Genomic DNA, 66170 nt, shown 5'->3' on the forward strand with positions numbered 1-66170 from the left:
TTAGAGGAGACAACATTGTGAGCAGGTAATATGGTCTACAAAATTGAAAGAAGTACAAGTAAATCACTGTTTCACTTGGAAGGAGTGCTTGAGGCTTTGAACAGTGAGAAGGAAGAAGGTAAAATGGCAGGTGTTGCAACTCCTGTAGATGAATGGAAAAGTGCGTAAGAAAGGGAAGTGCTCGAGTGACTGAGGAGTGTACCAGCTTATCACGGAGGGAATTGTCCCTTTAGAATGCTGAAAGGGGAGAGGAGAGTAAGATGTGTTTGGTGCTGGCATCACACTGGAGATAGCAGAAATAGGATTATCCACTGAATATGGAGGTTGGTAGGGTGAAAGATGAGGGCAAGAGGAATCCTATCATGGTTCTGGGAGGGAGGAAAAGGAGTGAGAGCAGAAGAGAGCTTGAAAAATATAACAGACAAAGTAGAGGGCTGTCAACCATGGAGGTGGGGAAAACCTCAGTTGAGGAAATAGGAAGACATATCAGAAATGCTGGTATGGAAGGTTGCATCATCCAAACAGATGCAAGTGAGAAGGAGAAACTGAGAGAATAGAATAGAGTCCTTACAGGTTGTGTGAGATATTATCAGCCTTGACAAGTATTATACTAACTTGAAGCTATATTCCCACCCTTGCAAGGTCACATGCTTACTTGTAACTCTTGCGAGTACAAACACATTTCCATCTGTTCCTATTCAGATGAAGTTACATTGTTTCATAGTTTGCCATTGTGAGATTTGAACTCTTGATCTTGGGGTTACAAACCCAGTACCATAACCACTTGGCTATTCAGGCTTGTAGCTGCATATCCACCTTGTGCAGACATTGAGTCATCCTAGAGGTACATTATTTTTATTGTATCAGGGTGGATAGCAGACATCAGTGAACTCAGGAGAAAATTAGAGAGGGTGGAGCAATGACACACCTCTACACAAACATTCTCAGTTCTCCGTAATTGTAAGGCAAATTTTGTCAAGTAAAATCTCAGGAATGTAAACCAAATCCAGGGTGAAAAGGGCAGTACTGCCTTCAAATAAAGCTGTAGAATCAAGATAAAGTTACAGCCTAGTGGGTTAGTTAAAAACTCATAATTATTATCACAAAATCACAAGATAATTATGGATCTGGAGAAGTGTTGATCTCTTTCTGTGTAAGGAAGAAATTCCTGATATCAATCCCAATTAACTTTTGCTAGTTTAAACCTGTGCCCCCTTAGCCTATTCCCACAGCTTAAACTATACTCTAATTTACCTTTGACATATGGTTTGCTAATTCATACATCTCTTTTAGATCACCTTTCAGATGCCTCCTTTCCAGGCTGAGAAGAAACTGGTTGTTCGTTTAATTAAACCATATCAATCACTTTAGTTGGCTTAGAGCATTGATTTTCAATTAATCATTTAAATAGGTTGATGACACTTTCATGCATATATTTTAGGCCTGATTAGGCCACACCTAGAGTATTGCATTCAGTTCTGGTCACCAGATTTTAGGTAGGATGTGAGTGAGGGTCGTTGAGTGGGTGCAGAGATGTACAAAATGGTTCCAGGCGTGAGGGGTTTTAGCTACAAGGTTAGTTTGGAGAAACTGTTTTTTCTCCTCAGAACAAAGAAAATTGAGGGCAGTTTAGTCTGAGGTGTATAAGATTATTACAAGTTTAGGTAAGAGAAACGAAGAAAAGCTGTTCCCTTTAGCTGATCATACAAGGACAAGGGGACATGGATTTAAGGTTTGGGGCAAGAGATACAGAGGGAAAGTGAGGAAGAACTTTTTATATAGTGAGTTGTAATGACCTGGAACTTGCTGCCTACAAGTGTTAAAAGTGAAGGTGATCAGTGATTTCAAAAGGAAATTGAATGGGCTTTTGAGGGAAATAAACTTGCAGAGCTATAGGATTGAATGGGGGAAAAGGACTGACTGGATTGCTCTACAGAGAGCCGGCATAGACTTGATAGGCCCAGTAGCCTTTTCATGTGCAGTAATGACTCATGACACTATATTTGTGAAAAATCTAACTGATGCAGAACTCAGACATCACCATGCCTGAAAAAGTAGATGAGTGGGGTAGAAATTGACTTACATTGTTCCCAAGTTCTGGATGCTAAATGAGTGCTTGGGAGATGAATTTCAGTCAATAGAATTCCCTAGATGCTCCCCCCTGAAATGTGGTTGGTGCCCACAGGTGTTAGACACCTTGAACACACTAATCTAAGGCCTGCACCATGCGTGTTTCACTCAGTTTTTCCAGGTCTACTGTGGCCTAACCATCAGTTCTTAAAGGGACTGCTGGCAAAATGCAAGTAATTAAACATAGGTCTCCCCTTTCCATTTGCCTTCCCTCCCATCATTGCCCGCTATCATCTTCACAACCATGTGCCCCGCGCCCCCCCAACACCCCCAACAGGATCTACCTGTGGTCAGATGTTCCAGGTGCTGCCCAATTCATGTGTCTGGTGTGAAACCAACTTCTCAGCCATTGTGTCTTCACAGGCCCTGGTGTAACTTTTCACCGTCTGTTCTAGAATTCAACAGAAAGCTTTAGATAAACTCTGCCGTGGACTTTGCTGAAGTGGACTCAGATATTAGATCGGAAAAAAATTAACAGCAGAATGATAAGGACAGTGATCAGGAATTTAGCCTTTCCACTGGATTCTCACCCTGTCCCTTGACATTAAATCAAAGCAATGAAATAATTCCACCTAACAAGTTTTCTCTCCTCTCATGAAAAGGTTGACTTATGTTGGAACAACTGCTGACAAGCCTTTCAGAATGGATGTTGTTCATTTGCAAGTCAGAAAGTTGTTTGAATTTGATGGAGAGTCATCATTAATCTTGCCCCTATCCAGCACTTTAAGCACTGATTGGCAACTCCCCAATCGGGACGGGATAGACAATAAATAAATGGCTCCATCACAAATTTCATTAAAGGGGACAAGTTATGCTGAGGATGGGGCCAAACAATCACCCTGCCCTCACAAAATTGATTTCTAAACGAATGCACATACTGGGCAGTTTACGTCCCGCAGGCGGGCATGCGCCCAACCCGATCTGGTGGCAAACTGCATGAGAAGACGTCAGGCGAGCGTCCCAACATCATCCTGTGTTCACACGATATTTCGTCCTGCAGGCACGTGCAAAAGTTGGAAGCATGCCCGCCAACAATCAAGAGGGCAATTAAGCCAATTAACGGCACAATTGACTCCGATTTTTCGGGATCCATCCAACTGAAGATGGCTGATGAGATGAAACTAGCTCCCAAGAAGGGAGCCATGAAAGCCTTAAAGAAACCGTCAGCAAAGGGCGGCAAGAAATGCGAAGGTCAAGGAGGGAGAGTTACTCCATCTACATCTACAAAGTGATGAAGCAGGTTCACCCCGACATCGACATCTCTTCCAAGGCCGTGAGCATCATGAACTCATTATTAGTCTGTCAGTCCTCCAGTTACCTGATGTAGTTTCCCAAACACTGGTATAACGTTTGAGTAGCCAGTTGATTTCTCAGATTTATATTAATTGAAATGAGCAAAATCACAAATAAAAATATAAACTGAGCGCAATGCTTAAAGCTTAATGAAACAAGCAAAGGTGAAAGGGTAAAATACAGAAAGAATAACCTATATGACTGTCACTTTAAGATCAGCTCAACAGAGGTAGGGGGTCACATGATTTGTTCAACTAATGTGTGGCTAGCACGGGGGAATAAATTCCTAGGAAAAGGAAGATGACTGAATGAGGGGTTGACTGGACATAAGCAGCCACAGAAGCTCTCATGTAAATATAGTTTGTTTTGTTTGACTAAGAAGTCTTCCAGATTGTGTTTCTACAACGACCACAAATGAACTGTGGCATGTACCCTGCTGCACATTGTCCCCTATAAAGATGGTGGCCACTAACCTGGGTCTATCATCACCATGGAACTGCACATGTATGGCACTGGCAGCAAACACAGCTGATTGGATCATCTGTTTAGTGTTGTTGAGCGAGAGATAAACATTGCTCAGAACACTGGAGAAAACTCCCCTGCTCTTCTTTGAAATTGTGCCACGGGATCACTTCCATAAAATTTTAGAATGGTTACAGCACAGAAGGAAATCATTTGACCCAATGTGTCTGTGCTGACTGTCTGTGAAAGCAAATCAACTAGTCCCACACCCCACCTTTCCCAGTGGCCATGCAAATTTTTGGTCTTCAGATATTATTCCATCTGAGAGGGCAGATAGAGCTGCCGCGGTTTAACATATCAAATCATTATACATAATCGCCAGGAACAACTCCCCCATTATAGGTAGTACTGGATACTTCGAAGGCAAAGTATTGGATAGCCATCCACATCCATATACAGCATTCCATTGTTAGAGCCTTATTAAATGTGTAAGGTGTAAGGATCTTGGTAGAGACCAGTAGCTTTCTTAAAATAGAAGAAATATGAAATCCCAGTTATTTAGCAAAACGATTAAGTCACAAGATTCCACTGTCTAAAACAGAATATTTTTACAATGCAAGATACAACAAAAGAAAAACTAAATACTAGGGTCTTAAAAGAAGTGGCTAGTGAGATAGTTGATGAATTGGTTATAATTTTCCAAAATTCCCTGGATTTGGGGAAGGTGCTGTTAGATTGGAAAATAGCAAATGGAATTCCTTTATTCAAAAAGGGAGGGAGATAGAAAGCAGGAAACTACAGGCCAGTTAGCTTAACATCTGTCATAGGGAAAATGTTGGAAGCTATTATTAAAGACTTTATGGCAGAGCACTTGGAAATTTCAAGGCAATCAGGAAGAGTCAACATGGTTTTGCGAAAGGGAAATCATGTTTAACCAATTTATTGGAGTTCTTGAAGTAGTCACGTGCTGTGGATAAAGGAGAACCAGTGGATGTAGCACTTAGATTTCCAGAAGGCATTTGATAAGGTTAGATCTTGACCTTAAAATCATCAAAGGTTTTTGTGGAAAATAAATGCTCATGGTGTAGTGGGTAACATATTGGCATGGTTAGAAGATTGGCTAGCTAACAGGAAACAGAGGGTAGCCATAAATGGGTCCTTTTCTAGTTGACGGGATGTGACAAGTGGTGTGCCACAGGGATCAGTGCTGGGGCCTCAAGATTTTACAATTTACATAAATGACTTGGATGAAGGAACAGAAGATATGGATGCTAAATTTGCTGATGATACAAAGGTAGGTAGGAAAGTTGTGAAGAGGATATAAGGAGGCTACAAGGGTACGTAGATAGGTTAAGCAAATGGGCAAGGATCAGGCAAGTGGAGGATAATGTGGAAAAATGTAAAATTGTCTATTTTGGCAGGAGGAATAAAAAAAGAAGCATGTTATCCAAATGGTGAGAGATTGCAGAGCTCTGAGATTCAAAGGGATGTGGGTGTCCTAGTGCATGAATCACAAAAAGCTAATATGCAACAACAGCAAGTAATTAGGAAAGCTAATAGAATATTATCATTTATTGTGAGGGGAATTGATTACAAAAGTAGAGAGGCTATGTTCCAGTTGTACAGTACACTGGTGAGACCACATCTGGAATACTGGGTACAGTATTGGCCTCCTTATTTAAGGAAGGATAGGAACACATTAGAAGCAGTTCAGAAAATGTTTACTAAACTAATACCAGGAATGGGTGGGTTATTTCATGAGGAAAGATTGGACAGGTTAGGCTTGTATCCACTGGAGTTTAGAAGAGTAAGAGGCGACTTTATTGAAAAATACAAGACCCTGAGGGTCTTGACAGGGTGGATGTTGAGACAATGGGTGGAATCATCCCAGATTAAGTGCGGTAGCGGGTGGGTAAAATGACGTTTTACCTGCCGGCCGCAATGGCGGGTTTGCACGCTGTATCATCCCAAACCCGCCATATTAGCTATGCATTCCCGGGGAACACACCATTTCCATGGCAGGCGGGCTCTCATTCGCTCATCATGCCATACCTTGCCACATCGTCACGCCAGCGCCATACTTAAGGTCCTGCTGTGTGCATACATCTCAGTGCTTCTAGCCCATGACTACTGCAGGGAAGATGTCCACAAAAAACAGAGAGACTTCAGCCCCCAAGTTTAGTAACGCATCACTGGAACACCTTTTGGATGCCATGGAGGCCTGCCACAATGTCCTCTAGCCTCACTCTGGCCGCAGGATGAGCAGCGAGGTGACCAACCAGTCTTGGGAGACAGTGGCAGTGGTCAATGCCAATGCTGCACAGAAGAGGTTGGCCATCTAATGTAGATAGAGGATGAATGATCTCATCGGTGCAGCCAGGTTATAAACTCGCATGCTCAAGCCCATCACACATTCACTGGCATCTCACTCTCTGCCAGCTCAAGAGACATCACCACCCATTCTCACACACATACCCTCACAAGTCCATGTGAGGAAACTACCTCCTCAGCCCTCACCACTTGAGGCCACTTGCACAGATCAACATGTGCCCCCACACCCACCCTGGGTTACCCTCCTTCCCCAGTACAGCTCTCAACCTGAAGCCTCTTGCCTGAGGCCACTTCTCCTTCTTCGCCAAGCAAGCCCCAGCCCTGCAGCCATTGAAAAGCCACCCACATATGGCTGATCTGGTAGGTAGAGTCCTGCCGTGAGCCTCCCTAAACGTGATGTGGTGCTGTCTGTGAAGCCTGGCACTGATGACTGAATGCTAACCAAAGCAAGGTAGGCAAACAAACCTTGAAGTCCTGAGCAAAGTGCAGCCTGCCAAGTGCACGCCGCTTATGTGCTGTTGTGAAACATGTTGGCGGATGGGCAGATGATCCAGGGGAGGGGGAACAATTCTGGCAGGCTGGCTTAATAATGATATGTTGATGCATTAAAATGAGGTTCCCGACGTCCAATGGTAGAGAATGGGGCTGAGCGGGCGATCGTGAACTGGTTCCAAACCGTCATGAAACTAATTGTGTCATATCGTCCAGTCACGCCACCAAAAATGCCTGACGTCGGCGGGCATGGAAAATCCCGGCCGATGTTTCCTCTTGTGGGAGAATTTAGAACTAGGTGTCACTGTTTAAGGGGTTCCCCATTTAAAACAGAAATGAGAATTTTCTTTTCTCTCAGAGGGTAGTGGGTCTTTGGAACGCCCTTCCTCAAAAAGCAGTGGAAGCAGAGTCTTTGAATGTTTTCAAGGCAGAGTTAGATAGATTCTTGATAGACAAAGAGGTGAAAAGTTATCAGGGATAGCGGGGAGTTTACAGTCAGATCAGTTCTAATCTTATTGAATGGTGGAGCAGGCTCAAAGAGCCAAGAGGCCTATTCTTGTTCCTAACTCGTATGTTCGTTTGTTCATACTTATCCTGTAGGGGTTCCCCTTTTCCCTCAGAGACCCTCCCTACACTCAAGTTTTGTGACACCAGATTCACAAGCGTATGGCTTGAACAGAATGACCAGCGAGACAAGTTTCTTCTGATAATTCACAATTACTTTATTGAATCACCCACAACCCCACAGTACAAAACCCAAAATTTAAAACAACTTATTCACAGTACCCAACACAAAGTCACCACAACTCGGTTAAAACTTACAAAAACACAGGCAAAACACCATGTCCTGTCCTGAAACTGTAAGAAAAAAACCCTCAGACCAAGATCACAAAGATCTGCCTGAAACAAGTTACAAGGTACTGGCAAAAATCTCCCAAGTTTTCCCCCAAACTTCACAAAACCCTCAGACCAATATCATTACGATTTCAGTGAAACTTACAATCCCCAACACGGCTGGTCTGTCCGGTGTTGACTGTAGGCCTGAGTCAAGGTGACTAAACTCAACCCTTCTTCTGACTGCAGCCCAAAACCTTCAGGCCAGTATCACCACGATATGGCTGAAAACACTTAAAATCCCCAACACGGCTAGTCCTTCCAATGAGAACTGTAAGTCCCCGAGACAGGTTGACCCTTCCTGACCCTCCTTCTTGACTGCAGTGCCAAACCCTTTGCTCTTTTAGTGATGATCCTTATTGAAATATCATGAACACATTTCCTGAGGCCACCCAGCTGGATGGTTAGTGTTCAGCACCTTCTTTGATCCTTCAAGTCTGTTCCCAACAGACCTACTCAGTGCTGATGTTGCTTCCACAACTGAAAACAATGAATCCCACAAGGTAAGGCATCCCTGGCTCCAAAACTGACCTTTATATGAAAGGTTTCTCTCCTTCCGTTACAGAAGTAAATGGCTGTTATCTAGGGCCATTTGGTTTAACAATGGCCTCCTTCACTTCTTAATTAGATTACGTGATGATGATTATTCTGTGTTCACTGCTGTGATGATGTCTTAAGTTCCAGTCCTTTTAATAGTATCAGTTCTGTTGTGATGTTGGAATATCTGAGATTAACCCCCACCCCACACTGTAGCCTGCCTCGGGTGTGTTTTGTTTTAGGCTGGGCTTTCATTCACAGTACGTGTGTCTGTGGGGGTTTTGGGGTTCTTCCATCACATTTTATACAGTCCAGTTGTAGGGGATTCTGATCCCACAATCCTATATGCTAACATCCAGAATTAACATGAGTTAAACATGAATTAACAGACAAATTGTGATCAAATTTAAACTATAAATATAAAGATACAACTGAGACAGATCTTACATATTGCCTCAGCAGTCCACTCAGATTTTTTTGATCATCGTGAGTCACAAAGTCATTCAAACCCTATCGTCCTCATGAGGAATTTTAGCTCCTCTTCTTCTAGAAGCTAGTGCGATTCCCAAGCAACAGCAGCGCAAAACCAACCCAAGTTCCACAAGCACAGTCTTCACAAGTGGCACACATCTGCAGAACCTGCTCAGTTCGGTCTGGATAACATAGATCCACCAATGTTATCTTCACGTAACAGAATCAGCTGCAGCGACTTATTCCTTTGCTTATTCTGAGCTTCTGGATTTTTGCCTCTTCTTCTTGAGTCTTCTTCAGCTTGGACTCAACAACTGCTACAATCAGCTTGGAGTGATCTGTGCCATTCTATTTCTTTCAAGCTTTTGTTTCAATTTCCCAACCTCAGCTTGTTCCTGACTTCCTTGGAGACTGGGCAGCTCAATTTCATTTCTGTGTTTAACTTTCCTGCTTTCTTTTAGTTTCATTGTCAGTTCAGCTTCTGTTTTGAGGTTGGGTCTGCCTCAAAACCATACAAATTAAATTTAAAAATATAGATTCCCTCACAAAGGTTAGAAAACTGTTGCTGGCAATAATTATTCGAACAAGCTAACATCTCAATGAGAAAAGCACAGAGGAAAGTTATATAAACACGTGAAGTATTCCTCTACTCATATCTACTGATATTACTAGCAATAATTTCTGTGATAGCATTTAGTTGCTTTGAACTGTAATAGGGCTTTCAGATAATCATTGACCTCATTAGATGCAATGTGCATTAAGTAGTGTCAAATAATGATAAGCCCCATTAGTGTAGGATTGTTATAAACTCAATTAGATATAATAGATTTTGTATTTCATTTTTATAAACCTGTTTATATATAATATCAGATAATGAAAAATCTCATTAAATATAATTAATTTACTAATAATTTCATTAGGCATAGTATAAAAGATAGATGTTTTGCTAAACTGATGGTCACGTTAGCTTTTGTGTTATCGTGAAGATTTGGCTTTGATTTGCCAATCTAACTATACAGTTCCACTAAAAAGGCAGACCCTGCTTTTCTCTTCGTTTCATGTGTAGACCCTCCAGCAGACCATCCCAGTTACTAGCCAGATTCTCATTGCTGCTGCAATTTTCAAGTTCTACAGCCACCGCTATCTCACTGCTGTGAGATTTAAGTACCCACGTAAGATTTAAGTACCCACATCCATTGCCTCCTGTGAATCCTGGTCTTCCTCTTGCCATGTTACCCAATTTCCCTGCCACAATGAAGTTGGGAAAGAAAATAAATACAATAAAAAGAGTCATCAAAGAAAGGAAGGAGAGTAAAAAGATAAAACAAAAGCGTGAAACAATACAATCAAAATATATAATGATTTGATCAAATATGTGTATATATATATATAAAATTTTGAACTTTTATGAAATAAATACAAATATGAACGTTAATGTACAATTGCTTCAAATTTATATGTCTACTACTAATTACACAAAGGCTATATATATATTTCCTATGTGTAATTTTTGAAAATCCAATAAAATATTATGAACTCAATTACATGTAGTGTCAATAATTAGTGAGTCCATTCAGTTTCTTTGTAGTTCAGTTTTAAACTCATTAAGTACAGTATTGGATTAAAATACACGTTGTTAGATTGGATTTACCTGTTTGGAGAGCATCATCTCTTTTGATGCCATTGTAGACAAGGAAATGGGCAAAAGGCTTTCAAAAGCAAACAGCGATTCAGCAGACTCTACAAATAAGTGTGGAGCAACCACAGCCTCAGAGCACAGGCCAAACTCACCACCTCACCACCTTCCTGCATGGCACCGAGTCATGGGTCCTGTACCACCGATATGTATGCCTTCTAGAGCACTTCCATCAGTGCTGCCTCCGTAGCATCAAGGTTCACTGGTAGGTCTGCATTACAAATGTAGAAGTCCTGGAAACAGTTAACATATCCAGCATTGAGGCTATTCTTCTGCAGTCAACTGCACTGGGTGGGTCACATTGCCTGGATGGACAACAGCTGGCTGCCCAAGATTATGTTGTATGGAAACCTGACCCCCACTGGCAAACAGAACAGAGGGGTCTGACCCAAAGGTCTCAAGGACCCTATGAAGAAGTCCCTCCTTTTGTGCCATATCAATCCTCATCAGTGGGAAGCACAAGCCCTAGATCGTGAAGCCTGGAGGTGCTACAGATACCTTTGAGACCGAGCAAAAAAAAACAGCATAGAAGAGAAGAGGAGGAGAAGGAAAGATCAAATTTCCCCCAGCAATTACTGCACCTTCACTTGCACCCGCTATGGAAGAATCTGCCGGTTATGGTTAGGCTTGACTAGCCACCAGCAGGCTTGCAATCATTGAGCACAAACATTCCTAAAATCTTCATCTTCAAAGAAATGCTGAGGGAGAGAGAGATTGGATTGTTACAAACTCACTCTCACATTACAGAACTGGTGCAACCCGAAACTAAGCTTCCCCCCACACTTCTGCATCATTACCTAAACTGCTTTATTACACTTACACAAAAGTCTCCACTAGTGCACTATCTTAGCCTCTCTGCAACTAAAACCCCAGTCCATGCCTTCATCATCTCAAGGCCCGACTTCTTTAGCATCCTTCTAGTGACCACCTCCAACACTTTTTAGAACCAATGATGAAGAGAGCCCAGACAGCTATTCTAATACTAGAACACCTGCACCTCAGAGAAAACGTTGTTTGATTGACAGCTCAGGCTCTCTGATCTCTGCAGTCAATTTCACAATGTTGATTTAACTTAAGTGGTTACAAGGGTCTGTTGTTTTTGAAACTTCAAAGGGACTAGATGATTGACACTTTTATTATCTTGCAGTCCTGACAGTATTTCAAGGATTACTATTTTTTCAAAGCTTTTTTTAAACACATCTCACTATACATTGATACTAGAAAGTGTACAGTGGGCATGGAAATGCCATAGATTGGCATATGGGGCCTGAGGTCATGGGTGGAAGGATAGAGGCTGGCATTTCTTTTATTCATGTGGGATGTGGGCGTCACTGGCTAGGCTAGCATTAATTACCCATCCCTAATTGCCCTTATTCAGCATCAACCACATTGCTGTGTGTCTGGAGTCACATTTAGGCCAGATGAGGTAAGGACGGCAGATTACCTTCCCTAAAGGGCATTAGTGAACCAGATGGTTTTTTATGACAATCAGCAATGGTCATCATCAGACTTTTAATTACAGATTTTTTATTGATTCAAATTTCACCATCTGTTGTGGGATTTGAACCCATATCCCTAAAATACTAGTCCAGTGACAATACCCCTATGCCACCACCTCCCCTATATGAGGAGACATGGGGATGGGTGGGGGTATGAGATGGCATGAATGGGGCATGGGGAGTGTTTGGAGTGTGAAGGGGCATGAGGGTGAGGGCTGGAGGATCTTTGTGTTTTTTTTTCACTGGGGCAAAGTTCCACAGCATCGAGACAGGCCTTTTAAATATCTCACCTGCCAACACCTGCGGCTGCCTCCACACTTCTTCCTTGGTCAGCTGGTCCAACTCCAGCCTGCTTCCGGCTCCCACCATTGATGATCCCTCCTTTGCAGGCTCTTTTTCCCCAGTGGTGGGGAGTGGGGTGATGATCTTGGGTGGAGCTGCAGCAGAAATTTTCCTGACGCCCCCCCACCCACCAGCCGCCTTGAGGATGAAAATTCAGGCCCATGTGTTAAGGATGAGATATTAACCTGGTTGCCTGATGGATGTAAAGATCCCATGGCAGAATTTCAAACAAGAGCAGGCAAGTTATCAGCAGACTTTTAATTACAGATTTTTTATTGATTCAAATTTCACCAGCTGTTGTGGGATTTGAACCCATATCCCTAGAATACTAAACAAAAACAGAATTACCTGGGAAAAACTCAGCAGGTCTGGCAGCATCGGCGGAGAAGAAAAGAGTTGCCGTTTCGAGTCCTCATGGCCCTTCGACAGAACTTGAGTTCGAGTCCAAGAAAGAGTTGAAATATAAACTGGTGTGTGTGTGTGTGTGTGTGTGTGGGGGGGGGGGTGGCGGAGAGAGAGAGAGAGAGAAGTGGAGGGGGTTGGTGTGGTTGTAGGGACAAACAAGCAGTGATAGAAGCAGATCATCAAAAGATGTCACCAAAATAGAACAAAAGAACACATAGGTATTAAAGTTGGTGATATTATCTAAACGAATGTGCTAATTAAGAATGGATGGTAGGGCACTCAAGGTATAGCTCTAGTGGGGGTGGGGAGAGCATAAAAGATTTAAAAATATTTAAAAATAATGGAAATAGGTGGGAAAAGAAAAATCTATATAATTTATTGGAAAAAAACAAAAGGAAGGGGGAAACAGAAAGGGGGTGGGGATGGGGGAGGAAGCTCAAGACCTAAAGTTGTTGAATTCAATATTCGGAAGGCTGTAAAGTGCCTAGTCGGAAGATGAGGTGTTGTTCCTCCAGTTTGCGTTGGGCTTCACTGGAACAATGCAGCAAGCCAAGGACAGACATGTGGGCAAGAGAGCAGGGTGGAGTGTTGAAATGGCAAGCGACAGTTTTTATCTCTAGAATACTAGTCCAGTGACAATACCACTATGCCACCAACTACCCTATATGAGGAGACATGGGGGTGGGTGGGGGTATGAGATGGCATGAATGGGGCATGGGGAGAGTTTGGAGAGTTTCGGCGGGGGTGGAGTGAATTTAAAGGTTGAATCTGAGGGAGGAGGCGCTAGGAGGCATCGCATGGACCAGCGGTTGTTCCTGGCAACGCTGAAAGTGAGCTGAAGTTCCAGGAAAAACTCAGCAGGTCTGGCAGCATCGGCGGAGAAGAAAAGAGTTGACGTTTCGAGTCCTCATAAGGGTCATGAGGACTCGAAACGTCAACTCTTTTCTTCTCCTCCGATGCTGCCAGACCTGCTGAGTTTTTCCAGGTAATTCTGTTTTTGTTTTGGATTTCCAGCATCCGCAGTTTTTTTGTTTTTATATCTGAAGTTCCAGGGCCGGCCCGGCTGATGCAACAGGCACCAACCAGCCAGGAGCCGCGCCTCCCTCCTCACTCCAACAACACTGACAACCCCTCAAGATTCAGGGTTTTTTTTTTCCTTGGTGTCCTGACCAACGTTTATCCCTCAATCAATATCATGAAAACATTTTAACGAACATATCTGTTCGTTATTGTTGTTTCTGGGAGCCTTCTGCACGCAATTTGGCTTCTGCCTTTCCGACATTACAACATTTGGTTGTAAAGAGCTTTGAGGGGGGTCCGGTGGTCGTGAGAGGCGCTATATGATGCAAGTATTTCTTTCCTCTTTCAGTGTGAGATGTGTAGACAGCCCACTGGATATGAGTTCCCCCTGGCCCGCTGTAATGTTCAATGACGAATATCCTTAGCCATGACGCGGTATGATCGGCAGGAGGAGGAGGCTCAGTATTTTGAGAGAGAGACTTGGGGCAGGTCGGATTCGGCTGTACTCTGGAGATTGTCCCTGGCTACTTCATCCTAAGAAAGCAAACAGTGAGTTTTTAACCTGCCGCCGAAATGCTCATTATTCCCCTTTTATCTCGACGATGCGGCCGATGAAGTGAGATTAACCAGAGACATAGGCTGGAATGAATGGATGGCGGTTTGAGCTGTGTGTCGGCTACTCATGAATAGGCTTATTGTAGTCAAATATTTAAACCGGGACGCCGATTAAAACCTTAAGAGATTCGTTATGTGACAGCAACACACGATCGGATTTTTTATATATATATATATATATATATAAAGATCTGCATAAACCTACACTTTGGGGAGGGGGGGGTCACCATGCGTTTGGCGCCTAAATGCTCCTTTTTTGACGGGTTTCGACATTGTGGTTTATTTATGGCTTCGAGCACTTGGGTGTTCGGTTTGTATTTAAAATGACTTGGATCGCGGCGGGGGGGAAGGAGGGGATTAAATTAAAACGCACATTTAATTAAAAGTAGGCAGCGGGAGCTGAAATAAATTCATACGCCTGCGCGGGATTGTCTTCCAGGATTTACATTTTAAATAGATATGTCAGTAAATAAATAAGTACTGTGCACGAACATATGGGTGGGGGGAAGGAAAGGAAAAAAAAGCCCTGAATCTTGAGGGGTTGTCAGTGTTGTTGAGTGAGGAGGGAGGCGCGGCTCCTGGCTGGTTGGTGCCTGTTGCATCAGCCGGGCCGGCCCTGAAACTTCAGCTCACTTTCAGCGTTGCCAGGAACAACCGCTGGTCCATGCGATACCTCCTAGCGCCTCCTCCTTCAGATTCAACCCTTTAAATTCACTCCACCCCCGCCGACTTCAAAATAAAACCCACTTTTTTAAAAAGCAAATACAGATTGTGAGGAGGGGCTGCGGGGTAGGGGTAGTGACCCTAACCTCTGGTACATAATAAGCCAGTATAAAGGCTCCCCGCCCCCGACCTTCTGCCTTTAAGGAGCGACATAGATGATGTCCCATGCCCAAATATGGCGAAATCCGAATTTGTTCATTTCTCTGCTCGACTTTTTTTAGTTTCCACTCGAAGGGAAACGGTGTTTTTCTCATTGTGCATGAAGAGGAGGAGGAAAAGGAAGCGGAGCGGGTTAAGGGTTGATCTCCTCATGTGTAAAATAACTTTAGGGTCGTGAATTTCCTGCCTGAATTACGCTGAAATTTACACAGTGGCAGAAACCGTACATTCGGCCCAACTGATTTGTGCTGTTGTATGCCAGTCTTTCTGACAAGTTGCAACGAAATTTGTTGAGAGTTTTAGCATGTGTTGGAATGTAAAAACTGCATAAGACAAGCAGAATTCAGGGTAAGGAATTGGGCCAGTGAAAACGCAGGATGTATACTAAATTCCTTTTTTATGCATGGAATTCAAAGTTTGAAACCAAAGAACCAGTTTTTATGCGCATGTTTCAGAAAATGCAATTGTGGAAGTTTTTCCATTTTTGATGCAAATTATTCCAATGCCTAAAGATACAGCCACAAATACATAACATACACCTTTGAGCCTGACTCAATTAGATTTCTTTTAAATTGCTTTAAAAATTGCCAAGGAGGAACAAAAATATGACTTTGGTTCCTGCTGCATTATTACTTGGGGATGGAGCTATTCTAATGAGTGGCAGAGGGTTATATTATTTTCTCCACAGAATCAATGCAAAAGATCAAGGAAATTCATATGGCACTTAATGCCTGACTTTCCTCAATCTTTTGCAGCAGATTATGCCATATAAATGCTGTTGTTTCGAGGTATGTATTCAGCAATTTCCAGGCCTATGTTTTTAAAAGATTTGGGAAAGAAGGGTGAGGGGCTACAAGGCAGAGTGTTTTAGGGAGAGTTTCACAGTTCAAGGGCATCATTAATTATGGTTTGGCTTCTGATGCGGAGTGGGAGACAAGCAATAAAGTGGAGAATGTTAAAGATTTGGGCTGGAATGAGGTATAAGCAGTTTTCTTAATATTAATTGATCTCTTGCTGCATTACAGACAAAAAACAATTTTAAAATGGTATATGCATACAATACCATATGTTTATTTAAGCTCTGCTTTTTTCATTGCTTACCTACCTGAACTAACAACTCTTGTTTGTTTTCTAATAAATGGGAAGAAATGTTGAACCACCTTCTCCTGTTAGTGATATTGATTTAAAAAAAACTGAAGCTGCTCTATGAAATCACTGTCATTATGATATCCTTGCTTGATATGGTCAGTGGTCACCGGGGACCAGTGAATAGTGGCTTTTGTGGAAGATAGCTATCAAAACTTTTTATTTTTATGGGTTGCATTAAGTAGCTTTTGGAGCCCATATATGTAATTTAACTCCATGTTACCATTAATATGCATACATTTCACGTTACTGATACTATCAGATCTTGGTGTTCTAGTGTAGGATTTATCCTACCAAGGAAGCAACAATTTAAGAACAGCTCATCCTTTACTTCCAGGCACCTAACATCAAGGAGGACAGATTTGTAAATAAGAAATATAGCAGTTGCATGTGCTTTGAGAGTTATATATACACTTATTTATAATCAATATAATATTTTCTGTCTTCTGAGAATAAACCTGGTGCTTGTTTGATTTGCTTTTATATAAATATGTTCATATTATTTAAAGTAAATCAGATAATTTAATTAGATACAAGTGCCATTGTATAGCTATGCAATAAGTTTGGAGTAAATATTTGAACAGTTTGTTACATGAGTACTGTGGGTTGCAGTTTCATTTAGTCGTCATATTAGAAAATCCCTGGGACATTTCTATAGTTACCACCATTATAATTCCCAATTTTAGACAAAAATCCATCCTGTTTTGCTCCTTCCTCAGCTCATTTGCCACAAACCCCTCTAGACTAAAGTATTCCAATTCACTCCTGGCCACATTCCGTAAACTTGAGTTTATCCAAAACTCTGCTACCTATGTCCTAACTCAGTTAGTCCCATTCACCCATCACCCTTTTACTTGCCGACCTACATTGGCTCTCCCAGTTAAGTAATGTCTCAAGACTCTCTCCTGCCTCGTTCCATTAATTCTAGCTGGCCTCTTGAGCATCCCTGATTTGAATTGCACCATCATTGGCAGCTGTACCTTTAGTTGCCAAGGCTCTAAACTGTTGAATTCACTTCCTTAAACATTTTTGCCCCTCTATCATTCTTTCCACCTTTAAGACACTCCTTAAAAACTACCTCTTTGACCAAACTTTTGGTCATCTGTCTTGATATCACGTTATGTGGCTTATAATGCTCCTATGAAGCTCATTGGGATGTTTTGCTATATCAGTGGTGCTATTATAAATGCGTTTGTTGCCGTTGCTGCTGCCGATTTTCTTGACCAGTTTCTGAAATGTGGGCCAGGATTTTTACTGAGTCAGGTTAACTGAGAAGCCCTTTAAACATGGCGGGTGGGTCCTGATTCCGGGATTCCTGACCTCATTCCCAGTCTGCGATTTTTGGGAGTGCCTTTAAAGGATGAGGGCTGCTTACTGTCAGAAGCCCGCATCCATTACTTCCGACCTGGCCGGGTCCATTGCGGAGATAGGCATGCCCTCCTGCTCCACAATTTTCATGCAGTCTGGCCAGGTGTTTAGAGAGTCATGGTTCATGGCTCCTTAAAGGAGCCGTGAACCCACGGTACATGAGGGGACCTTTAAAAAGGTAAGATCATAAGGTCCCCTCATGCCCCCTATGCCAAGCTCTGCCTTTCTGCCCACCCTCTATGCCCCCTATGCAGACCTCTGTCTTTGCACCCACCCTCTTAGGCCCCCCCAGGCCCTATATGTCAGGTTCAGCCCTTCCACCCACCCTGTTTGTCCCCTCATACCCCCTATGCTAGGCTCTGGCACACCTATTGATCAATAGTACACTTTCTAAAACTAATGAACACCACAATGTAAAGTGGGATGTTGAAAACAAAAGCTCTGGAAAAATGTAATCCATTGATCGCTTTCTCCATTGGGAAAAAAGTCTGGATGGCAAGCTAATAAAAGTGTTGATCACCCATGTCCTTTGAAGTTTCAAAAACCACAAAACATGAACACTTGAAACCACTTACTAATGTCAGTAAACATTGTGAAATTGATCGCAAAGATCAGAGAGCCTGAACTTTCAATTTCACAATATTTCTTTTGGGGAGCAGGTATTCTGTTATTCTAATAGATGTCTTGGCCTCGGACCGTGTGTTGGACAAGTTTGTGCAAAGCGCACAGAGATCCAAATCGAATTGTTGTAGTCAGGCACTTCATGAAAATCTATTTTAATCAATAGATGGTTGTATTTTTGAAACACACACTTTTCACAAGGTCTTATTCTGCAGTATGTTTCTTCAATATATGAAGTTTAATCGTGGATTAGCTACTGACAAGATAGCTGTTGTAATAACAGGCTTTGTTGCAGCCACTTTTGGCAGAAGTTGATTCAGGAAGTTTATCTTGTTACTGGTATTGTGAATTTCTGCAGCATACTGGGAAACAGCCGATATTGCACAAGTACATGGTTTAAGAGAATATTTCCATCTTTTATGGTATGTATCTTTTCAGTGTCATTCAATGAACAAAGCGTCATTTGGGGATCACTCCTCCAATTCCTTATCGAGTGGCTTCACACGGACACTTCCAAGATTACAAAATACACAACTTTTTTTAAGCAATGGGTTCATTTTGTAGGACAAATTGTTTTTCTTATCTCTGTTTCTTCCCTAAGGAAAAGAAACTATGTAAAAAATTAAAAACAAAAAACTGCGGATGCTGGAAATCCAAAACAAAAACAGAATTACCTGGAAAAACTCAGCAGGTCTGGCAGCATCGGCAGAGAAGAAAAAAGTTGACGTCTCAATTTCTCTGCTCCTCTCACCCATTCTAATCTGTCTCTCTCTGAACTTACTGCACTCCGTTCTCTCAGGTTCAACCCCAACATTGTCATCAAACCCGCTGACAAGGGTGGTGCTGTTGTTGTCTGGCGCACTGACCTCTACCTCACGGAGGCTGTGTGTCAACTCGCAGACACTTCCTCCTACCTCTCCCTGGACCATGACCCCACCACTGAACATCAAGCCATTGTTTCCAGGACTGTCACTGACCTCATCTCCTCTGGAGATCTTCCTCCCACAGATTCCAACCTGATAGTCGCCCAACCTCGGACAGCCCGCTTCTACCGCCTACCCAAAATCCACAAACAGGACTGTCCCGGCAGACCGATCATGTCAGCCTGTCCCTGCCCCACGGAACTCATTTCTCATTATCTTGACTCCCTTCTCTCTCCCCTTGTCCAGTCCCTTCCCACCTACATCCGTGATTCCTCTGACACCTTACGTCACATCAACAATTTCCAGTTACCTGGCCCCAACCGCCTCCTCTTCACCATGGACGTCCAATCCCTCTACAGTTCCATCCCCCACCAGGATGGTCTGAGGGCCCTTAGCTTCTTGCTCGAACAGAGGCCTGAACAATCCCCATCCACCACTACTCTCCTCCGTCTGGCCGAACTTGTTCTCACACTGAACAAATTCTCCTTTAACTCCTCTCACTTACTCCAAATAAAAGGTGTGGCTATGGGTACCCGCATGGGCCCCAGCTATGCCTGTCTCTTTATGGAGTACGTGGAACATTCCTAGTTCCAGTCCTACTCCGGCCCCCTCCCACAACTCTTTCTCCGGTAAATCGATGATTACTTCGGTGCTGCTTCATGCTCTCGTCGGGACCTGGAAAGATTTATTAATTTTGCTTCCAATCTCCACCCCTCCATAATTTTCATATGGTCCATCTCTGACACTTCCCTTCCCTTCCGTGACCTCTCTGTCTCAATTTCTGGTGATAAACTGTCCACCAATATCCATTACAAGCCTACCGACTCCCACAGCTACCTCGACTACAGCTCCTCACACCCCGCTTCCTATAAGGACTCCATCCCATTCTTTCAGTTCCTTCGCCTCTGTCGCATCTGTTCTGATGATGCTACATTCAAAAACAGTTCCTCTGACATGTCCTCCTTCTTCCTTAACTGAGGGTTTCCACCCACGGTGGTTGACAGGGCCCTCAACCGTGCCCTGCCCATCTCCCGCGCATCCGCCCTCATGCCTTCTCCTCCCTCCCAGAAACATGATAGGGTCCCCCTTGTTCTCACTTATCACCCCACCAGCCTCCGCATTCAAAGGATCATCCTCCGCCATTTCCGTCAACTCCAGCATGATGCCACCACCAAACACATCTTCCCTTCACACACACCCCCCCCCCCCCCTCCACCGCGGCATTCCGTAGGGATTGTTCCCTCCGGGACACCCTGGTCCACTCCTCCATCACCCCCTACTCCTCAACCCCCACCTACGGCAACTCCCCATGCAAACGCAAAAGATGCAACACCTACCCCTTCACTTCCTCACTCCTCACCGTCCAAGGGCTCCTTTCAAGTGAAGCAGCCTTTCACTTGCATTTCCCCCAACTTAGTCTACTGCATTCGTTGCTCCCAATGCGGTCTCCTCTACATTGGAGAGACCAAACGTAAACTGGGCGACTGCTTTGCAGAACACCTGTGGTCTGTCCGCAAGAAAGACTCAAACCTCCCTGTCACTCTGCTCTCTTGCCCACATGTCTGTCCTTGGCTTGCTGCATTGTTCCGGTGAAGCCCAACGCAAACTGGAGGAACAGCACCTCATCTTCCGACTAGGCACTTTACAGCCTTCCGGACTGAATTCAACAACTTTAGATCTTGAACTCCCTCCTCCATCCCCATCCCCTTTCCGTTTCTTCCCCCTCCCTTTTGTTTTTTCCAATAATTTATATAGATTTTTCTTTTCCCACCTATTTCCATTATTTTAAGTCTATACCTTTTATGCCCGGTTAGTCTTATTCCACCCCACCCTCACTAGAGCTGTACCTTGTGTGTCCTGCCATCCATTCTTAATTAGCATATTCGTTTAGATAATATCACCACCTTCAACACCTCTTTGTTCTTTTGTCTGTGACATCTTTTGATTATCTGCTCCTACCACTGCTTGCTTGTCCCTACAACCACACCACCACCACTTCTCTCTCCCCACACACCCCCACCTTAAACCAGCTTATTTTTCACCCCTCTCCTAATTTCACTCAGTTCTGTTGAAGGGTCATGAGGACTCGAAATGTCAACTTTTTTCTTCTCCACCGATGCTGCCAGACCTGCTGAGTTTTTCCAGGTAATTCTGTTTTTGTTATGTAAAAAATGAACATCTCACCTAATGACTTAGAAGGTTAATTCACCACCTGATGCATTAATGAACTGTACAGGCTAGAAGGTCATTCATTTAAATCCCAGTCAGTGTTCAGTTTGCTCATCTTGCTTTTAGTATCTATGTTTAGGGTAGAAGGGCCAGAAAGATTAACCAGTGTTCCTGCTCCTGATTGGTATCCAGTACCTTGTGCTGGTGTTGAGGGTGAATATGATCAGGTTTAGCTGTGCTACCGTACTTCCTTGTCTTGGTCAAGTTGCCTGTAGACATTTTATCTGCAGGTGCACAGATGAAAAATGACCACCAACGGAAGGTTGTGGAGAGAGAGTCGCCTCTTTCTTTAAATGAGGTTAATAAGGCATATGGGATCCTGGGCTTTATAAATAGAGGCACAAAGAACAAAAGCAAGGAAATTATGGTGAACTATTATGGGACACTGGTTCAGTCTCAACTGGAGCATTGTGCCCTATTCTTTAGGAAGGGTGTGAAGGCTTTGCAGAAGGTGCAGAAAAAACTTAAGAGGATGGTTCTAGGGATAAGAGACTTCAGTGACATGGATTGGCAGATAGACGTGACATGGATAGACTGGGGTTGTTCACCATAAAAAAGAGAAGGTTGAGGGGGAATTTGATAGAGGTGTTCAAAATCATGAGGGGTCTGGACAGAGTAAATTGAGAGAAACCTTCCACTGGTGGAAATGTCAAGAACCGGAGGATACTGATCTCAGGTTAAAAGAATGGTACCCTCTGTATTTGCAACTTGTACTTGGGACTTGATTTTGAGGCCCCACCGGTGGAAGGTGCTAAAAATAGTGCTGCTGACTGGAATGCTGGTTCCCCAGCTCTATCCTTCTCCCCTGAGCCATTTTCGCAGAGGCGGGATGAGGGAGCACGGTTGCCAGCAAGGCTACTCACCAGCACTGGTGGGTAGCCAACATGCTTGTTAAGGGTCAATCAAAGGAGGCTGTGAGATTTTCCAGTTGGCCTCCAGGTTCCCGCAGGCAGCGAGGGCCAACTTAGGTGCCTGGAGATGGCCTCCCAGTGATAGACTTGGGTGGGGGGTGTGAGGAATGGTGGGGCAGCCCACTAGGCAGGCTTTGAGGCCCTCCCTGCCAGCCTGGGTGCTGTAGCATCTGTGGGCTGCTGTTTCGAGGGGTTTCCCACCATCCCCAACAATGGTGGCCTGGCTACAAAATCAATTTTTTAGTTTAAGTTGAAAAATGTTAGAGAAAGAGCACCTCCATTTTGGGGCATCCTCTCCCTTACTTACCCTCCACTGCAGACTGCTGCTCATTTCAAGCAGGAAGACCGCTGATTGACCCTGCAGCTTCTAGAGCCAGTGTCCTACATTAAGTGACAAACCCACCCTTCAGCCATTAATTGGCAGTCCCAGGGAAAATCATGATGAGTGACTGTTTCTGTGGCTTGTGGCCCACATTTCAGCCTGACGGTGAGTTATTTTCACATGTATTTCCTGGTTACCTTTGCTTCCTTTTCAAGTAATTGTAGGGTCACAGCCCCAACGTTTCGATGATTTCCTCATCATGTTGTGTAATATGAAGGTCTGTGTTTTATGTATAAGGACAGCAGTCTTCTTCAGTGTCTGTCTCTGTGAGAGGCTTTATAAGTTGAATAAAAATGACAGCCTACAGTGACTTTGCCTCAATACAGAGTGACATGACTACGGCAAGACAGATGTGACATCAGACTGGTTACATTTCATAACCCAAATGACCTGTTTTTTACAATTTTTAGTTTGCAGAGATCTCAGACTATTTTTATATTCATTTTAATAACTAATAAAATCAAATCTTTGAAGCTAAAAAGTACCACTTTTAGTTTATGGGATGCCTTTTTCATCTGAGGTTCTTGACAATGGCTTCTTTAGCCAAGGAAATCAGTATGTCAGCATGAGTCGTCATTGCTAGAAGATAAAGGATAGAGAGGAGCAGAAGAAAGATTAGATTACAATTGTTCCTGTATTGAATGAGCTTTATTGCACAAGTCCAACTTTAATTGAATTCCTCATGACCAGAAACATGTTCGCAATACTGGAAATCTTTGTATCAACCTGTCACTGCTTAAACTGTCTAACAGTAATTAGTTACGAAAAGCAGGAAGGAAGATGATTTAATCAGAGACTAACAAACTTTCAAAACATTTCTTTAAAGCTGCAGTTCATCGTCAGGAATACAAGTGACATGCAGACAGAGAGGTTGTATGGAAAATATATTTTTTGAAATGGATAAATGTGTTTTAGTGCCCTCCTTAGGTTTAGTACCATGTTTGTTTTGAGTGTAGAAATAACCCCAGCATTTGTGCTTCAAATTTGGATTAAATCACAATTTTTTTCTTATTTCCTATAACAATCCTCCTCTTTTTGAATTGCTGTCAAGTTACTTTAGTAAAATGCCCTGAGTCTAATGACTATCATCATATAGGTAAAGAAATACTCATTTTGCAATTCTCTGAATTGAGTCAGAAAATGGGATACACAGCTGATTCCAATGGGCAATTTGGGGTAAAAAGGGCTACCAGAATATATGGCCTTACATATTATAAATGTACCTTTAAAATAAACCGATAGCAAGGGCGGAATTTTCAATTTTTGAGTCTAAGTGCCATGGCGGGCAGGTTTCATGGTGCATATCCTGCTGCTCAAAAGGGTGGGAACTCATGCACAATTCCATGCTTGGAAGTTCATTAGTTATGCACAGGCGAGTAATTCTCTGAATCACTTGGCAGGTCTGTAGCTGATTTGCCCACCTGCAGTTAGCTGGCAGGGTTGAAGGTCTGAGCGCCATATTTAAACACAACTCGAACACATACATGTCATTCTCTCCAGCCCACCTGTTTCCAGGAGACCATTAGTGATGTCTGCGAACCAAAAGAAGGCAGCTGCACCCCGCTTCACCCGCTAGGCCCTTGAAGCCTTGATCAGTGGGTACACAGGGATGTCTGTATCCCAGGGGTGGCTCCAGAAAGCACACCAGCCTTACCTCTGCTGCCTGGAAGGCCATCACAAAGGAGGTCAGCGTGGCTGGTAACCTGATGACTGAAGACTACACTGTCTCCCTTCCCAAACCACCTCCCTAATGAGTTTGTGCACAACTCATCCCTCTTGCGACATACTAATAACCCCCAGCTTTCCCTTTCAAGAGTCTGTGTGCATTTCCTCCCATTCATACATGTGGTATCCCTTTCGCTCCCTTGTTTGTTAGCCTTTCAGTTACCCTTGTCAGGCTCCAGCTTCCTACCTCTCAGTCTGCCCTCTGCCTCTCATCGTTCCCCCTCCTCCTCCACTACCTTGCAAAGCCCTCTTGCCTCTCTGCCTTCCAAGGTGCTCCCTTCCTCCCCCAACCCCTTGCATAGCCTTCTTTTCCCATTGCCCTGCCCTGCCCACCCCCTTCCCCAGTTGATATGCTGGTTTCTGAATGCTTGGCCCTGTGTAAGTACCGCTGTACAGTGCTGTCCTTCTAGACAAGGTTGGCACCCTCAGGGAGCTGACCAGCCCTAAACCCCCACCAATGCTGGTCAGTGTCTGAAAGTTGAGCCCTGTCTGAATACGGCAGAACAGTGGTGTCCTTGTGACTACAGAGGCAAGCACCAGCAGCAGACCAACACTACAGCCCAGCAGTGTGGTGTTCCAGCGATGTCACAACGAGACCAGCGCGGCGCTACGGAAGATAGGCTATTTGTGTTGCGCTCACCTCGAAGTCTCGAGCAAAGTGAGGTTGGACATATTCGCGCCACCCTTTTTCAAACGAGATTCAGACCAAAGTGATTTCCCGCTGCCGTGATTGGAAGGTGGCACATGATTCCGGCGAGAAGCTAATTTAATAAGCATTCATGAGATGGTAATGAATGGTAAGGCATTCGCACAACTACTCAGCAGAATATTCAACCCACCATTGGGAGAATCGCAGACAATTTTTACGTCGGCAGGCTTCTGACTTTTTGCCTGACACTGGATTCTCTGCTCCCGCCTCCCACAAAAGCCGTGGCAGCGGGGATAGACGAATTCTGTTGGATGTGGGTGAGAGACCATTCATTGCATGCTTCTTATCTATAACTGGATATAAAAACCTGCCCTGCACCTACAAAGCTCTTTAATTAAAATCCTATGAAAAGGTTTCTGGTGGAGATTTTTAATTAGTCTTCCTGTCAGTATGAATTTCTTTTTTTTTGGATAGTCCTTGATTTTTTTATGCCCTTGCCAATACTTTTGGAAAGCTGGCCAATGCTATTGTTCTGGAAAATGTTTGAGAGTGAATAGAATTTGGCATGGCTGTAAGGCACTCCATGTGTAAAATAGCCCATTGCTATTGTTTGGCTTCATGCAGGAAAAAAGTAGGCAAGATGCTGGGTGCATATGGGACTGCAAAAGTTAGCACCTTGAGGGTAGAAGGAGAGATGTTTTAGTGGGAAGAGAGAATTACATAACTTTGTACCAATAGCACTACAGTGTTTCACCCAGATTTTTTTTAAAAATAGTTCATCGCAGATCAGGACAGCTCAGGAATGATAGTTGACACCAGAATATATGGTTGGGACCATACTAAGAGATAAAACTGGTGGGCAGCATGCCTTGGCTTTTCTGCTCCAAGGCCAGAAGAGGAGAGATTAGGGTAAACAATTATCAAAGCAAGTGTATGTAATGTGGGTGATTGAAAGTTACAACATCTGAGTATGTTGCTGCTTGAACATTCTGTTCCTATGGGGTTTACTGGCTCATTTCACTAAAATCATTAGCCTAAAGAAATGGCCATTGCACAAGGAGGTGAGGGTGGAGGAGTTGGGGGGGGTGGGGGGGGTTTGTTCTCATGAGTTACAATTTTCTTCCAAAGTTGCAAAACAGTTGACTAAACTTCTCTGATGTTTTTATGACTCATGGCTGAACTTTGCAGTGCAAAATCAGAGGAAATCACAGCATGTCCCATTCACTGCTTTGACTTAGAATTAGCGAGTATTAGGAAATCATGCATGTAAAACTGAGGCATTCATTTCCTCTAATGCTTGATAGATGTTCTACCAAGACAGCAACTAGTAAATGCAAACACAACCTTTGTCTTTAAAGCAGTGGTGCACCTCCTATTGCAGTGATGCAGAATCATGACTTGCATTGCTTTGACATCAGCCTTGAAGTGCTTTTGCTGCCTGATTCCTGAGTATGAGCTTTGTGTGTAAATTGCTTAAGAGGTGGTGCCAGATGCTGCTTCAAGACAGCCATCCAGGTCAGGAACCAATAATACAAGCATCTGTTTTGGGCTACATTCAAAACAGCTTTAAAGGTGTGCCAGTTGTTCAAATAGAAGACTCCTGCTGTTCCATTTGCGTCTTTTTCACAAAGCATTCCTCAACCTCCTTTTAGGCCTTTTTGTTTGTCACTTTCATGTGACTTTTCACCCTCTTCCTATTTGGCATTCCATTCTCCAATTTGAAACCCTGTTGTTTTGACATTTTTACTTGGCCTGATTTGACCTACAAAGGCTGGTTCAGGTTTCTGATTTTGATCTAGTTCTGATATAAAATGCAACAGTATTACACAGTGAAACACACAGAGAATACTAATAAAATAACATACAACCTTGTTGCAACTCTGAAAGTTCATTACTTTTCCTTGGTGTTTCCCTCTGAAAGCTTGATCTGTTCTTCTCTTCCTTGACTTTTGCTGACTTTTGAAAGATACAAAATAAGCCATGAAAATCTCTGAGAAATTCTTTCAAAAATGATAAAGCCAAACATGGGTTTCTACAATCTACTGATGGATTGAGGGCTGAGTCATATTCATCATCTGGAATCTGTGTAAACATCCCACAGGGCTGGTTTACTCTGAGTGGACCATAAAGAAGCTGTGTGATTGTCAAGCAGGACATGAATTTCTGTGGGGTGGTATGATGAAGGTTTTATCATTGACTGAGTTCCAATACTGCATGTTAATTCATGTTATGGTCCAGCCAAAAATTGATCAAGGCCTTCTGAAAATGTCAGCTGTGGCTCAGTGGGTAGAAATAACTCTTGCCTCCATGTTGTTAAAGTCCCACTCAAGTTGCTTGAGCACAAAACCTAGGCTGACATTCCAGAGCTCCACTGAGGGAGTGCTGCATTATCGGTGGTGCCGTCTTTTAGATGATATGTTAAAGCAGGACCTCATCTGCTCTCTCAGGTGGACATCACATGGCACTATTTTGAAAAAGAGCAGGAGAGTTATCCCATTATCTTAGCCAATTTTTATCCCTTCATCAGTACCACAAAACAGATTATCTGGTCATGATCATTTTGCTGTTTGTGTGAGTTTACTGTGCACAAATTGGCTGTAAAGCACTATGAGACATCCCATTGTTGCAAAAGGTGCTTTATAAATGCGAGTCTTTGAAGGTTTCCTTTTTTTCTTTTGTTGGCTCTTCAAAGGTTCATTTGAATGTGTTGCTTAGACATAAACCAGGAAGACCCCCCCCCACCACTATTGAATTCAGTCTATGCTGTTAGTTGACCACAAAAGGGAAGCTAAAATTGGCTTCTTTAAACTTGGGTGAGGGAGGGTCCTGGTCGCAATCGCTATCCTGTGAACCTGCTGGAAGTTGCATGTGTGTTGATGCCTGGTTAGGATGGAATTAGATAAAAACAAAAAAACCGTGGATGCTGGAAATCCAAAACAAAAACAGAATTACCTGGAAAAACTCAGCAGGTCTGGCAGCATCGGTGGAGAAGAAAAGAGTTGACGTTTCGAGTCCTCATGACCCTTCAACAGTTCTGTTTTTGTTTAGGATGGAATCAGGTTCAGCAATGATTCATCCCCACCTTGGTCAAATATCCTGTTGACGCACTCAGTTTGTTGGATAACGATGCCATTAGCCACAGGATGATGGTGTGTTTTTAAATACATTACATTAATTTTCTAGGAAAATACCTAATTGTGCAATGATGACTTTCATCAATGTGATGTGCATACAATGAAGGATATTTATAAACTTTAAGTTTCTGTTCTAAATATGGATTTAAACACTTAGTCTTCATTTCAAAAATAGTTTTTACAATAAAGGAAAATTCTTGTTCACAAAGTTGCCCAACAATTACTTAACTGGTTTTTTGATGCTTCAACTCTCTGTTTTTGTAACTCTTTCCCATACAGCCTGCACTGATCTGTACTCTTGGCTGTTTGAGTAAACTTGTGCTGGCAAAAAAGATTCTGCTTTCTGCAGCCCAAATTTAATACTATATTTTTCTGTTATCCTGAAGCTTCTGAATATTTTCTCTGGTTACTGCCACTCACAAAATTGTGATTACAATCCTTGGCAAAATCATAAATGAATTATTTTAGGATAATTTATGATTTCACTAGAAATAGTTAATATAAGAAGTTGTGCCATTATGTTTATGACATCTGTTAACACAGTGACCAGAGGATCACTCTCCTCCAATTTCTTTGAGGCAATTCTGTCACAGGCAGGCATTGATTGCATCTCTGAGTTCCGAACTTTGTAACTTCTCACCAAATAGGCAGCCATCTCCTAGCCTTTAAAGACTGTCCAGTCATAGGGTAAGAAGCATTTTACCAGCAAGATCTTCACGGAGATTTCCAAAATGTTTTTGTTCACTTATGTGCTGGTGGTAGAGTACCTGTCCTATCGGAGACAGATATCAAAAAATCAGCTGTGCTGCTTACGATTTTTCTGATGTGTGCTACAGCCAGGCAAGGTACCATGTGCTGTGGAAAAGCCTTGGTTAGAAATGTGGAAATGTTGTCAGTGTAAAAAGATTATTCATTTTGCTAATGATTCCTTTTGAAATAAAAAAAAGGAACAATTGCCTTGCCCCTGCTCAGAATAATACCCTCCCAGTTTTATTTGACATGTTGGATTAAGTCAGTATTAATAAGTAAATAAACCTAAACAAAGTGTTTGGCATAGCAGGTTTTGTTACAATAATGGAGTTAAATCGATACGGAATGGTCAATCGTGCTCTGTTGTCATGTGTTTGTGGTATGATCCTTTAAGTTAAACAGTGTATTCCTTGTTGAAAGGACTGGTGGCAAAGCAGTTTCTGTGTAATCGGATCTAACTAACTGTGGTATGCTTTTGAAGGCTTAAGGAAGCTTTAAAGTGTTTTTGAATTAGTTCAGTGTTCTTGTCCCTTTTGGTCACGCTCTGATCATGGAAAAGGGGAATTCTAATGAATCAACACTTCCTTCTCCTACTGTAACTATAAACACTAGAAGTCTCACATCACAGTTAATTTGGAACGTGAAGGTAAGAACAAGGATTCAGGGAAAGCTATATGAAATGCGGACTAGTTATGAGATGATAGAGAAGTAAATGTAATAATTAGGATTTGAATACTAGGTGATCTGTGCTTTATGGTCAATGCAGGCTGTAGGGATAGGCTCCTCATTTTGAATTTCAATTCAACAGAGCAATGCTGCAGATTTGCTGGCAGGATCAAATTGACAGTTGTTTTTTTTTTGAAATCATGAACAGTATAGGGAGACCAAGACAGTCAGTGGTCAAGGCCATATTTTTAGTGTGATTAGAGACCAACTGATCAAATTAGCAAAGGAGTTCCACACTTAGCGTCTGAAGACTGGACAGATTGCATTCTCAGTGCCATCAGTGTGTACCATAGGGCAGCTTTTCACCTGTGACAGAATGATAGGAGGGGCGCGAGGAAACTTAAAATTCATAGAGCATTGTATAACTCTAACATCACTGACTGGCTGTATATTAGTGACATGCGCTATCATGTAATTTCTCTTACTGGACTCACCAGAAAAGCACTTTTAGAGGTTACTTTTGTTAGATGGAGTTCTAAAAAAATATTTTTTACCAATCGTCTTGAGCAATTACAGCTGAGCTGTGCAAAATTATTGTTCATATGATTATAATTGTTTAAGAATCTGATCTTTTACTCATTTTTTTGAAAGATATTTTGGATGTTTGTTGCTGGGCAGGATTCAAGAAGCACTTGATCTATGTACATAAACTGTTGGGCTTCATCTCTAGTTTCTAGCCTTGTAATTGAATGTAACTGAAGAACAGAGAGAGATCAGAGGACAACAACATTAAATTGTTCCTTTAAATTGGTCTCTACTGCAAAGAAAATGGTTTGAATTGCAGAAAGGCTTTGTCAGCCCTGTAAATGTTATGATCAGGTACTTGTGCCCTTCAGATTTAGTTAGAAGAATTTAAATGTGGAGTAGTAGTTAGGATGTAAATATGGAGCAGTGAGTAGTTTGGAAAGGTGCCCTTGAGTACTGCCTGTACATAAGTTTCTTGGGCTTGGTAACTGTGCAGTTGGAAGCCTGGTCAGATGCCCAATTCATATACAGCAGGCAAGGAAATGGACAGGTAAATACCAAATCCACTTGTTAGTGGACGTCTGTATTTTGAAAAGAAATTAACTATGGGCATTAGCATTTGTCTTTGTTTTTGAGTCTGGTTACCATGTTCTAGTATCTTCTGTCCTTCACATGTTAATGATTAATCAGAAGCTCTACAATGTTGTCAGTTGTTCTGAAACTGAGCCACACACTATGCAACATCTCCTGCAATGTCTATCGCTAGAGGAGCCCTGCACTGTTGCAGATCTTGCCGAATTCAACAACAAGGCGCAAAAATGTGTCCAGTTCTGGCTGGGCCTTGTATACACTGTCCGTGGACATGATAAGAAGAATTGTTCTGTAACCTGAAGATCTTGACTCTTGCTGTTTGTAGTTAAATATTTGCGTGCTATATTGAAAATAAACAAATTAACAATTGCATTATAACAATACAGACTGGAATTCCTGTGAACTCTTAGCATACACAAGGAATTAAAACATTGAATGTTAATTAAAACATTAATCAATGTCACACAGGCAAGATCTCTCATACTGAAACGATATATCAAACTGTGTTCCTCATCTTTCTTCTCTTCTTACCAGCTTCAGTCATTTAGAAACCGACACTTAATCGCTGGTTCTGATTTATCTTGTATTCTTTTCTGTTCTCAAATTTGATGTTGGATCTGCATTCCTAAATAAGACTTGCCAATTTTAAAAAATCTGATCTTTTATCCAATGTGACTTAATCAGTGATCTCTCAAGTAGTTGTGATACCAGCCCCTTCCTATATAGACAAGATTTATTGCCTGCATACAAGCTTTCCTGTAAATAGAGATTAGTTTATATATTATTCCATCCCTCTTCTTTTTGACAATCGGTTTAGGTTTCAAAGTGTGTTTTGTTTTTAACAGGTGTGTCAAATATCCTCTCATTCATGTCTTTGGCACTTCCACTATGGTCTAATCTTGATTTTTACAACTTTCTTATAGCTGGGTTCCTATACAAACTTAACTCGTTTAGAATTTTGCCTGCCTTATTTCATGTCCCATTTTGCAGTCCTATCAACCTGCAGTACCTGCCCATCCCCACTTCACTTCCCGTTGCAAAAAATCCTTCACTTACAAATGTGTCCATGGCCTCACAGCAACCCTATCACTACAAATTCCTTCAACATTTCCTTTTCAGCTCTCACCTCCATTGTTCTGAGTCCAAACTGCTGTGCTTCTTCTCTGTATATTTGTCTTTATTCATCATGACCTATTGTTTGGACTCTTCTCTAACCTTCTGCTTTTCTGATTCTCCTGTGACCTGGAAAAGAACTGCTGAAATCCACCTTATCAACCATCTCTTGAGGAACTCTCTCAACGTCTCTCTTGTCCTGCTTGCTGTTCAACTATCTCCTTTGCGAAGCACTTTGAGATGTTTTGATGATGTTGTGTAAGTTTTAAACATTTGATAATGGGTGATTTTCTTTTATAAACAGCACTTCTATCAATATGGCAAGTAAGATGATGGAAAATTTTGGGAAGAAGTTGATTCGTAGACGAATTGTTGACTGCAACACAGATGAAACTCGGTTTGTCAGATGTCTGACAACATTGGACCTAATTGCTCTGGGGGTTGGCAGTACTCTTGGGGCAGGTGTGTACGTTTTAGCAGGTGAAGTAGCCAGGGACAAGGCAGGTCCCGCTATTGTCCTCTGTTTCTTGATCTCTGCTCTTGCCTCGGTACTTGCTGGCCTGTGCTATGCTGAGTTTGGTGCCAGAGTTCCCAAGACTGGATCTGCTTACCTCTACAGCTACGTGACCGTGGGTGAAATATGGGCTTTTATAACCGGCTGGAATTTAATCTTATCTTATGTACTGGGTAAGTTTGAGTTTAATTTTGTCTTACTTTTCAAGTTGGCCAAAGGTCTAAAGCTTAGCTTTAATGTTTCTGTATCAATGATTTTTTTTTTTTGCTCTCTTGTCTCTTGAGCCAGAAATAAGGCTTCAAGCACCGTTATTAGATCACATAGGGATAGAATTGTCATAGCAGTTTTCCCAGTTATCTACTGCAACTTCAGCAGAGGTCGCAGAAGTGGCCTTTTATGCTATTTCATTGGAGTTTCTGCCAAAGTTACGGTGGATATTCAGGAGAACCCCAATGGAAGTTCTACACTATAAGCTAGCGTGAAACTTCAGTGCAGTATTGAGGGAATATTCATTGGAGGTGTCATATTTTGGATGAACCTTTAAACTGGGTCCTGTCTGCCTTCTTGGATGGATATTAAAAGATCCCAAAGCACAATTAGAACAAGAGCAGCAAACTCTCCCCGCATCCTTACCAATATTTATCATCTAATTAACACCTCCAAAATCAGATTAAATGGTCATTTGGGACGTTGCTGCATGGAAATTGGCTACTACCTTTGCCTGTTAAACAGCAGTAACTAATAAAGTATTTAATTGGTTATAAAGCATCCTGAGAACATGAAATGCACTTTAAAGAAAAAAAACAAACTTGCATTTATAATCAAATCAGTGGAGATGGTGGAGCAGGTCAAAGGCTAGGAATCCTGCAAGGACTAACTCACCTCCTGATTCCCCAAAGCCTGTCCACTATCTATAAGACACAAGTCAGGAGTGTGATGGAATACTCTCCACTTGCCTTGACGAGTGCAGCTCCCACAACACTCAAGAAGCTTGACACCATCCAGGACAAAGCAGCCTGCTTGATTGGCATCACATCCACAAACATTCACTTCCTCCACCACCAACACACAGTAGCAACCGTGTGTACTATTTACAAGATGCACTACAGGAATTCACCAAGGCTCCTGAGACAGCACCTTCCAAACCCACAACCACTACCATCTAGAAGGACAAGGGCAGCAGTTAGATGGGAACACCACCACCTGGAAGTTCCCCTCCAACTCATTCACCATCCTGACTTGGAAATATATCGCTGTTCCTTCAATGTCGCTGGGTCAAAATCCTCCTTTCCCTTCCCACACTATATAACTGATTAAATATTTTATTACAAAAACAGAATTACCTGGAAAAACTCAGCAGGTCTGGCAGCATCGGCGGAGAAGAAAAGAGTTGACGTTTCGAGTCCTCATGACCCTTCGACAGAACTTGCGAGTTGTTTAACATGCAAAGGGAGTAGCCAATTTCCATGCAGCAAAGTGACCAAAATCCTCCTTTCCCTCCCTTCCTAACAGCACCGTGGGTGTACCTGCACCACAGCGGTTCAAGAAGGCAGCTCACCACCACCTTCTGGAGGGCAACTAGGGATGGGTAATAAATGCTGGCCCAGCCAGCGAAGCCCGCATCCCCATGAATGAATAAAAAAAAGAAAGTTGGAATGTTCATACTATAGAAAGTAAACTAATGGAGACTTTATTGAACCTTTCACAGTACTAAGGGTATGGTTAAATTAGACACGATAAATTGTTTGACATAATGACACATTTTGTAACTAAGGGGTGGATTATACTCTCCCCAATTGCCAGGTTTGAAGGTGGGTATGGAGGGGGTGGCATGTAAAATCCAGCAGGCAGTCTGCCCACCATCCACCTGTCCCCACTATAATTTTACAAGCAGTGGGGTTGGTATCTGACAACCTGTCAGCCAGTGGACCAATTGAGGCTCTTAAGTGGGCAATTAATGGCCACTCAAGGGCCTCATCCTGCCACTGCCAGAATTTAAATGGTGGTGGGAGAGGCCCAAGCCAAGCTCCCAACCTAGCAGGTTTCCCTGTGTAGAATAATATGGTGGGCTGGAGGAGGTGGTCCCTCCATAACAGGCCCCATGGGCATTTTGGAGGAGTCCCTTTAGTTGTAACCGCTCGGAGGCCTGATCTGAATGCCTCCTCGAGCTCCAAGTGCAGTACCAGCACTGGCCACCATTCTGATTGGTCGGGAGCTCTCTGAAGCATGACTTCCTGGTGGTGGGAGGGTGGGGTTCAACTACAGTGCCCTGTAAAATCCAGCCCCAAGGGTTTGGACTCAAGGTCAGAAGAGGGTAGGTGTGCAGACAGTTTAGATTTAACTGTTTTCTATGTGGATGTGTGCAAACAATTGCCTAAAGAAACAGTGGAGGCAGATAATGTTGGAATATGCTAGACCTGGCTGGATGGTTAGTGACAGAAGTGATTGAGGAGTACAAGATTCAGAATTTTTAACACTGGTGTGTTTAATCCTGTCGATGCATTTCTGTGTTCCTAAATATATTTCAGAAAATAAATGGTGTGCCATTTTAAAGGATTAATGCAACATTTCTTTATATGTCCAGATCCACATTTGTAAAATACATTACAGTAAGTATGGGTTAGAGGTAAATTTTTGTGCTATTCACCCAGAAAGAAGAGTATTGGTGCTGGCAAATGAAATATTTTTCAATTTCTATTACCTACCCAAATCCACATCAAGTAGTCCCAGCTTTAGCTTGACACTAATAAGGGAGAATGCAGATAGAAGTGTTCTCTGCTCTGTTCCAACTGAAATCTGTCTCAACTGACATTTGTCTTTAATTCTCAGGCACAGCAAGTGTCGCTCGAGCTTGGAGTTCTACATTTGACAATCTCATTGACCAAAAAATTTCAATTTTCTTTGGAAATTACCTGAACATGAATTTTCCTGGTGTGCTTGCAAAATATCCAGATATATTTGCAGTCATCTTAATCTTGCTTCTCACAGGTAAGCTAACAACCTAAATAAATTCTGTTATGAAAATTAGCTGATCAGTGGAGTCTAAATTTAAGATCATTATGCTCATTTTAAGGGCCAAAACTGAAAGTTAATGAACAATTTAGCAGTGCAAAGGCCTATTTCTGATTTGCATAAATGTTTGGTCAACTGTTAAATTGGTCTGCATCTTCTTTTAGTCAGCAGCACAGACTCCATTTCAATATTGAAATAAAATGTGTGCTTATTTCAGATGCAGACTTTTAAATTTGTTTACTGTAGTCTGAGCTTGCTACACATCCAGCTGGCATTTCCAGGTCCTGGCTTGCCCAATTAGTGACCCTCAGAGGAACTGCTGGAGGCTGCTCAGAAAAGGCCCAACAACTTGGAAATCTTCTAGAGTTAAAAAGCACAGGAGTGCTCCTCCTAGGCCCAGAAAACAAGTGGCACTGATATCAGCCAACTCTGGAACTGCCTCCTGATCACGTCACCCCTCCCCTACATGCACGCCCCACTCCCCAGACATACTTCTGGGTTTTGGCACAGACTGAAAGAAATTTGTTTGGCACACCTGATTGGTACTTGCAGCTTGCCTAATTTATTCTGTTGAGGCACAAGGTAAATGTGCTTTGAAACCTCAAACTTCCTTGTTCCAGCTTGCATCACTTGGCACTGCCAGAATCACACCCTGTTTTTGGATGTGAAGAAATTTAGGCTACAGCATTTAACGGGCTGTCTAATTATTCTGAACCTGAAATTATAATAAAACAATGCTAGGCTTGCTCTCTTTGAGAAAGCAAAAACTGAACTGACCTAACTGAAGTCTGTAAGAATATGAATTGTTAAAATTGATGCAGACATAGTTGTTAACTGTTGTGAAGGCTTCAGGTACCAAGAGCACAAGGTAAAATTAAGAAAAGTAAGAGTGGAAGTCAAATGGATACATCTCATCTGCCCATGATATAAACAATATATAAACAATACACAAGCACTGGCCCACTATCTATCATAAAAATCACTGCATCTAAACTGCATTACATAATGATTTTGAATTTTCCATCAGTCAGGTAGCAACACTGAGTACAGACCTTTTCAAAACTATTGGACCAAACCAATGAGTATAACTACAAATAGAAATTGTTTCACTTCAACTTTGGATAGGTCCTCAGATCTCAGTTTGGACATCCCATCACTGCATGATGCAACCTTGTATACTGTCCTCTTCAACAGCTAGAAATGCTAACTTCTAGGAAAAGAGGGGGAAAAAAGAAGAAAGAAAGCTAATGACTCTGGAAAATTTCTTCCTGACTCCAAGGCAACTAAGCAAAATTCAAAACCATGGTCACTTATTCACTTACAATGCATCACCAGGGGCAGTTGGCTAATCAACATACTCTGTGTTGCAAAGCTTCTTTCTCTCATGAATTTGTCAAGTCCACTGGAAAAAAAACTGAAAATAGCAAGAAAATCAATAGTATAATTATGTTAAACAATTTTAAGTGGAAGGATAAAAAAATGCCTCTGTGTAACTGTCTTGTGCTTGTATTTTTAAAGCTCTTTTGGCATTTGGAGTGAGTGAGTCAGCACTAGTGAATAAAATCTTTACTGCCATAAACCTAATGGTCCTGTGCTTCGTCATTATAACGGGTTTCGTGAAAGGTGACATCAAGAACTGGCAACTGACAGAGTCTGATTACAATGAGACCTACATCAACAGGTGTGTATAAGTCCTTTCTCTTTCGAAGTGTCTTGAGTTTTCACCTTGTGTTTTCATTGTTTTTTTTTTCTCAACCCTGTTCCCCTTCTTTTCATTTGAAAGTGCTGATGTGTTTTTTGAGAATGATAAGATAGGTACTGGGAAGCCCTCAACAATGTGGCTTAAAGTTTCCAGTCAATATTATTTTAATTCTGGCTTTAATATATGTATTTTAAATGAATTAAAGCAGATGTTAAACTAATATCAATCAGAATATTCAACTATGCAGTGACATTAGAGCTGAAGAGAGCATGTCCTCAGTTGATGTTGATATATGTGATGTTTCTAGCAGGAGTCATTAATTGCAATCAGAATTTTTCCTTCACTCCCTAGCACAGGAACTGAGTTTTATCAAATTTGCCAACACCAGATGTGCGTTCGGTTTGTGTAGGTGTGAGGGGGGCTAAATTTAAAACAGAATTGTGTGCATTAAGATGTAGGATGTTAGCACTGGAGTTGGGACACTTTAAATGAAGAATAAAGCTCCCTCAGTTGTATCCCAAACATGTTTCAGAAGAATATTCTGTATTGGCCCAGGTCTGGGCTGAGTTGGAGTGGTGTCGATCGAGGGTGGGTGGTGGTGGGGGCAGATAGGTCAACCGATCACGATGTCTGTAAAGAGGTAAGCTTGGAGAGCTGGAGGAAACACTTCTGTTCCACCTGGCTCTCAGACAGTCTTTTAAAAGTACTTGCCTTATGAATCCAGCCTTTCTTGGTTTATTTTGCCTGCCTGGTAAAATACCTACCAAGCTATGGGTAACTCAGGTGATATTAGTTTAAAAATAAAAATCATATTAACATGAGGAATGCAGCCTCCTTAAAAGATTTCAGTGATCAACCTGCCTCCTGAGAGTGGATTGGTTGTCTGTCTCTGTTAAAATCGGAAGTGGGCAGGTTGGGTTTGAAATTTTTAATGTGTTTACTTCTTGTCTGAACCAAACCCACCCTTTCTTGGGGTTTAACTTACTCCCTTTGTATGAAGGGATAACTTTATGTCTCTGAATTTTCTGCTTGTTTGGTTATACAGTATTTGTTAATTGTTCATTTACACGTATTATGTTTGTGTCTGTCTCAGTACTGAATCTGAAGCAGGAAATTTTGGTTCTGGAGGATTCACTCCATTTGGATTTTTTGGAGTTCTCACAGGAGCTGCAACTTGCTTCTATGCCTTTGTAGGATTTGATTGTATTGCAACTACAGGTAAGGACAAAGTCTTTTTGAAACATAATTTCAATTTTCTTACTCACAATATTGTTCTACAGGAGCATGTCAACCTCTGGTACATCACCCAAACATGGTTTATTTTTCCTTTGTTTTCTGAAAGGGAGTAATGGTGAAAAGGCTGTATTTGTAGCCCATTCCTAGTTGCTATGAGAACATTCTGGTGGACCACCTTGAACTGGTGCAGTTCTGAAGCCATCCAGTGATGTTAGAAAGGGAATCCCAGGATATTGACCCAATGGTGATGAAAGAACAATGCCTTGTTTCCCAAAGCAGGATAGTGTGTGCTGTGAAGAGGAATTTGAAGATGATAGTGTTTTTTGCCTTGGCAGTAGAGGTAGCAGGGTGCTTTCAGAGTGACCTTGACAACTTGCCTCCTGCACCTGTTAATTACCTCGTAGTTCACTGTTCTTGACTAGTTGTGTTAAGGCTACAGAGCTTGCTCTGACCTGTTGGTTGCGAGACCACTTAGCTCCTTTAGGTGATTAGCATGCAGGCGGCTCAGATTTAATGTCTTCATTATGTTGATGCATCATTCTAAGGTGTGCCTAGTGCTGCTTCAGCATGTCCTTCTATACTTTGCACTGAACCAGGATTTGTCTCCTGGTTTCATGGTGATCAAGGAGTAGGGCATGTGCTAGACTATGAAATTATAGACTGTGGTTGTATACAATTCTGCTGCTAATAGCCCGCAGCGCCACACCAATGCCAGTTTTGAGTTGCTAGATCTGTCATTAGTCTTGTCCATTTACTGCAGTGGTAGTACCATGACACATGATGGAGGGAATCCTCACAATGGAGACAAGGGCCAGGATCTTTAGGTTGGCGAACGGGGGGCGGGGCCCAATCACCGATGCATAAAATGACGCGGGATGACGTCAGATGGAACTTCTGATGTCACCCCGCATCATTTCAATTTTCAGGTTGGTAGGGGCGCAGCCAAATTAGCTGTGCGCCCACCAACCTGTCAACTGCCTATTGAGGCCACTTAAAAATTAATTGACATAATTAATGGACTTGCCCGTCCAACCTTTAGGTGGCAGACAGGCCAGAAGACCTGGCGGGTTTCAGAAAAGGCATGAAATCTCATCCATGGGCGGGCCGAAGTTTCATGAGGTTTTTTAAAAAGTAAATAAATGTTTGGTTAAAAATGATGGACATGTCCCAATTCATATGATAATGTCACATGAGGGGACATGTCTGACATTTTGTTTGTGCACCTTCATTTTTAAATTTGGCGCTGATCTCCCTGAGGCAGCATTTAGCCTCAGGGAGATGAGTGTGCTCTTTTGTGCGCATGCGTGAAAGAGCGCACTCTCGGCTGAGGGAACCACCACCGCCCTCCCCCCCCCCGCCTGCACATGGAGCGCTTAATGCTTCCTGGCAGACGTCACAGTGTAAAATGGCGGCACAGCCCCAATCAGGGGTGCCGATTGGAGGCGCACCTGCCTGTGCCCACTCCTGCACTAACCCCCCTCACCGGGAGATAATTCTTCCCAAGGGTTTGTTCCCACAAGAACTGTGCGTTGATCACTTCTACCTATGTTATCTTAGACGCTATGAACCTAGTTGATACTTGTTGACAACCTGTTTGATCATAGAGGGAACTGCAGCTGAGCTCAATCCTGTCATTAACTGGTAGCCACACTAGTTACCTGCCGGCTGGGAACATTGAAGAATGATCCAAGCAGGAAACCCAGGCTGATTTGTATGCCCCCTACTTCAGAGGCAATGATGCTAATTGTAGCATTCCTAGCCCAGCTGAGATAAACAAAATCAACACAGATCAGAAATTGAACCTGAGACCTTACTTGTCTTTATGGTTTGACAGGTTTAGTGTGGCAACTAAGGATGGTGCTTTAAACCAACTTCTTGCAATAAAATAGTACCATACCTGAAGAATACCTAATTTAATATTCATATTTTAAAACGTTTCTACATTGCCATTTTTAACACTGCCATATTTTAAAATAAATTTGTGTTCTCTGTTGGTTTCAGGAGAGGAAGCAAAAAATCCTCAGAAGTCAATTCCTATTGGGATTGTGGTTTCCCTGCTGATCTGTTTTGTGGCCTACTTTGGTGTATCTGCTGCTCTCACACTCATGATGCCTTACTACATACTGAACAAGAAAAGCCCACTGCCCGAAGCCTTCCAATATGTTGGCTGGGAACCTGCACGCTACATTGTAGCTGTTGGCTCTCTCTGTGCTCTCTCTACCAGGTATTTAGAACTATTGTTCAAGGGAACACTATTGAAATACTTTAAAAAAGAAAACTTTAAATAGTCTTCTGATGAAGACTTCCCAATTAGGAGTTGAATCATACAGGCCAGAGGGGTCAAGTAGTCAAACCTTTTTGGTCTGAGTTGTTGGCATTTATCTGAATGGTAAAAGGTACACTACTTCTCTGGGGCTAAGATTGTGCAGAAATCTGACAGAGTTTCTGCTCCTGATTTACTATCCACAGCTCCCCTGTCCTTGCTGAAAATGTGAATATTGTAAAGATAGGATTGAGCTAGGCTGATAACCCCTCCAGTTACGTAGTTTGCCACCACTTGCTCACTAGACTTGTATATAAATAATGTTCGCATGGGCAATTATTTGAAGACAGCATCTCTTTGTACTCCAGCAAGGCTCAGCACCTTCAGAAGGGATAGGGGAAAAGTTACAAAAATAAATTGTTTTTATAACATTAAAAATTAAATTTACGAACTAGAACAGCTAAGTAAACATAAACAATATATCAGTGACCCGTAATGTTGATAGCTGTCATTCCAGAACGTCTGGTATCAGTACTTCAGATAGTACATATGGAGTCTAATCAAAGGAGGCAGATAGCCATTCTAAAGCCACCGGTTTCATAAATCCCTCTACGTGAAGCGCACACGAAGAAAAGTGAAACTAAGTGGGCTAGGCTTTCTGTGGCTCCTAATCAATTATTCTCTTCCCTTGTATCCAGCCTGCTGGGCTCCATGTTCCCTATGCCTCGTGTTATATACGCAATGGCTGAAGATGGATTGCTTTTCCGTTTCTTGGGGAACATGCACAAAAAAACTAGGACGCCAGCGCATGCGACCATTGTTTCTGGCATTGTTGCTGGTGAGTACCAGTTATGACCAATGTTGTAAGTAGCTATTTCATTGAGATGCCCTACTGATCTAGCAATTTGTTTCTTTGAATTCATGGAATGATAGAAGCTTATGACGCAGAAGGAGGCCATTTGGTCTATAATTTCAGTGCTAGCCCGAAAAAGCTATCCAACTAATCCTTCTTTCCAGCTCTTGGTCCATAGCCTTGAAGGTTATGGCACTTCAAGCATATATCCAACTGTTTTTGTAAATGTGACAAGGGTTTCTACCTCTGCCACCCTTTCTGGCAGTGAGTTCCAAACCCAAAACACCCTCAAGGTAAAAAAATTTCTCCTTAACTCTCCTCTGATACATCTACTAATCAATGCCCTGTGGTTATTGACATCTTGCTAAGGCAAATTGATTCTCTCTATGCACTCTACTTAGGACCCTCATAAGTTTATATGCTCAAATTAAACCTCCCCTCAGCCTCCTCTGTTCCAAAGAAAACAACCACAGCCTATCCAATCTTTCTTCAAAGCTAAAATTTTCATATATATTTGTAAAAGAAGGGGCAATAATACTGTAAAAGAAATACTTCTATTGACTCCAAATGCTCTGGGGCAAAGAAAGAGATAAATTGATTTGGGGCATTTTTTTGTGCGTACCCAAGGAGATTTGGAAAATGCTGTTTGGTTTTATATTCATCTATTTTGTATGAAGGAGAGAAAAAGTGAACTAAATACATTGAACAGCAAAACTGGCTTTCCTGTGAACTGACAACAGGTTTCTGGAATTTAATAGGATGTTGAATGGAAGTGTGATGTGCCTATGAGTACATTCACAATTTTTTCTTTTTTTAACCAGCTATCATGGCTCTGCTGTTTGACCTGGATGTTCTGGTTGACCTCATGTCTATTGGTACACTTCTTGCCTATTCCCTGGTGGCAGCTTGTGTTCTTATCCTCAGGTGAGCAAAGATCTTGATGTTAGCACGATTATTATGGTCATCCTTTACCAGCCAAGAATGCAGGCTAGCAACACATTGCCATGGCACTGCTAAAGTCATATTCAGGTTGTTCTACAGTGAACTCGGGGCCCATTAAAAACAAGTTGTATTATTGGTTGGATGAGGTTGTGGGGTTTCTTTTCCTGCTCCTTCTGTTCTTTGTAAAATTGATATATACAAATACACTACTCTTATACACTACTCTTTGCAGGTAGACGTCCTCCATTTGATTTCCCCCCCACCTTTAACAAGCAATTTTATTCTCCACATGTATAGAAAACTGAATTCATTTATCATCCTATCCCAATATACTGCACTAAAGCTTAACCTTAAGCTGTATTTTGTCTGCAGATACCAGCCTACTGAGCTCCTCAAATGTGATTTGTACGAAATGACTCAATTTGGAGAAAACAAAAGCAGCCTGACAAGCCAAATGAACAATGAGGATTATCAGGCTGAAGAGAATACCTCAGTGAGCTTAAAACTACTATTCTACCCAGAACAACACACCCCAACTAAATGTTCTGGATTAATTATTTATATCAGTGTTGGAATCCTCTGTAAGTATCCTGGGATGAATGTACTATGACATAACTTTTGTGGTGTGTGCAATAGACACTATGTAAATGGTTACTCTGGTAGTGGGCAAGGTTGTACCCTCTTTTGGAAGAATTACCAGAGAAATTTATATCAATTCCTTTGCTGATCAACATGACTTGTCCTCCTTGCAAATATTAGCTGGTCAGGTCTTTTTGAGAAACCAATGAAGTCCAGTGCCCACAGAGGTATTATCATGGGATTATTAGGAGAAAACTAATCAGGAAGTTTGGTGAATTGCATGAAGGGAGTAGCTGCAGAGTGAAGGGACAGTTTTGTTTTATATTGCCTGCCAACTGCCTCCTGACATTGTTCAGACTTATAAAGATATTGCAACGTTTTGGTTGGCAGCGGTTCTATTAAATGTATTTACCATGATTGTACCCTCATTACGATTATGAACATGTTGGAATTGATATTTATGAACCATAAGTGGGCAGTTGTGCAGTAGATTTGGGGCCCAATAAATTACACTATTTCATGTTGAGCCTTTAATGCCAGTGCATATTAGTATTCACAGTTTAAAGTTTCAGTCTGAAGCCATAAGATCAGTTGGAATGGACGTAAGCTATACCTACTGCAGAAGAAGAGTGGTTAGGATAAAAATTAGGGTTCGATTAGAGGGAATGTAGCTCTGCAAGTAACATGTGCTCTACTAGAAAGAGGAGATTTTCATCCAGTCATCATAATCTAATTCAGCACAAAGCCCATTCTTTTTCATTAATAGAATACAGTTGCCTCTTACTTTAGTTAAGTTTTCTTTTTGTTTATTCCATTCTAGCGATTATTTTGACATGCATTTGCATTGTACTGGCGAAATGTTACAAGGAATTATTCAACGGACATGCCCTCTGGGTGACACTACTTGTGATGCTCTGCCTGGCTGCTGCTGTTATTACTTTTATTATGTGGAAACAGCCACAGAACAATATGTCACTTTCTTTTAAGGTAAATATTTTACTTTTGAATCAGTGGGAACAGCTGAGGAAATTCCCATGTCCCTTTATCCTAAAGGAACTAATATCTGTAGGCTTATAATTCCATAGCTGCTAGCTGTCCTTCACTACCTCAGTCATAATGCATTACATACCCCTGCTCCAACGTGCTATATAACCATTTTTTTCTGGTCAGGGTATGTAATAGCCTGTGATTAGCAATTATTTTACTATGCTCCTTCACTTTGCTTAATACTTTGACTATTTTTTGAAGTTTCTAATTGTTTATTTGGGGGTGGAGGAGAATTGCATATGACGAATAACCAGTAAACTCAAAATAACTGAGTTGTGCTCTTCTTCCTTCAGCTACCCTGCCAAGTATGGAACACATATGTATTATCCCAAAGGCTGTCCAGATACTTAGAATTCCCAGGGCATGAGGATGCAGAAGCATTTAAAATGACAATGGATTCTGCATCACTATTTATTTAAATGTGCCTAATTGACCATATGTTCCAGTAAGCTAGCAGGTCCAGCCCCCTGTTTGACCTCAGCCAGAGCAGCAGTTGTTACAGTTGACCTCGGTAGCCCCAGATTAGGGAGAGAAAAATTCCAATCCTGACCACCTTTCATGAGCTCCTACTGGAGATTGCTGATTTTGGGTAAAGTTTGGATCAGTGTCACCTGTGATGGTGGACAGTCTGCCAACACTCAATTCCTCAGCCCATGAAGAATGGTCACTTGGAGGACTATGACTGTATGTGATTTTCCGATCCTTCCAGCAGCAGGCTTTGTTGGGGGTGGAACGGGATAATTTGGAGAGTAGCCAAAAGTCAACTGACTTCTGGCTGCTCTCCAAAATTTTCCCATCCCAATCACGACAATGCCCGCTATTGATGAGACCAGAAAAATCCCACCCTATGAAGCTGTCTCACAGCAAAATTTAGCGCCTTCAGGAAAATTGAAGGAGAAAAAAATTGTGATTTTTATGGATGTTTGATATAACAAGAAATAAAATATGTTTTTGCAAGTAGAAAACATATTTACAGATTCATTTTGTCTTTGCAGGTACCACTCCTTCCCTTCCTACCTGTTGTCAGTATGTTTGTAAATGTTTACCTGATGGTGATGCTGGATTTGGGCACCTGGGCCCGCTTTGGAATTTGGATGCTTATAGGTAAATACACTTCTCCAAGTTTGAGCCCAAAAATAACACTGTGATAAATGTACAGTTAACACCCCAGTTAAAATAGTGGACAAACACAAGTAAAAGCACAGAACAAAAATCCCATCTCCTGCTACAGACCACACACAAATTAGTCCAGTCTTCGATATCATGCCCCATAGTACCTCTTGAGGAAACATTTTGTATAAATCCTCAAGGTTACCTAGCAGGGCTCTACATCACCCATCCATACTCCCATCTCTACTCTTCAACCTTGAGCTGCAACCCATTGCACACCATATTCCTCCCAATTCACTGTCAACAACATAGAAATCATTGTGGACTATTTGACCTCCCCTGAAGATCAAGAATCATATTTTGCTTCAGTCTTTTCTAAGCTCAATTCTACAAATGTTTTCTCATAGTTTAAGAGTCCAAAGACAAGGAACCTTCTTTAATGAATCAATGTTCTTCTACTTAAAATTGCGCACATTTCAAAATAGTTGTCTGTACAAAGTTGAATAACTTACAATCAAATAGCCTTAAGCTGCACACTATTTTTGACTAACTCTGTTGAGAATAGCTTTGCATTTCAGTGATGATCAGCAATCACATTCAAATTCTTGTTTTTGATCTTGACTAATAAAAACAAAAGGCTTTCATTATAAAATATTCTCCCATAGAAACAGCAAATTAAGTGCAGAGGCTGGAGGTGCAGATCAAGAATAGGAAGGGGATACCAGGAGCATTGGTGCTCAATCATGATTCCATACTTAAGTAATATTTTCCAATTTCTCTGGACACCATAACTTCCACCATGATTGTGGCATCAGGATTGGCCCCACGTGGACCAGATAAATTTAAAGTAGTCAACTGCTTTCCAGCGATGGGTGGCACCCTATGCCTGATCTTAGTTGGATTATGATGGTGAAGGGTGGAAAAATTACACAACTCATGCCATCTTAACCCCCACCCTGCCTGGAGCATTCCTGCTGAGAATAGAAGTTTAAAATTTACCCTTTGGTGTCTAGTGTATCTATTTCCTCTTACTGTAAGGTGTTCCAGGATGATTATTGGGAGATCAGGAGCACTATATAAATACAAGATTTTGATAACACCCTGAGGTTATTGTAAGGTTGTTGGTGTAGTTTCTCTGTAGATTGATAATTATTTCTTTTTTAACATTTACAAAGATTTGCATGTGGCACATGCGCTCTAAAACCTTTTTGGTGTTTTATGAAATATTTGATATTTCCCTATTAATATAAAGTATTTTGAGACCTCTTCCTCTGGGGATGGTTCTATAAAAATGTTACTGTGAAGTTACATTTGTCTTTTAATTTCTCTAGGTTTTGTCATCTATTTTAGTTATGGAATCAGGAACAGCTCCGAGAACCAGAGATCCTCTTTCACTCCTGTGGGTTTGGGAAGCCAAGAGAAAATGGATAAAATGCTTGACTGCAACACTCTACTTTCTATGGAAAAAATGAAGGAAACATCAACAGCATGAAAGCAAAAAGATTGAAAGGAGAGATCCCTATTCCCATTGCTGAAGTGTGCATTTCCTTACTAGCTGTATTCAATAATGCTTGTTTTTTTTTTTTACTTCTATGGAAGTGAGCTAGGCTGTTATCAATCAGGCTGCACAAACAAAATTACACTCAGTCCAGCACTGATTAACTGGCACAAAGCTGTACTTGAGGTTATGATTAGGGTTTCCTGCTGGGAATGCTGGCCAGGGATTGCCAGTACATTTTTCTTTCAATTTTTATAAAGATAATCTATTAAAAAAGAACATTGGCTTGTTTACAGCTTGTTCTATAATCATTGTACTGTATGTACAAGATAACACACAGTTTGCATTGTGTTAAAGGCAGTAGCAGAATGTAAAAAGTTGAGATGACATCTTTTGCCCTTTTATATTCCTGTGTTTCCCACTTAAACATAACTGAGGTGGTGTGCAGCCCTCCCAAGTGAGAAATCACTAGATGATTTTTATTCCCAGGGACAAGGCACCAGTGATGAAAATAGTAATTGACTTCCATCGATACTGCTTTTTTAAAAATTCATTCATGAGATGTGGGCTTCGCTGGTTGAACCAGCATTTATTGCCCAGCCCTAGTTGCCCTTCAGAAGGTGCTACTAAGCTGGGGCCTTAAACCGCTGCAGTCCATGTGGTGTAGGTACACCCAAAGTGCTGTTAGGAAGGGAGTTCCAGGATTTTGACCCAGCGACAGTTAAGGAACGGTGATATATTTCCAAGTCAGGATGGTGAATGCTTTGGAGGGGAACTTCCAAGCCGTGGTGTTCCCATCTGTCTGCTGTCCTTGTCCTTCTAGATGGGAGTGGTCATGGGTTTGGAAGGTGCTGCCTAAGCGAATTCCTGCAGTGCATCTTGTAGATGGTACACACTGCTGCTACTGTGCATCGGTGTCAGAGGAAGTGAATGTTTATGAATGTGGTGCCAATCAAGCAGGCTGCTTTGCCCTGGAAGGCGTCAAGCTTCTTGAGTGTTGTTGGAGCTGCACTCATCCAGGCAAGTGGGGAGTATTCCATCACTGACTCCTGACTTGTGCCTTGTAGATGGTGGTCAGGCTTTGGGGAATCAGGAGGTGAGTTAATCATTGCAGGATTCCCAGCTCTTGTAGCCACAGTATTTATATGGCTATTCCAGTTTAGTTTCTGGTCAATGGTAACCCCCAGGATGTTGATAGTAGGGGATTCAGTGATGGTAATACCTTTGAACGCCATGGGGCAATGGTTAGATTCTCTCTTGTTGAAGATGGTCGTTGCCTGGCTCTTGTGTGGCGTGAATGTTACTTGCCAGTTGTCAGCCCAAGCCTGGATTATGTCCAGGTCTTGCTGCATTTAGACATGGACTGCTTCAGTATCTGAGAAGTTGTGAATGGCGCTGAACATTGTGCAATCATCAGCGAACATCCCCCACTTCTGACCTTATGGTGGAAGGAAGGTCATTGATGAAGCAGCTGAAGATGGTTGGGCCAAGGACACTACCCTGAGGAGCTCCTGCAGTGATGTCCTGGAGCTGAGATGACTGATCTCCAACAATGACAAGCATCTTCCTTGGTGCTACCAGTGGGGAGAGTTTTCCCCACTCATTCCCATTGACTCCAGTTTTGTTAGGGCTCCTTAATGCCACACTCGGTCAAATGTGGCCTTGATGCCATGGGCAGTCTATTCCTACTTCACCTCGGGAGATCAGCTCTTGTCCATGAGGACATCAGGACCACCATTTTATTGTGACTAAGCTCTCATTCTACCTACACAAATTGGATTTTAACATTACAAACCATCAAGGAGCTACCCCATTCTTTGAGAAAAGTTCAAGGCCTGACTGGGCAAGTTAACTATAACTGTACATCCTATATATATATATTATATATATATACATATATATATATATAAGCAGTGGATGAAAAGATTGGGAGTTTTGTGATGTAAATAGATTATTGAGATGAACAGTGTCATCCCAACCACCTTATTTGTTACTGCCTTGAATCAGATGCCAGAGCCTATTGCTCTTAGTTGGTTTGCGATTCAGCTAGTGTGGATATTACTATTCAGTTAAGTCAGTATTACAGAGGAATATCACAGCTACTTTGCAGTAATGTAAAATGTGGGTGTTTTTGTGAAACAAACTTGTTGCTTGATAAATATTCACTGCCAAGCATATATATTTATATGCAGTTGATATTCCCTCTGCCATGACTATGCTGTGCTGTCATAATAGTTTGTAGTGTGGGAGAGGGATGATGAAAATGTCTTATCAATTTGTTGCTGAACTCAGATCTTCAGCCTGCCCCACATGGCTGTGTCTTCTTTCCCAGTGAAGTTTTTGAATACAGAGACACCAGCTTATATTTTTATGTAAATGTTCTGATATTTTATAGATGTAATCTGTCACATTACAGCCAAAAGACTTGGGGGTGGGGGGGGCGGGGGGTTGGCGGATGTGTGGTTGCAGTTGGTTTAGTTCAAGTGTCAAGTCTAGGGCTGGGGGTTAAGAAAGAATGTAATGGATTTAGAACTTGCTGCCAGAATGTGAAACTGCAGTTGCAACTCTGTTATAGAATCTGCCCAAGTTCCATTTCCTGTTAAATCAATGGAAATAAAAATTAGGGATTTTCATAATGAACAACTAATCAGTTGTGCAAATTTTATGCCTGGACAACAAACTGAAAATATACCCCAATGTATCCATGAAACTCCAAACAGTGAAGAGATGATGAGTTATAGCTGTTAAAAATATATATTTTAAACAGAATATTTTGAACTAAACGAGCAAATGGGTGAAATAGTTTTCATTTTGGCCGAATTAACATAATAATATACCTGTATTGGGAAAGGGGCTGTATTTAATTCAATGTACATGCAGGACAATTTTATAAAGGATTTGCCGTGATATGTTATCCCATGTCCTTCATTTTGAAAATAACTTTTCATTTGTCGCAGTACAAGTGATTTCATCCAGCGGATGTTTACTCTGAAGTAATGATACTTGATTAGAGTTGCTTTCAACGTGTATCATTATTGAAACATTCCAATGTATTTTTTAAATGACAGAGAACACAAGCTGATTTGAAAAGTTAACATTGTTAACCGTGAATGACAGCAGGTATTACATTTCTTACTTTAGCCTTCACTAAAGTGGATGTGCTGATTAAAAAGGAAGGTGCTTGTGATGGTATTTGTAAATGTACATTGTGACCAAAGAAAGGAAAATATTATCAAATGACAATTTTGTTTCTTTGGAATGTTTTATGTATCAAGATATGTCTTCCATAATAGGCTGTTCACTTAATGATTTCTTCCGTGAATTTTTCATATAAAACTTAAACAGTCATAGATTGTGTTTTATTGTTAACTTGAGGGAATGTTTTTTTTAAAAATGGAAACTGACTGTAAATATTTCATGCTATTGTTTGTTATTTTATGTTTGTATATATAACTATATATTATGTCATTGTGCTTAACTTGTACAGTGTTTTTGCAGTGTCTTTTATCAATAAAAATAGAAATAAATTGTTTTTTTTAATCTATGAATTTGTTTATAAAACCAACCCATCTGTGCATTCTGCTTAATTTTCAAAAATGATTGCTATTGTAATGCACGTGGTGTTGGTCCAGTGAAGCATCAACAATGTGCCATTACTCCAGTAACACTTGTAAAGAAGACTAGCAGCCAGGCTTCATCTATTATACAAACCATTCTCATCCAATAATAATTTTTTGGGTTATTCCGGTCCTAGGTAGGTTTTCTTTACAATAGGACAATAATACAAGCTCACTGGGCTCTGTAAAACATGGAAGTTTGTCAAGCCACAAACCATGTTTGAAATTTCTTTTTACTGGTCTTACCTTTTCTAGCACGATACTTTTTCGGGAGAAAAAACAAACTTCTTGGCTACAGTTCCATGTGGTCATCCATTTTTAATGTACAAATGTAGCAATCTGTTTCAGCAGGATAATTGATTGGAGTACACTCCACTGACACCCACCTTGTCCTCATCGGTCAATTATACATGTACACTATAGCCAAAAGAAGTACAAGCAGGATTGTGAAGGAGTACCCTCCACTTGCCTAGATTAATATAGCTGCAACATAGCAACTTGGACTTATATATGTCTTTCATGTAGTAGAAAATCCCAAGGTGCTTCACAGGAGCAGTATAAAACATAATTTGGCACGAGCTACATAGGAGATATTACACCAGATGATCAAAAGCTTGCTCAAAGTGTTGGGTTTTAAGGAGCAACTTAAAGTTGGAATGGGAAGCAGAGAGCTTTAGAATGGAATTCCAGAGTTGGCAGCTGAAAGTATAGCCATCAGTGGTGTGAACAAAACTAGGGATGTTCAGGACACCAGAATTGGAGGAGTGAAGGTATCCAAGAGGGTTATGTGGCTGGAGGAGATGATAAGTGTCATGATTGTGCTCTATCATTCAGGACAAAGCAGTCCACTTGATCAGTATATCAGCCTGAATGATGACACCCTTCAACACCAGCACACCATGGCTGGCTTGTGCACACCTACAGGGTTTGAGCCAGGGTTTCTTTGGCATCACCTTACAAACATGCTAACTCCACCACTTAGAAAGGCTGGGTTGTGGATGTATGGGAATATTACTGGAAATGACAAGCTTTCTGTCTTGCATTCATCCAGACAATTCACAAAATTCCAATAGTAAAGGGAACACCAATTTATACTACATGAGAAGAGAGTGCTGATTGATTGGCAAGTGGACTCTGATTCCATGGTGTTGCCATTGAATTGAAAGCTAGTCTCAGTAATGCTTGCCATAAAAACCTACCTGGTTCACTATTGCCCTTCAGGGAAGGAAATCGGCCATCCTTACCTGGTCTGGCCTACTTGTGATTCCAAACCCACAGCAATGTGGTTGGCTCTTAACTACCTAGTTTCCTTTGAAATGGCATAGCAAGCCAGTCATTTCAAAGGCAGTTAGGGGTGAGCATCAAATGCTGGCCTTGCCAGTGATGCCCATATCATGTGAAAGGATTAACAAAAGATGCACACATCAGTTTCCCTGATTAGGAGAAGCTGTATTAAACTGGATGGGTTTGATTTTAGTCTGTGCTGAATTATCTGATCTGGAATAGGACAGCCTTTGGTATGCTGCATTTGGACTTTAACACACCTGGATTGTAGAGAGGAAAGATCAATGAGTGCTCTCTTTCTCCTGATGTCTGCTAGAAGGTGTACACACATAGATGTTGCAAAGATAGCATTGGTCTCGGCTTTGATACCAAGTTGAACGATCCATCAGAACACACTGTCTGAATTTATAACATGGCGGATTAGGTGCACAGGGTAGCAAGCAACCATAGAATCATATTTTAGCATGTGTCAGCAATCTTTAGAAGTAAAAACTGAAGGAAAATGGAACTGCTGGAATAAAATGAGATGGCAATGGAGGATCTTTCTAGCAAGGAAGTGGAAATACTACCCATATTCAACTTCATGTAGACAACACAAAAAACTAGAAATATATTTAATGAAATTCAGCTAATATATTCTCACTTCGTAGTTGTTCAAGCTGAACAGAAACAGGTCTTTTATTCAAATTTAGCAGTATACAATACCATAAAATCTAGGACTGCATAAAACAAAATCAGCATTTTAAGTGATTACAAGAGCCAGATATTTGCAACTTCAATTAAGAATTGCATGAAAAAGTGGGAAAAATTATCAACTTCCACACAATGATTTACTGGATAAATATACAATCTAGTACTGAGCAACATGAACAACAAAGGTCTCTGGTTCCTGTTTGATAAATGCCGTCATTGTTAGCTGTAACAATTGGCTTGTTACAATTAACTTCACTTCTCTTGGGCTACTGGGTTGGGTGAAGGAGAGGGGAGCTGTTAGACATAGTTCCTGCTGTGTGGTTGCTAAGTGAGGATAGACCTCCTTCCCACTCTCTTGGGTCCTTCAAGTGTGGACAGTTAAGAGAGATCGTAGAGGGTGACTGGTACCCTAGCGCCGAGGAAATGCGGGCAGAAAACTGAAGGAAATTAATATCACATTTTTGTTTTTAAACACAGAACTTTCATAGAACTGACACAACCTTCCCTCTCCAATAACTTATAGCAGCTCATGAGCAAGTTGTGAATGTTATCTCATACACCACAGCTATTTTTGTGCCATAAAAATAATAGATGACTGTGGTGAAATAGGGCCCGACAAGGTACCTTTACTTTCATTTCCCAAGGAAGGTAAACCTCTCATTCAGCTTCTATCTTCGGGTTTTATGCCTGTTCCTGCGTTGGTGTCTATCTTCCTGTTTACATCGATCTTCATCTCTTTGTCGTTTATGATCTCTTTCCCTGCTTCTGTATCGCTCTCTATCTCGTTCGCGCTTTTCTCTTTCCTTGCCTCTCTCCTCTCTTTCTCTTTGCCTTTCCCAGTCTCGGCCTCTCTCCCACTGCCAGCTATCCCTTGATAGCTCTCTGGAACTTGATCTATCCAGTTTGTCTGCTTGCCCCTCTGTGTACAGTTCTGCTTTCAGTGCTGGGAGACTGATAGGTTTCCTGAATGGACGATCTCGCCCACCAAACCGTAGCTGGCCCGATTCCTTTTTACCACCTAATCCCCCTCCAAGTCTCCTTGGGACCCATCCTTTCAAAGTGCGCTCCAATTCAAAATCCACAAATATTTCATTCTGGTCCACCACTAATTTATTGCTATCCCGATGTGCCTTCAGTAATGAGCGCTCATCCTTGTATTCGATGAAGCCATAGCATTTGGAAAAGCCAGTGACAATGTCACGCACAAGCCTCAGTCTGCGAATGTCCCCAAATCTGGAAAAAGTGTCTTTTAGCTTCTCTTCAGATGTCTGAGGATTCAACCTAGCAACAAAGAGTGTCAGATGAGGGTCTCCTAACACTCCCTTGTTTGGTCTATACTTGGCTGCAATTGCCCTGGAGACAGCTCGGTCATGTGGCTCCTCATCTGTGCCATCGATGCTTCCAGCTTTAAGTGGGTTGTAATGCTTCGCAATTGGAGTCCAAAGCTCATTCATTACCCTGAAACACAACAAAGTCTTGAATTAAACCACTAGAAGGCAGAATTTCTTTTATGTGCTTCCTTCACAACAAACTTAACACGATGACTGATACCACATAAATCCAACTCTCTACTCATGGTCTGGGTCCCAGAAATCTGGTCCAGACAAATGCAGCAAACAGCTGAATGCTGGGGCATTCACAGGGTACAGTATTAACCCAGCAATCACATATCTGGATAATGAATGTGGCTCCAAGCACAGCTTAAATATCACAACTCAAGTCAATCTTTTTCTTACATGACTGACATGCTGTCAAGCCGTGATGGTCACTGCAATAAACATTAAGCAGGAAACATGGCCATTTTTCACCTCCCTAACCCAGGACAACTATCGATTGCAGCATCCAATCAATGGGCCATTTAAAATTAGACCAAAGATCAAACCTGAGATATCCTTGCCCTCGGCAGTTCAATTTACCACAGACCATTACCACAAGGTTGAAACTGTTGTTTATCATTGGTTGCTATGGTCGGAGGAAGTGCATTCACTGATTGTTTTGAGTTCACAATGTGTTGTATTTATTATTGGCCATGAGGTTGCAATGCTATGAGCTGTGAGGTAGCACACTGCTACAATTTACACAGCTAAGTACGTGCAGAATTGCATTGGGAAACATATGACACAGACTGAACGATGGGGTCAGATATTTAGCAAATTCATCATAATCCCCTAACCACTCAGTCACAATATTTTTATCTTAATTTCCTATATCTTATTATACTTATTAACTTTATCCTTTGCTCTTCTTGTATTTGTGATTTCAAACTTACTTTCAGTCACTCAAGCTGCCATAGCTGAATCAGTCAATATTAATACCTGGCATTAGATGGCACTGCAGCTCAACTGACAGCAGTCCGTATGACCTCTGAAGAAGGGTCATACGGACTCAAAACGTCAACGCTGTTTCTCTCTCCACAGATGCTGTCAGGCCTATTGAGTTTTTCCAGCATTTTCTGTTTTTGTCCCAGGTTTGGAAGGAGCCTTGGTCAGGTGCTACAGTACATCTTGTAGATGGTACACACTACTGCCATTGTACCTTGACAGTGGAGGGAGTGAATGTTTAAGATGGGGTGAATGAGGTGCTAGCTACATGGTGATACAGAGGGATATGGGCATCCTGGTATATGAATCACAAAGTTAGTGTGCAAGTGCCACAAGTGATTAGGAAGGCAAATGAAATGTTGGCATTTATTGCAAGGAAAATGAAATATAAAAGTAGAGAAGTTTTACTGCAGCTGTATAAGATCTTGGGGAGACCACATCTGGAGTACTGTGTACAGTTTTGGTCCCTTCATTTGAAAAAGGATATAATTGCATTAGAAGCAATTCAGAGAAGGTTCACTCAACTCATTCCTAGGATGAGAGGTTTATCTTATGAAGAAAGGTTGAACAAATTGGGCCTATATCCATTGGAGTTGAGAAGGATTAGGTGATTTCATGGAACATGCAAGATCCTAAGGGGACTTGATAAGGTGGATACCGGTAGCATATTTCCTCTCATGTGGGAGACTAGAACTAGGGGACAGAGTTTAAGAATAAGGACAATCTGTTTAAGAATAATTTCCCTTTTAAGGCAGGGATGAGTTTTCTTTTCTCCTGGATTGTTGTTAGTCTGTGGAATTCTGTTCTCCAGAAAACAGTGGAGGCTGGGTCACTGAATTTATTCAAGGTTGAGTAAAATGGATTTTGCTCAAAGGGCCAAATGGCCTACTCCTGCTCACAAGTCCATCGCATCTTAGTAAAGATGTTGCTTGTTAACTCGTTTTCTCCCCTTTCTACACTAGTATATTAGAGCTGCAGACACATGCAGGAGTCTGGTTCCACAGGCATGGAACATCCTAAAAGATGTTCTTCATATGTGAGCGTGGACAGTGAGTTCGCAGACTGTTCATACGTTGGAAGCATCACCTGATCATCTGAAATCTACTTACATACACTTTCCAGCAGAAACCACTGAAGTGATCAAGGATCCTGACTGATTTACCCTTCCTTCGACTCCCCCCTTGAGACTGATTGTAAAGTCACTGCTCAGATCGGTGAGCTCAGCCCAGCCCAAGGATTGAACCAATATTGCAATAAGTATATTTCTGCACTCGGGGCAGCGCATGGGTACAATAATCCCACCAGACTAAGCCCTGGAAGGGAATAGGAGGTCAGGCACGGTCCCTGCCCTGGTCACTCGCCGCGGGGCCAAGGCCAATGCTCGGGGAGAGGGGAAAGCTGTGGGTGAAAGGTTCCCCTTGTCCAAACTCGGGACACCAGGGGATGTGAAGCGGTGAAGGGCGAGTGGGATCCCAGCGGTAGGAAGGGCGAAAATTCCACAATAAAACCCGAGCAATTGTCCCTCGGAACAAATGAAATGAATCAGAAAGAAGCCGACCTGCCGTGCGCCACCACGTTAATAAATTATCGCTTCGTATCTCCAGAGCCGATACCTCTGAACACAGGCCATTTCCGCTCCTTCCAGTTTTATGCTCCGGCTTGCTCAACTTCCGGGCGACCGCAGATAAGGGTTCCGAGTTTTTGTTCCGTTTATCTCGGCCTGGGCTCTGGAAATGAAGGGAGAGTGAACTAACTGGTTTCTCCAATGAAGAAAGCCTGACCCCTTTACTGATCTCAATCATTTTTTTTTAAATGCCAAATTCCTAATAAAACTTAAACTGGCCCTGGCTAATTTCCTGTAAATTTCTGTGCTTGTTCCCGGTCTGGGCAACTTCCAATCTGAACAAAAACGTACATTTAATCAGCATTTTTAATGTTTAAAATGTTGCAAGATGCATTATCAAATAAAACTCTACACCGAGTTATTAAGATAGTATTCAGTCAGGTGACAAAATATTTGGTCAAAGAAATAGGTTTTGAGGAGTGCCTTATAGAAGGAAAGAGATCTTGTGGCGAAGTGGATAGTGTCTCTAAGCCAAAAGCTTGGGGTTCAAGTCCCATCCAAGGCCTTGATGCCTGTGGAAAATACATCAATAATGCAGCAGAACAAATTGATTATCAACCTGTTAAATCCTTCCAACACACCTATGGTGGGCAATTAGAGTAGGCAAGACTCTATGCACAATTCAGACCCTCAAGCTATAGGCTCTGGCTTCAAACTAGCACCCTATTCCAGGAAAAACAAGCTATGGAAAACAGACATAAGTATGATCTTTGTGTGCCTAAATGTGTGAAATCATCTAAATCTAAAGAAATTAAGAGTGGCAAAGTGTTTGCAAATGGGGAGCGAATTCCAGAGCTTAGTAGCTGAAGGTACAACCATTGATGGTTGTATATGGTACAACCATATCTATGATTGGAGTATTTCTCCAGAACTGGAGAAGTGCTGATATCTTGAGGGGGGAGGGTGTACATTGCTGGAACATTGTGGAGATAATGAATGGTGAATTATGGAGGGATTTGAAAATAGACAATAGCTTTAAAAGAAGGACATTAACAGAGGTAGAACGCTAGTGAGGTTATTCCAAAGCTAAAAGCAAGGCAGTTGAAAGCATATGAAAGCAAGAGACCAGAATGGGAGAAGTGCAGAGATCATGGGGGGTTGCAGAGGTGAGATAGGGAGGACCAAGGCCATGTAGGCATTTGAAAACAAAGATAAATATTTTAAAACCCAGACATTTGTGGACTGAGAACCAAAGTAGGTCATATATGGAGAAATGGGACTTGGTGCGAGTTCACATACAGGCAACAGAGTTTTTGATAAGCTCAGGCTTATGAAAGATGGGAGGCTGCATTGTCAGACCATTGGAATATAGTCAAGCCTGTAACAAATCTCATTAAAATTTCTGCCATAGTGTCCAAATTAAGCCTAACTCCACTGTCAGCATTTAGTAGAATTGCTAACACTCTGCCCTTCACTCCATCCTGCAGCCCCCATCAATCTGGACCCTGCAATTGTAATCACCAGCTGAAGTTGGCCATGACTCTTGCTGAGTTGAAATGAATAGTTAGAGAGTTCGTGCAGTAGCAATAATTGTGAATGATCACTATAGAATATCAAACTATCTTTCAATGCAATAGCATGTTGTTCAGACACCCCATTTTGAAAGTTAATTAAAGTCACTCAGATTCACTGTTCTGTGAATTTAATCAATTGAGAGATAAGTATTTGGCTAAAGGCCCAGTGGTTCTTTGACACCCCATGAACTTTACAAGGTTTGATCCTACAGTAAGGATACTATTAATGGAAAGCTTGTAATGCAAATAAGCTAGTACCAGTGCTGCTGGAGACATTGTAACTATCCATCAGAAAAGATCTGATAGAAAATGACAGCAATGGACGTGGGCCGGGGTCAAAAATACTGGTGTCTGTTGGCATGCTGGTTTCCTAACACTATTCCAGTGTCAGCACGTTTCACCAGAGTGGGTGAGGGAGGCCCCAGGTTCCTGCCAATCCATTAACAATGTCAATTAAGATTGCTAAAGAGCTCATTGAGGGGCATGTTCTGACTCTGACTGAGGCAGATGGACTGTACATGCTGTCTGGGGTAGACCAGACCAAATGGAAGCTGACACACAATGAGGAGCCAATCATGACCACCCCAGTGACTATGAAAGGGTGAACAACATAAAAGGGCACTTGGCCACTAGACAAACCTGTCATCAGCTCAGTGCAGATTGCAGAGAGCAGTCAGTAACTGCACGGGTAGTACAGGTGGTCATCACCCTCCTGGCATCGTGGGGACCTAAGAGGTGGGAGCAAAGGCTCCCAGACACAAGTTGGGGAACCACCTGACCTCAAGGAAGGCAACAGCTAGCATTGGGAGCACGACTCTCTGATTTTAGGTTCAATGACAGAACCCCATGCATCAATGGGGCAGAGGAGAGAAACGATGGAGACAGGGAGGCCTTTTGCATATGATCTACCACTGAAGGCAGAGATTGAGAGGACTGAGAAGCATTGCCACAGGAGACGTGACTCTCCAGCTTGATGGTCACAGATCTCTGCCCTCGTTGCTGAAGATCTCCCTCATCATAGCACTGGTTGTCATGCTCTGTCAGTAGCTGTCAAAGTCACTGTGGTTGCCTTGAGCTTCTTTATCACTGGCTCCTTCCAAGGATGAGCTTGATGGCATTTCGCAAACAGCAGTGCACCACTGTATCTCGCAAGTTACTGATGTACTTTTTGAGAGAGCTGGACAGTAAATTCATTTCCAGATTGATGGATCCTCACAGGCAGAGGATTTCAGCTTCATCTCAGAATTCCCCCAGCTGTGGGGCATCACTGATCGCACCCAAGGGGCCAGCAAGGCACCCAGTGACTAAATATCAACAGGAAGGAAGTCCATGCCCTCTACATTCAGCTAGTCTGTGATCTCAACAAGAGTTTTCTCCATGTGTCACTCGCTTTCCTGCCAGCTTCCATTACTCCTTCAACCTCTGCCTGTCCAGGCTCAAACAGAATTTGGATGATCGCTTTATGGAACACCTCTGCTCAGTCCACGAGCATGACCTCAATCTTCCAGTGGCCTTGCTTTTGTCCTTGTCCCACCCAGCTCTTCACTCCATGACTTAAACTGTGTGGTTGGTTTCTAGGAATCAAGGGATATCCCTCAGAGAAATGGCTTTAATTCTCACTCCCCTATGAAAGCCCCAGACAGAAGCACTGAGGCAATAAACCAAAGCCATCTGCTCACTGGGGCCACCAGTAAGCAAGCCATTAGGCTTCTGAAGAAAAACATATGTGGATAATGGAAGTTTGAAATAGAAACAGAAAATACTGGAAAAACTCAGCAGGTCAGGCAGCATCGCTGGAGAGGAAAAAAGAGCTAATGTTTCAGGTCTGTGACCTTTCATCAGAACTGGGAAATGTTAGAAATATAATTGATTTTCAGCATATGCTGGGTGGGACAAGGACAAAAGCAAGGCTACAGGAAGATTGAAGTCATGCTTGTGGACTGAACAGAGGTGTTCCACAAAGCGATCATCCAATCTGTGTTTGAGTCATAGAGTTATACAGCACGGAAACAGGCCCCCCAGCCCAGTGTCTCCATGCCGGCCATCAAGCATCTATCTATTCTAATCCCATTTTCCAGCACTTGGCCCGTAGCTCTGTAGGCCAAGGCGTTTCAAGTGCTCATCTAAATACTTCTTAAATGTTGTGAGGGTTCCTGCCTCTAACACCCCCTCGGACAGTGTGTTCCAGATTCCAACCACCCTCTGGGTGAAAAAATCTTTCCTCAAATCCCTGCTACACCTCTTGACCCTTACATTAAATCTATGCCCCCTGATTGTTGACACCACTGCTAGGGGAAAAGTTTCTTCCTATAATCTCCCTAATGTAGAGGAGGCCACATTGCGAGCAGCAAATACAGTATACTAAATTGAAAGAAGTACAGAGAAATTGTTGTTTCAACTGAAAGGTGAGCGGGTCCTTGGACAGTGAGGAGAGAGGAGGTAAACGGACGGGTGTTACATCTCCTGCATTTTCATGAATAGATGCTGTGGGAAGGGGATAGGGTGTTGGGGGTGTCTGAGGAGTGGACTGATCCCCTGTGCACAGCTGCGGAGGGCTTTTTTTGTCTTCCTTCCTCCATGGAGGGCTGACCACAGCTGAATTTCCTCTCGCACCTCCTCTTGCACACTTGTACCATGTTCCTCACCAATCTAAATGCACAGTGCGATGAGGTAAGGGAGTTAGTCTCCTTCTCTTGACCTTTGCACCTGTGGGAGGCACAAAAAGAGATCATGAGAGCTAGGCTTGGAGAGCAGAAGCCTCTACAAGTGCTGAAATATCCTAATGCAATTCAGTTTCAGAATGCTGTCAGACAGTGTGGAGTTCAATGCACCCTCTTAATGAATGCATTCCTGGATGTGGACCTTAAAGTCCTCCTCAAGTTGGCAAGGAAGATAGGGAGGTCCTTTTCCTGGAGAGTAGTAGGAGGAGGCCACCCACCCAGACTAGCAAGCCTAGACGGAGATGGCTGACAGATCAGCAGGAGTGTGATGCATACACTCATACACTCTGCCCTCATAATCTCTAATCATCATCTTCACACGGATACCCATCCCACCTTGCCCAAATTCCTCTTCTGCAACCCTGGTGATATCCATGGCTTCCTCCTCCATGACAGCGATAATGTGAAGGTCGGGAACTCGTCCTCCAGTCTGGGCCCCCTCCCAGTCATTATGTGTCCATTTCTTGTATCAGGAAAAAGAGAGATAAGGTACTGGTGTCCTGAATGGCCAATGGTAGCCATTCCTATTCAAGAAAAGCTGCATGGTATCAATGGTTACATGTCTTTGGCAGCACTGCAGCTCTGAACCATTCTGAGGCGTCAGTAGGTGACCTGGGTATACACCCCTCCCATGTTCAGGAGCAGCATGCATCCTGAGGCTCTTCAGCTGGTGTGCCTGCTGGAAGGTGAATACCCAGAGGAGTGTCCTGAGGGTTGGGGTTGCATTCACCTTGGCAGAGTGTATGAGGGCTTGAACCTTTTCCTACACTGGTTCTAGTTTTTATACACCACATTCCTGCTGGCTATCATCTATTTCCATCAGTCTTGCCTAGTTTGGGTGTGTGGCCTCCTCCTGCTATCCCAAAAGAAAAGGACCTCCCTCCTCTCCCTTGCAAACTTGAGAAGGACCTTCAGGTCTACATCCAGGAATCAAGGGCTATCCTGCACCGAATTCCAGGCCTCTGCCTCTCGTGAGATATTCTATGATCTTGCAACTGAAGGTGAAGCAATAAAATCGAGGCCATTACTGTGGTCAGTTTAGAGCTCATGCTTGAACAGTCCTGCTTCTGTTCCCATCCCCACAGCTGTTAATTGGTCACCAAACCCATCTCGCAACCAAATAAGGGTACTTCGTCTGTCAAAATCGGGGCTGATAATCATTTCCTCTGACTCCCATTTCCTGCCCTCAGAAGGAAAATCCTGCTTATAGTTTTGGCTGTTCCATAGAAAAGTGGCCACTTGAATGAGGGACTAAAATGCAACTGCCACTTCTGGAACTGCATTTCGTCAAGAAGTAAAAACCTTCAGCAAAGCACAGGAGGAAAATTGGACAGGGTGTGGGAGACATTTAAACAAAAATTACAAGTAGATAAAAAGATAAATGCATTTGTATTATATTGATGGTAGGATGAATTAAATTTAACAAGGCATGCCTGTTACCTCTGCATAGGAAATCCGGTGCTCAGTAATAATGCACATTACACTAAATGTTTAATGGATTTTCCTGGCTCCTTTCCTGAATCCTGAATGTTGCTGTCAATCATCATTCCAAAGGAGAAACAATAAAGAGCATGCAGCTCTCAGGAAATAAGAACAATGCCCCTTTAGGGACACACATTCCCATAAAAATTATCTTCTACAAAGTATTAACATTGACGATATCTATAATAAATAGCTTAATCATGACTTTAAATATTTAATGTCAATATATCAATCAGCAGCTTGTAGCTGATATTATTTTGTACTATTATTAATAAAGTTATTTTTATCATTGTTGTTGGACTTTCATTTTAATAAAATGGACCGAAATCAAATAATATGAGATGTTATAAATGCTACAACTGATGTACACAATGCGATGCAATCTGCACATTATTGCTTGCACAGTAACAATCCAAGGTAAATACAGCATTTTAACAGTATAGTTTTAACAGTACAGTTACTCCAGGAGCTCAGTCTCATCCAAGCACCAGCCTAGAAAATGAGTAGCAGTAGGTATTTAATTGTGGGAGAATCTCAACCAAGCCTCATCTGATGCACCCGGATACTTTCCAGATGGTGAATTTATTACGAACCACCAAAGAATGGAAAAAAAAAGGGGAAAAGATAGGTCAGAAAAAAATGCAGATAACAAGGTGATAATAATGAATAACTCATTATTCAGTCAGATAAAAGTAAAATTAATGGAGAAAAAAGAGGGGGCATTTTTATAATGTATCCATAACTGGTTTCTAGATCAACACTATAAGAATGTGGGGAGAGCAGTGGAGATATTTCTTTCACACAGAGGGTTATTACCACCAAAAACAGTGGTGGAAGCAGAATCCATTGCAACTTGTAACAGGGTAGTGGATAAAAGATAAGTTTAAATTGGTATGTGGAATGATTTGTATCACTTGACGCAAATATTAGGACATGAAGGCCTAAACCTTCTGTTCCCCACCACCCATTCCCCACCCCCCAACCCACCCTAGCGCCCACCAAATTATGTTGAGGGTGCTTTCAGCCTCAGGAGCCCACAACTGTGCTGTAATGGCAGCAGTCTTTATGTTGTATGCAAAACTGGATTTTTTTCTTGAGTTTTCTTGGGTCTGTGCAAGATAGTCCACCCTGAGTGCACAAGGCTGCATATAGCTATTGAAAAGTGATGTCTGGTTACAAAAAGCAATCCTCGTATTCAATGTTCAAACAGTGGAAAGGGTATACAGAGGCTTTTTCTCTCTTTATGTAAAGTGAACAGACACCTAGTCACTCGGTGGAATGTAAAAAGACCTTTCAAAATGGTAAGAGGGTGGCAATGCGTGCACCTTGTTAGTTTTCCACTATATAAAAACAAAAAAACTGCGGATGCTGGAAATCCAAAACAAAAACAAAAACAGAATTACCTGGAAAAACTCATGACAGAAGGGTCATGAGGACTCGAAACGCCAACTCTTTTCTTCTCCGCCGATGCTGCCAGATCTGCTGAGTTTTTCCAGGTAATTCTGTTTTTGTTTTTGTTTTAGTTTTCCACTATGCCTGGCCCAGATCTGCTGATCTGGGGTGTGAGGGAGAAGGACGGGAGTAGAAATCCTAGGTTGGAATGTCCTATTGGAAATAGTAATGGAGAATCCAATCTAGTTTTTAAAAATTAAGTACATAAATATTTGGGAAAAAAAATTAAGGAGTATTGTGAAAGATTAGATTTGAAATAAGGAGACAACTCTTTCAAATAGCCAGTATGGGCATCAAAGACTGAATGGCCTCCTTCTTAGTGTAAAATTCTATGCTACTGTGTCCCCTACAGTCCAAGATTTCAATTACTGTCTCAGCTCACAAGTGAAGAATGGCCACTTGTATGAGCTTCAAGAGTTGCTGTTGCCCCTGAAATAAACCCCAAATACATTCAAAACCTTCAGGAGAGATGGGGATAAAGTGAGAGAAAATAAGTTTCATAAAACTTCTGCAATTTATAAAATGAGAACATAAGTTGTAGCGCCTTAGCATGTATGTCACTGAAAGTTCAGTGTGATATATTATGTATACAAAATTAATGCGCATTGCTTATAACAATGAAAGGTTTATTTATCTGTGTTGGATGAATGACGTCTCTGTCCAAAATATTATGAATGAACAATACTTACGTACACAGGATCATTTTTGTTCAGTCATTGTTACAGTACAAATCATATTACTTATGTAATTTAAATATATTAAACCCTTTTGTGCTTTCTTTATAAGTTGTCATCCATTTGATTTAATAGCATGTCATTCAGCTCATTACTGCTATATCCCCTATGGGAAAAAATGGTTTATATTCAGGTGAGAAACTTGATAATACTATAATTTGTAATAAGTAATACCATATACAATAATTGAATGAGTTGAGTGAGTCATGGTCTTAACTAATTGTCGCCCGAAATGGTGGCAATATAATCTAGGCGCATAGAAGTTCTGATGTAACTGCCAGATAGTGTGTAGTAAATTAATGTTCCCTAGTTGGGTAACATTATAATATATAAACAGAATTTTCCTGCATTTATAATACTTCATCTACAGTGGTATTAGTGTTGGGCAAGTGAGCTAAATGAATATTGCTTTTGTCAGCAATGATAAACTTATAGTTTCATCTTACCATTTCTAAATTTTCCCCTCCACTTCCAAAGATGGCCATCCCATGGACACCAGTCATCCTTTGCTTTTCTTCATGAAACCATTCTTTATGTGTAAGCCTAGACAAGCTGTTTCATTGGGATTGACATCACAGCCAAGCCCAAATAGAAAACAATAATGAAATCAACTGTGGCGGGTCGTGATGTAGTAACGCAGGCAACCTGACAACCAATTTGTGCACAGCTAGCTGTCACAAACAGCAATGTGATAATGATCAGATAATCTGTTTTTGTTATGTTGATTGAGGGATAAATTTGGCTAGTGCACTCAGTTTAACTCTCCTGCTCTTCTTTGAAATAGTGTCATGGGATCTTTTATGCCCACCTGAGAAGCATATGTGGCTTTGGTTTAACATTTCATCCAAAAAACAGCACTTCCAACAGAGCAAATTCCTTTAATATTGTATGAATTGTCAGCCTAGATTTTTGTGTTTGAGTCTCTGGGGTGGGACTTGACCTCACAATCTTCTGCCTCAGAGGCAAGAGCTACCAACTGAGCCACAGATGGTGGTAATTTAGTGTTTATTATGTGTTTATTATTAGTTATTAATCTCGCTTTCCTCTTTATTTTGGCAGTTGTACAAAACAATTCTCTTAGCCTCTTTTTTCTAGTACTGAAAAAGGATCTCCACCAAAATAATTGGCTCTTCTCATTCTGATGCTGATTATTCTGTTTTCTATCAGTCTCTCAATGTCACATGGAATATTAACACCACCACTCATTGTACATATTTTTGGTAAACCGGATTTCTAAGACACACAGAGAACTATCATCATGTCTTGCAATAAATTGAGAAATCTACAACTACAGAATGGATTTTTGATGTGGAGTGCATACTCTCTCCTCATAAGGACACAATCCAGAAAACTGAGGCATAATGTGGTAAGATCAAAAGCTTCATTATTCCCAAATATCTGCGTGATACTGCTGAAGTTTAACTAATTAAAACACACACCCTACCAACATAACTGATTAGACTTTTGTTAGGTAATGTTATCAAAGGTATTGAGCAGGTAAATGGAGTTGAGCCATGATCTAATTGAATGGTGGAGGAGGTTCAATGTGCTGAATGGCTGACTCTTATTCCTTTGTTCCACAAAGCACAGGCGAATTACTTGCTTATAGCTGTTAGTACGTTGGCTCAAAACAAAAAATAAAAAATAAAAAATACCTGGAAAAAATCAACAGGTCTGGCAGCATCGGCAGAGAAGAGTACAGTTGACGTTTCGAGTCCTCATGACCCTTCAACATGGCAGCATTGGCGGAGAAGAGTACAGTTGACGTTTCGAGTCCTCATGAAGGGTCATGAGGACTCGAAACGTCAACTGTACTCTTCTCTGCCGATGCTGCCAGACCTGCTGAGTTTTTCCAGGTGTTTTTTATTTTTTGTTTTAGATTTCCAGCATCCGCAGTTTTTTGTTTTTATATCAGTACGTTGGCTCACATGGTTTTGTGGAACTTTAGGATGAGTTCCAGTGCCTAAAGGACTTAGGACCCCTTAATGAGTCAGGCAATCATAAGAAGTGTTCTGGAGTACGGCAAACATGCCTGCTTTATTTATCAGATTACCAAATTTACCAAATAAGATTGACTTGATTCCATTATCACACCATCAGGCATGTCACCTTGAAGACAACTGCATCCTAAATTAATACCACGAAAGATTGTTATTAGTCAGGCACTAGAC

At 41.9% G+C, this 66170-nt stretch overlaps 2 protein-coding genes across 4 annotated transcripts; one reads left to right on the forward strand and one right to left on the reverse strand.

The window, feature by feature from the left end:
• The first annotated feature begins 13898 nt into the window (after positions 1-13898).
• On the forward strand, positions 13899-46849 carry LOC121282546 (cationic amino acid transporter 3-like). The gene is made up of 12 exons (XM_041196282.1): positions 13899-14121; positions 32107-32489; positions 35146-35304; positions 36847-37009; positions 38124-38248; positions 40268-40490; positions 41228-41367; positions 42204-42306; positions 42697-42905; positions 43724-43890; positions 44946-45054; positions 46392-46849. The coding sequence occupies exons 2-12, from the start codon at positions 32120-32122 to the stop codon at positions 46550-46552; spliced, it is 1929 nt and encodes a 642-aa protein (XP_041052216.1). The 5' UTR covers positions 13899-14121; positions 32107-32119; the 3' UTR covers positions 46553-46849.
• A 5209-nt stretch (positions 46850-52058) lies between these two features.
• Positions 52059-56170, reverse strand: snrnp35 (small nuclear ribonucleoprotein 35 (U11/U12)). Of its 3 annotated transcripts, none has more exons than XM_041194660.1 (2): positions 56087-56170; positions 52059-53610 (listed from the first exon to the last, which is right to left on the reverse strand). In XM_041194660.1, exons 1-2 carry the CDS (start codon positions 56101-56103, stop codon positions 52821-52823), a joined length of 807 nt encoding a protein of 268 aa, XP_041050594.1. In that variant the 5' UTR covers positions 56104-56170; the 3' UTR covers positions 52059-52820. The 3 variants fall into 3 exon arrangements, with proteins under 3 accessions (XP_041050594.1, XP_041050595.1, XP_041050596.1); XM_041194661.1 differs by having other exon boundaries at positions 56032-56144; XM_041194662.1 differs by lacking the exon at positions 56087-56170 and adding an exon at positions 54468-54585.
• Positions 56171-66170: the final 10000 nt, after the last annotated feature.

The sequence above is a fragment of the Carcharodon carcharias genome, chromosome 9 (genome assembly GCF_017639515.1).
Source record: "Carcharodon carcharias isolate sCarCar2 chromosome 9, sCarCar2.pri, whole genome shotgun sequence".
NCBI lineage: Eukaryota > Metazoa > Chordata > Chondrichthyes > Lamniformes > Lamnidae > Carcharodon > Carcharodon carcharias.

Excerpts from the sequence above, each read along its gene's own strand:
- LOC121282546 (XM_041196282.1), top strand. The coding sequence starts at position 32,120 with ATGGCAAGTAAGATGATGGAAAATTTTGGGAAGAAGTTGATTCGTAGA. Across the intron at positions 42,307-42,696 it reads GCTTGTGTTCTTATCCTCAG|ATACCAGCCTACTGAGCTCC; the intron begins GTGAGCAAAGAT and ends TTTTGTCTGCAG. Across the intron at positions 43,891-44,945 it reads ATATGTCACTTTCTTTTAAG|GTACCACTCCTTCCCTTCCT; the intron begins GTAAATATTTTA and ends TTGTCTTTGCAG.